This window comes from Oncorhynchus clarkii, chromosome 10 (genome assembly GCF_045791955.1).
Source record: "Oncorhynchus clarkii lewisi isolate Uvic-CL-2024 chromosome 10, UVic_Ocla_1.0, whole genome shotgun sequence".
In the NCBI taxonomy this organism is placed as follows: domain Eukaryota; kingdom Metazoa; phylum Chordata; class Actinopteri; order Salmoniformes; family Salmonidae; genus Oncorhynchus; species Oncorhynchus clarkii.
The window spans coordinates 46,154,042-46,214,989 of record NC_092156.1 but is presented as its reverse complement, the minus strand read 5'-3'; the positions used below and the strand labels follow the sequence as shown (position 1 = coordinate 46,214,989).

Below are 60,948 nucleotides of genomic sequence, written 5' to 3'. Positions count from 1 at the left end.
AGGCAGGAGGGAGAGACGGCAAACAGCCAAGCCAACTCGCCCTATAATAGACTGCCAGCAATAGCTGGGTTATTTATCATCAAATATGATTACATAGTACCTGTCTTGACTGCATCAAACCAGGAGAATTAGTAAGCATTAGCTAACTAGGGTAATTGAGGCTACACGGCACGCGCTTTCTCATCCTACAGTTACAAAGAACAACTCCATTGAAATGTTAAGTAGCAGTCTACCTGTTAGCTCTTGGTCGTTGTAGCCTATTTTTCTCCTTGAACTTTTAATTCTGTCATTTTAATTCCATCTTCCATTAGATACTTCCTCACTTTTGCCACACACGGAAGCTTTTGCTGACTTATGATTGGCCAACAACAACAAGCTACCTCTTGTGAAAAGCAAGAGCAGCAGCATACATTATAAAATGTATATCCCTCTCTCTACTGCAGCAGTCGCGTTAGGATCTGTACCGGCCCTTCCGGTCAAGTCAGTAGAAAGTACACATACCCATGACAATCATATCAGATCTGACCCAGACCCGTGACATTATTTAGAATTCTGAATCTGGACCCACTCGGGTCTTGGGTACAGGTGGATCCGTGAAGAGCTCTAGTCCCTAACCTTAACCATACCGAACCTTGTAACTTAACCCGCAGCCATGCCAAATGGGCTTCTTCGTTGGACATGCGCAAGCAGATTGTCGTGTTTCGCTTAAAGCGGCAATCAGCTATTCATACAATAACCATGCATCACCCCTATTTCGGTTAAAAAAAACTACAAAAAACTGAGTGATGGGGCTGGAAAACTGTAACCACTCTCAAATGTATAGACAGAGCTATGGATGCAAGGCCTGACCATCCATGACATCAACATGATAGCTCTTAACCATGTTTTGAGGCTATATTGTGTTTGTTTACATTTACTTTGTTTACAAACATTGGAGTAAAAATAGCTTATATTTTGGGTTCTGATGGGGTACGACAGCTCACTGAGGCATTTCTACGTTATTCTTCAAGCATCAGTGGGTGCATATTCAATTCTGTCATAAAAATGTATGTAGCAACTGCAGATTGCCCCTTTAACAGGTGGTGCCAGGAAAGTCGGTGTATGTTATACCTGCCACCCGCTGTTGGAGGGCAGAGGGGATATCTGGGAGTTCCGTCTGCAAGTCATCTTCCAACATCTCACAATGAATGAGACCGCAGTTTCATTCGCAAAGGATTTCTTGGCTGGTGGAATCTCCGCTGCCATCTCCGAAACGGCGGTTGCTCCCATCGAGAGAGTCAAGCTTCTCCTTCAGGTAGCTATGTTTCCGTAGTAGCTTTGAGACACAACGTCGGGAGTATGTGCATTGGTTGGACTCCCTGAGCTGTGCATCGTTATGGCGACGGAAAATAACCCTACCACAATATTGCCGGATCACAAAAAAAACGTATAATCTCTAGGAACTCTACTTACCAGATGTAACGTTGAATGTGTCCCTCACTATCAATTAAATGTCTGAATGCCAATTTTTGTCCCAACTGCACCATACACCTGCTGTGTGGAAAGTGGTAGGAAGGCTCGCATGACCGTCTCGCTTTAGGCACCAGGCCCCCCCCCCCCCCCCCCCCCCCCCCCCCCCCTTTCAGATCGCGAAGTGAGCTCCCATGAAGCTATTAACATGAATTAATGTGCAAATAAGTTCAAGTCGTACACTGGCCCCTCTGGCTTTTTTTTCATCTTCCCTTGTCTTACTAAAGTATGCTATTAGTCCTATTGTAATTATTTCCCCCTACCTTCCTTACTCCACCACATGGCATAGGCATAGCTCAGTAATACAGCAGTACACTTGTGGTGGAATATAACGCAGGTCAGACATGTGAATAATGTTGAACTCACACATACCAAATGGGATTTACAACAATTAATTAAATGAACAGCCTGTGGAAAAAAACTACCTGCCAATATTTTAAGATTATAATATGAAAAAGTTGTTTTTTGTGGAACAAGTGTGTCATGGACTTAATTACTTAAATGTTAATTAATATACCCACATGGCAGTTGTAGAATGAAATACATGAGTATAGGCTAACATCAACACATAAACAATCAAATGCCATTTAGTTGAGGAAACAGAAGTATGAATCCTGGCTGTATCACAGCCGGCCGTGATTGGGAGTCCCATAGGGCTGCGCACAATTGGCCCAGCGTCGTCCGGGTTTGGCTTGGGTAGGCCCTCATTGTGAATAAGAATTAGTTCTTAACTGACTTGCCTAGTTAAATAATGGTTAAATCATGTATTTAAAAAAAAAGAAGAAGAAAAGTACACATGAGAGGGGGGCAGTCTTGTCAGAAGTAGGGTTTGGGTGTTTATTTTTATTCTCCGTGCTGGCGTGTGGTTTAGAGAAGAGGTGGATGCTACAGGTGGTTCTGCCAGTCACTTTCCCTCCACAGGCAGCCAGTCTCAGAAGGTGGACTTGAAGAGGGAGACGGTAAAGTCCAGGCACAGCTGTTCTCTTTGCTCTTGGAGTGTTTGCAGTGTAGTCCATCTGTGTATCTCACTGTGCCCAGGATGATATGTCAAGCCCAGGTCCTTAGCAGATTAGATGAAACCACATGACATTAACAGTAGCTGTAGATAATGTAATGAACAGTGGGATCTTGGAGGGTGGTTGATCATGGAGGACATCAGGTGGATCCAGGTCCCCGGAAGGGATACGGTACACGTCTCAGAGCATGGCAGAAACCCTAGATCCTGAAGAACAAGAGCAGAATAAAAGGGAAAGATATAGGGGCATAGAAGGATGCAGAAAGAAAACACACAGGTTACAGGTAGACCCTAGACCCACTCCAATTCGTGTACTACCCCAACAGATGCACAGATGACGCAATCTCAATCGCACTCCACACTGCCCTTGCTCGTCTGGAGAACAGGAACACCTATGTGAGAATGCTGTTCATTGACTTCAGCTCAGCGTTCCACACCATAGTGCCCACAAAGCTCATCACTGGGACTAAACACCTCCCTCTGCAACTGGATCCTGGACTTCCTGACGGGCTGACCCTAGGTGGTAAGGGTAGGCAACAACACATCTGCCACGCTGATCCTCAACACTGGGGCACATCAGGGGTGCGTGCTTAGTCCCCTCCTGTACTCCCTGTTCATCCACGACCTCATCCTCAATGTGAGCAAGACAAAGGAGCTTATCGTTGACTACAGGAAAAGGAGGGCCGAACAGGCCCCCATTAACATTGACGTGGCTGTAGTGGAGCGGGTCGAGAGTTTCAAGTTCCTTGGTGTTCATGTCACCAACAAACTATCATGGTCCAAACACACCAGGAAACTTGTGAAGAGGGCACAACAACACCGTTCCCACTCAGGAGACTGCAAAGATTTGGCATGGATCCCCAGATGCTCAAAATGTTCTACAGCTTCACCATCGAGAGCATCCTGACCGGTTGCATCACCGCCTGATGGCAGCTGCTCAGCATCTGACTGTAAGGCGCTACAGAGGGTAGTGCATACGGCCCAGTTCATCACTGGGGCCAAGCTTCCTGCCATCCAGGACCTATATACTAGGCAGTGTCAGAGGAAGGCCCAAAAAATGTTCAAAGACTCCAGTCACCCAAGTCATAGACTGTTCTCTCTGCTACTACACGGCAAGTGGTACCGGAGGGCCAAGTCTAGGTCCAAAAGGCTCCTTAACAGCTTCTACCCCCAAGCCATAAGACTGCTGAACAATTAATCAAATGGCCACCCAGACTTTTTACATTGACACCCCCCCACTTTGTTTTTACACTGCTGCTACTCACTGTTTATTATCTATACATTGTCATATTACCACTACCTACATGTACAAATTACCTCGACTAATCTGTACCCCGCACATTGGCTCGGTACCGGTACACCCTGTATATAGCCCCATTATTGTTATTTTATTGTGTTAATTTGTATTTTTTACTTTAGTTTATTCAGTAAATATTTTCTTAACTCTTTCTTGAACTGCATTGTTGGTTAAAGACTTGGAAGTAAGTATTTCATGGTAAGGCCTGTTGTATTCGGCACGTGACAAATAAAATTAGATTTGATCCAGGCCAAGTTGAATTGTCCCCATATTGCACCTATCCAATCTGCTCAGGTCTACACAAGTGTATATGGTGTAAGGGCTAGGGTTGATTTGGGATTCAGGGATAAGCTCTTTCTCAATTTGTCTTTCTTCGATTCCTTACGTCCTCTTCACCTCTAAATGTTTTGTGGTAGTTTTTACTCCTTTTTCTCCACAATTTCATGATATCCAATTGGTAGTTACAGTCGTGTCCCATCACTGCAACTCTGGTACAGACTCTGGAGAGAATGCCAATAGTGTGCAAAACTGTCATCAAGGCAAAGGGTGGCTATTTGAAGAATGTCAAATATAAAATATTAGGTTACTTTTTTGGTTACTACATGATTCCATATGTGTTATTTCATAGTTTTTATGTCTTCACTATTATTCTACAATGTAGAAAATAGTCAAAGTTAAGAAAAACACTTGAATGAGTAGGTGTTCTAAAACTTTCGACTGGTTGTGTAAACTATAAAGGCATCACTATAACCATGTTACTACATATAAAGGGCTAAAACTAAAGCACCACTAGGTGGAAGTATTAACCCATTAATGCCTAGGGCATTATGAAGGATTGAATGGATGGAATATGATTCATTCCTATAAGGACCCCGGAAAGAGTGGGACCTAATACAATTTCCAACGTAACGTGCTCCGGCGCCATCTTAGGCTTGACCAACTAATAATTACCAACTCTCTTGACAGGCCAAATGCACTGAAAAGGCACGTTAACGTGCTACAATACTCGGTATGCATATATAATATATAATACACAGAGTGTAAGAGCACTCTTCTAACTGAAATGACTGGTATGACTGCGTCCCGTCATCCAATAATGAATGAATACCACAGATGGGCTGCACATGTTACAAACCCACTGCAGTAATAACGTTTACTAAAGGAATGATTCGTCACACCAAGAGTGAGAACAGCTTGAGAGAGGCAATCTTTCGTAAAAACCCACGTGTGACTTACTTACCGACTTGTGTCTGGGACTGTTTTGCTACGCTTTTACCACGTCGGAGGGTATATCCGTGGTCAGTGGACGGTTCTGAAAATAAATTAGTTGTTGGCATCATCAAGCGGTGTGCAGGAAATAATTAAATCCAATTGTTAGATGCTACAGTGGTTCTTCCTTTAAAAGTTACAAGCTTATGCCGCGACCATTAGTGGTAGATGGTGGCATTCTGTCATTACACCACACTATCAGAAGGGGGAGTTAGAACGCTGATCTATCGGTAGTCTAAACTGTGGCACAAATTGATTATCTTTTCATAAATTAAAGGAGGCGTTTTCAGTCTGAGAGTCTCTCTTCTCTGGCAATGGAGTCCTGCATCAGACAACAACAAAATAAGAGAGAACTTGGGTAAATATGGGGGAATTACACTTGACATGTGGACTGACGGTTTTCGAAAAATAGGTACGATGGGCTTTTGGTTTCTCTCCCTCTAAAAACAGAAATAAATAATTCTAAATAACAAGCTGTCTTTATTTACAAATTGTCGTTGACAATGTCTCACCCCATGTTCAAGAATGGCCTTTTTCCCTTAATTCAGATTACAACCGCTCACTTTTGGTTATTTGAAAACAAAATCCTCTCCAAAATATTGTTATTTTTTTAAACAAGCCAAAGAAAGTTTGTTGCAATTTCAGTTTAATCCACCAGAAAATACAGAACAAATAATACAATAAACATTGTGGTTAAACTCAAATATACTAATTGATTTTAAAAAATGTATTAATTGGAACCAAGAGGAAGGGGGAAAGGTAAGGAACTTGTCTGTCGGCCCTGCATTAAAGACAAAAAATTGGTTAAAGAAAATTGTGATAAATAAAAATATATACCAGTTTTTTAAAAAAAAAGAAAATATATATACCAGTTAAGGACCAAAAAAATGATAGCTGTGCCATATAGATTTCAAAATAGTTGGGAAGAGATTTTCAATGTACCGATTTCATGGCACATAATTTATGAATTGATACGCAATTTTCCGTTCCTCCTGAGAGCCATAATCTGCTCACTTAAATGAATAGAGAACCTGGTCATGGTGCTACAGTATGTTGTTACAGCATAGGACAATCGGCGATCTGCTGTATACTTAAGGCATATTATAATCTGGAGTCACACCTTTTCAGTACTCCTCACCCTGCCCTAAACTCCACCCTTAAAACAGTTACCATTCAAAAACTAGCTGTATATTTCAAAAAATGACATGGCGACCAAAGACCCAAAGAGCCAGTGCAAGAGGCGTCACTACAGTTCGAATCCAGGCTGTATCACATCTGGCCGTGATTGGGAGTCCCATAGGGCGGCGCACAATTGGCCCAGCATCGTCCGGGTTTGGCCGGAGTAGGCCGTCATTGTAAATAAGAATGTGTTCTTAACTGACTTGCCTAGTTAAATAAATAAACTAAATAAAAAGAGGAATGGACATAGTTTTCATCAATCAATCAATCAAATTAATTTATATAGCCCTTCGTACATGAGCTGATATCTCAAAGTGATGTACAGAAACCCAGCCTAAAACCCCAAACAGCAAGCAATGCAGCAAGCAATGTAGAAGCACGGTGGCTAGGAAAAACTCCCTAGAAAGGCCAAAACCTAGGAAGAAACCTAGAGAGGAACCAGGCTATGTGGGGTGGCCAGTCCTCTTCTGGCTGTGCCGGGTGGAGATTATAAAAGAACATGGCCAAGATGTTCAAATGTTCATAAATGACCAGCATGGTCCAATAATAATAAGGCAGAAAAGTTGAAACTGGAGCAGCAGCACGGCCAGGTGGACTGGGGACAGCAAGGAGTCATCATGTCAGGTAGTCCTGAGGCATGGTCCTAGGGCTCAGGTCCTCCAAGAGAGAGAAAGAAAGAAATAAAGAATTAGAGAGAGCACACTTAAATTCACACAGGACACCGGATAGGACAGGAGAAGTACTCCAGATATAACAAACTGACCCTAGCCCCCCGACACATAAACTACTGCTGCATAAATATTGGAGGCTGAGACAGAAGGGGTCAGGAGACACTGTGGCCCATCTGTGGACACCCCCGGACAGGGTGAAACAGGAAGGATATAACCCCACCCACTTTGCCAAAGCACAGCCCCCACACCACTAGAGGGATATCTTCAACCACCAACTTACCATCCTGAGACAAGGCCGAGTATAGACCACAAAGATCTCCGCCACGGCACAACCCAAGGGGGGGCCCCAACCCAGACAGGAAGATGACATCAGTGACTCAACCCACTCAGGTGACGCACCCCTACCAGGGACGGTATGAAAGAGCCCCTGTAATAGCCCCTGTAAGCCAGTGACTCAGCCCCTGTAATAGGGTTAGAGGCAGAGAATCCCAGTGGAAAGAGGGGAACCGGCCAGGCAGAGACAGCAAGGGCAGTTCGTTGCTCCAGAGCCATTCCGTTCACCTTCACACTCCTGGGTCAGACTACACTCAATCATATGATTCACTGAAGAGATGAGTCTTCAGTAAAGACTTAAAGGTTGAGACCGAGTTTGCGTCTCTTACATGGGTAGGCAGACCGTTCCATAAAAATGGAGCTCAATAGGAGAAAGCCCTGCCTCCAGCTGTTTGCTTAGAAATTCTAGGGACAATTAGGAGGTCTGCGTCTTGTGACCGTAGCGTACATGTAGGCATGTACGGCAGGACCAAATCAGAGAGATAGGTAGGAGCAAGCCCATGTAATGCTTTGTAGGTTAGCAGTAAAACCTTGAAATCAGCCCTTGCCTTGACAGGAAGCCAGTGTAGGGAGGCTAGCACTGGAGTAATATGATAATTTTTCTAGTTCTAGTCAGGATTCTAGCAGCCGTATTTAGCACTAACTGAAGTTTATTTAGTGCTTTATCCGGGTAGCCGGAAAGTAGAGCATTGCAGTAGTCTAACCTAGAAGTGACAAAAGCATGGATACATTTTTCTGCATCATTTTTGGACAGAAAGTGTCTGATTTTTGCAATGTTACGTAGATGGAAAAAAGCTGTCCTTGAAATGGTCTTGATATGTTCTTCACAAGAGAGATCAGGGTCCAGAGTAACGCCGAGGTCCTTCAGTTTTATTTGAGACGACTGTACAACAATTAAGATTAATTGTCAGATTCAACAGAAGATCTCTTTGTTTCTTGGGACCTAGAACAAGCATCTCTGTTTTGTCCGAGTTTAAAAGTAGAAAGTTTGCAGCAAATTTAAATTTGCTATCGTAAATGTTAGCAACACCTCCGCCTTTGCGGGATGCACGGGGGATATGGTCACGAGTGTAGCCAGGAGGTGAGGCCTCATTTAACACAGTAAATTCATCAGGCTTAAGCCATGTTTCAGTGAGGCCAATCACATCAAGATTATGATCAGTGATTAGTTCATTGACTATAATTGCCTTTGAAGTAAGGGATCTAACATTAAGTAGCCCTATTTTGAGATGTGAGGTATCATGATTTCTTTCAATAATGACAGGAATGGAGGAGGTCTTTATCCTAGTGAGATTGCTAAGGCGAACACCGCCATGTTTAGTTTTGCCCAACCTAGGTCGAGGCACAGACACGGTCTCAATGGTGATAGCTGAGCTGACTACACTGACTGTGCTAGTGGAAGACTCCACTATGCTGGCAGGCTGGCTAACAGCCTGCTGCCTGGCCTGCACCCTATTTCATTGTGGAGCTAGAGGAGTTAGAGCCCTGTCTATGTTGGTAGATAAGATGAGAGCACCCGTCCAGGTAGGATGGAGTCCGTCACTCCTCAGCAGGTCAGGCTTGGTCCTGTTTGTGGGTGAGTCCCAGAAAGAGGGCCAATTATCTACAAATTCTATCTTTTGGGAGGGGCAGAAAACAGTTTTCAACCAGCGATTGAGTTGTGAGACTCTGCTGTAGAGCTCATCACTCCCCTAACTGGGAGGGGGCCAGAGACAATTACTCGATGCCGACACATCTTTCTAGCGGATTTACGCGCTGAAGCTATGTTGCGCTTGGTGATCTCTGACTGTTTCATCCTAACATCGTTGGTGCCGACGTGGATAACAATATCTCTATACTCTCTACACTCGGCAGTTTTAGCTTTAGCCAGCACCATCTTCAGATTAGCCTTAACGTCGGTAGCCCTGCCCCCTGGTAAACAGTGTATGATCGCTGGATGATTTGTTTTAAGTCTAATACTGCGGGTAATGGAGTCGCCAATGACTAGAGTTTTCAATTTGTCAGAGCTAATGGTGGGAAGCTTCGGCGTCTCAGACCCCGTAACGGGAGGAGTAGAGACAAGAGAAGACTCGGCCTCTGACTCCGACTCGCTGCTTAATGGGGAAAACCGGATGAAAGTTTCTGTCGGCTGAATGAGCGACACCGGTTGAGCATTCCTACAGCATTTCCTTCCAGAAACTGTGAGAAAGTTGTCCGGCTGCGGGGACCGTGCGAGGGACAGACGCTGTTTCATCCTTTCCTACACTGAAATTACCCTTGCCTAACGATTGCGTCTGAAGCTGGGCTTGTAGCACAGCTATCCTCGCCGTAAGGTGATCGTTCTCCTGTATATTATGAGTACAGCTGCACCTTGGTCTCCTTCTCATGTAACAGAAGATCCCACTACAAAAAGACCAAGCAGCGTGCGCCAACTTGGAAGACGAGCTGGAGGAGATTATGGCAGGGGACAAGACCCCGTCATGGAAGCAAGCGGAGGCAGCGAAGGAAGATCAACGACGACTCCGGGGGACGCAACCAAGACGCAAGCACGAGCGGCAATGCTCCCTAAAGCGAGTGTGGGGTCACACTGGGTGGTTGGCTGAGCCAGGTTTCAGACCAGAGCCAACACCCCGCACTCGCTGAACGTGTGACCGTTCAGGCACCATGTTATGCGTTGATACGCACTGTGTCTCCAGTGCGGATTCACAGCCCGGTGCGCTCGGTGTCAGCTCCCCGCACTTGCCTTGCTAAAGTGAGCATCCAGCCAGGACGGGTTGTGCCGGCTCAACGCTCCTGGTCTCCAGTGCGCCTCCTCGGCCCAGGATATCCTGCGCCAGTGCCCCGCATTTGCCGGGTCTAGGGTGAGCATCCAGCCAGGACGGGTTGTGCCGGCTCTGCATGCCAGACTTCCGGTGCGTCTCCATGGCCCAGTATATCCTGGGCCAGCTCCACGCACCCGGTCTCCTGTGCGTCTGCCCAGCCTGGTAATCCCTGTGCCAGCTCTACGCACCAGGCTTCCAGTGCGTCTCCCCAGCCTGTTAAGCCCTGTGCCAGCTCTACGCACCAGGCCTCCAGTGCGTCTCCCCAGCCCGGTAAGCCCTGTGCCAGCTCTACGCACCAGGCCTCCAGTGTGTCTCCCCAGCCTGGTAAGCCCTGTGCCAGCTCTACGCACCAGGTCTCCAGTGCATCTCTCCAGCCCGGTGTGTCCTGTGCCAGCTCTACGGACCCAGCCTCCTGAGGTGATCCGTGGCCCGAAGCCTGCAGTGATGATCCATTGCCCGAAGCCTGCAGTGATGATCCATGGCCCGAAGCCTCCAGTGATGATCCATGGCCCGAAGCCTGCAGTGATGATCCATGGCCCGAAGCCTCCAGTGATGATCCATTGCCCGAAGCCTCCAGTGATGATCCACGGCACGAAACCTGCAGTGATGGTCCACAGGCCGGAACCTCCTGAGACAGTCCGCAGTATGGAACCTCGAACGAAGGTCCACAGTCCGGAACCTCCGACGATCCACAGTCCGGAACCTCCAACGACGATCTGCAGTCCGGAACCTCCTGCGACGGTCTGCAGTCCAGAGTCTCCGGCGATGGTCTGCAGTCCAGAGTCTCCGGCGATGGTCTGCAGTCCAGAGCCTCCAGCGCCGGTCAGCAGTCCAGAGCCTCCAGCGATGATCCACGGTCCGGTTCCTCCGGCAAAGATCCATGGTCAATTTTATACACACAAAAACAAATATTTGAGATCTGTCCCTAAATGCAATATATTTTTTCTTTAAATCCAATATGCTATAAAATCTCTAGAATTAGTCAATAACAACAAAAAAACACTGTATTCTTACAACTCTATCAAGTTTATACAACTGTAACTCCTGCCTTTTATCTTTTTTTATTTACTTTTAATGTTATTTTATGTTTATTTAGAAAACAATATACATGTAGTCTTATGGTTGTATTGTAATTTATTTTTTTATTTTTTTAACTCTGTTTATTAAGTTTTGAACATACACACACACAGACAAGACAAAGCAATATAAATAATATACTCAACTAGAAAAAACAAAACAAATAAAAATACAAATAAAAAATAGCTTTAAAGATACCATACTTTAGACAAGTTAAACACACCGGGCAGAAGGCTACAGAGGTTAAAGGGCAATCTATAGTACAGGGACAGGGCAAACACCTCACCATTGTTCCTGTAAACAGTCAAGGGATAAGGGTGGAGAAATGCAACCACTCACAGAGAGTCATGGCCACAGACCGACCATCCACTGGACAAAAAAAAAGTTTACAATGCTTTAAAATAAAAAAATAAAAAGATTATTCATGTAGGCGTGAACAAAATGTAAAAATAACTGGGAAAAACAAGCTCACACTTCAGTCTCTGCCTGGGCAAGATGAACAAGGCATCTGCGGACCACAATCAATAAGCACATGGACCTTAATGCCCCCCCCCAGCAAAAACACAGAGAGAAACTCCTCCAACCCTTAAGTCACAGACTTATTTTAGTATTAATTGAAATGCCATCAGAGGATGGACTGTTTAAAGTAAGACCGGAATGGAGCCCAAGCCTCATCAAACAGTTTGGGGTTCCCACGTGAATTGAATTGAATTTTTTCTAGTTTCAGAGAGCACAACACATCCCTCACCCAATATTTATAAGATGGGGGAGCTGCCATCTTCCAGTTCTGTAGTATTAGCCGTCTAGCTAAAAGAGTTGTATAAGCAACAGTGTCCGACTGGATTCTTGATAGGGGGGTACCCATGGGCAGTACTCCAAAAAGGGCTGTAAGGGGAGACGGATCTATAACAGTGTCATATATATCAGAGAAACATTTAAATATTAATTCCCAGAAACCTGACAGTTTATGACAGCCCCAAAACATATGCAACAGTGTGGCTGGTTCCACCTTACATCTGACACAGGTAGGATCAAAATTTAGAGAATATTCTTCCAAGTTTGGCCCCCGACCAGTGGATACGGTGAACCACCTTGAATTGAATGAGGCTGTGTCTAGTGCTAAAAGAGGACGAGTGCACCCTGTGCAGCACAGATTCCCAGGCGTCTTCCCCAAGTTCCTCCCCCAAATCCTTTTCCCATCGAGTCTTTAAAGGCACCAAAGAAGGGTTCTGTAAGTCATGAATGATTGCATATACATCTGAAATTGCGCCTCTAGGAAGCTTGTTCAGCTCTCTATAGCTGTATTCGCAGGCCTATTGGGAAATCCAGGTGTGTTAGCCCTAACAAAGTTTCTAGTCTGGAGATAGCGGAAAAAGTGGGATTGGGGGAGATTGAACTTTTCCTGCAGCTGAGAAAAAGAGGCAAATGTACCATCAAAGAATAATTGGGCTAGCGAGGAAAGGCCTAGTGAGTGCCAAATGCCAAAAGCCCCATCATTCAAAGATGGAGGAAATAAAATGTTCTGATTGATTGGGCCTGATAGAGAAAAGCCTCGGAGGCTAAAGGCTAAACGGAACTGATTCCAAATTTTAAGAGACTTCTTTACAATTGGGTTGGCACACCTTTTGCCTAGGGACACTGGGAGAGACGAGCACAGCACAGAGGAAAGTGCTGCAGGTTTACACGATTCAGACTCCATCTGGACCCAGAGTGGTCTAGGGCCAGTAGGATCAGTCTGCAGCCAGTACAGAACGGCTCTAAAATTTGCAGCCCAGTAGTATGTCTGAAAATTTGGTAGAGCTAAACCCCCCAATGACCTAGGCTTCTGTAAATGTTTTCTACCAATCCGTGGTACCTTGCCATCCCAAATAAAATGCATGAATGTTTGATCCAGTGAAATAAAAAAAGATTTTGGAATAAAAATGGGTAAACATTGAAATAAATATAAAAATTTGGGCAACACATTCATTTTAATGACATTAATCCTTCCGATAAGAGAAAGGGGTAGCGAATTCCAAAAAGTAAAAGATTGTTTCAATCTGTCTGCTAGAGCGACAAAGTTTTCCTGAAACAAATTTGAATATTTCCTTCACTTTTACTCCCAAGTAAGTGAATTGATCCCGGACAATCCTAAACTGAGAACTTGTGAAAGAGCACTTTAAAGCAGCCTTGTTTATCGGAAAAAGCTCACTCTTGCCTAGATTCAGCTTGTACCCTGAGATTGATCCAAACTTTTTAAGAACAGATAGGGCACGTGGCAATGAGGTATCGGGATTGGAGATAAACAAAAGGAGGTCGTCAGCATATAGCGAGACTTTCTGCTCCCAGCACACCCTGATTATGCCTTGAATGGCATCATTAGAGCATAGTGCAATGGCGAGAGGCTCGATTGCCAAAGCAAACAACAAGGGGGAGAGTGGGCAACCCTGTCTGGATCCGCGGTGCAAGGGAAAATAGTCAGAGGACAAGTTATTAGTCCGTACCGAAGCCATGGGGGAAAAATAAAGAATCTTTATCCACGCAATGAATTTGGGGCCAAAGCCAAATCTATAAAGGGCAGCTGTTAGGTAATCCCACTCAACGCGGTCAAACGCTTTTTCGGCATCAAGTGAGACCACCACCTCCGGGTCCTCCGACGCTGGGGAGTACAGTATATTCATAAGGCGCCTAATATTGAAAAATAAATGCCTATTTCTCACAAAGCCAGTCTGGTCAGAGTGTATTACTTGGTGCAGCAAGCCTTCCATACGGATGGCTAAAAGCTTAGCTAGGATTTTGTAATCACAGTTTAAAAGCGAGATTGGGCGATAGGATCCACATTCCAGGGGGTCTTTGTTTTTCTTTAGTAGTAATGAAATTGAAGCCTGATAAAGACTAGGCGGCAGCTTTGAAGTATTGAGGCACTCTGCAAATAATCGGGACAAGAATGGGCAAAGCAGACCAGAAAATGTCCTGTAAAATTCGGTTGAAAAACCGTCCGGACCCGGTGATTTACCACTTTTCATTGCGGACACTGCTGTTGCAATCTCCTCAAGCGTAAATTCTTCTTCTAGATAGTCATGGGAGTCTGTATCAATTGAAGGCATATTCAAGCCATTAAAGAAGAAGTCAATCAGCAAAGGGTCTTGAGGGGATTCAGAGGTGTATAGCGCAGAGTAAAATTGTTTAAATTGATCATTGATCTCTTTATGTATAACTGTGGTGGCACCAGACAGGGTCCTTATTTGTGGGATTAGCCGTGAGGCCTCAGATTTACGGATCTGATGTGCAAGGAGTTTACTGGCCTTGTCGCCTTGTTCATAGACTTTGTATCGAGCTCGCAAGAGTAACTGTTCAGCTTGCCTGGTAGAAAGCTCATCAAATTCAGATTGGAGTAGTTGGCGCTCTTTATGCAGATCAGAGGAAGGATCCGTAGCATACTTCTCATCCAATGTGGCTATGGACTCGCTCAGGTCCCGAAGTCGCTGGGAGCGAACTCTGTTTTGGTTGGCTGTATAAGAAATCATTTGGCCACGTAGGTATGCTTTGAGAGACTCCCATATGGTAGAGCAGGACATACCTGGTGTTGAATTAGTTTCTAGGAATAAGGTAATTTCAGAAGAAATGTTGACAAACTCCTTATCTGAGAGTAAAATGGGGTTGAGACGCCATTGATAACACCTAGGAGGTCGCTGGGGAAACTCTAGTTCAAGCACTAATGGTGAATGGTCAGAGATAACAATACTCTCGTAAGTACACTGCCGAAGGTTAGGCAGAAGTTTTTTGTCTAAAAAGAAGTAATCAATCCGGGAGTATGTTTGATGAACATGAGAATAAAAGGAATACTGTCTATCTGTAGAATGTAGGAAACGCCAGGCCTCAAGCATAGCATATTTCTGAAGAAAGGCTTGAATAAGTAGGGCACATTTAGATGGGCCTGTATTTGTTTGTGAGGACTTGTCCAGAACTGGGGACATTTTACAGTTGAAATCCCCCCCCTAAAATCAACAAATGAGAATCTAAATTGGGAATAGCAGACAGAAAGGAAGAAATGAAACTTGTGTCATCCCAATTGGGAGCATAAACACTAGCCAAAACAAGAGGGGTAGAAAACAGTTCACCAGTTACTATGACGCATCGTCCCTTAGGATCAGCAATAACCTCAGAAGCTACAAAGGGAGTAGCTTTATCAACCAGAATAGCAGCACCTCTTGATTTACTATGAAAGTTTGAGTGGAACACTTGACCAACCCAGTCCTTACGCATCCTAAAATGCTCACCAGTCGTCAAGTGAGTCTCTTGTAGAAATATTTGCATTCAAACCCTGTAAGTGTGTCAACACCCTCTTACGCTTCACCGGGTTGTTAACCCCTTTGGTATTCCAAGAAATGTACTTGATCGTATTATTTCGGCCCCTCTGGGCATTCCCGTTATTCAACCCTGCCATTAGAGCATAGAATGGAAAAGCAATGAGCGCCCAAAACCCCCAGAATAACTTGTCTCAGAGTAATAATGTACGGTGGTAAATGTTTGGAAAAAGTACAGAAAAAAAACAGAAAAAAAACTAAAAAGACAGAATGACAACATTAGAACTGAACAATTCAACCTGCCCCCCCACCCCCTCCCCCCATCCCAGACAATACCTCCCCAAACGAGGTACAAGCCTAAATAGAACATGTTCTCTTCGCGCAGTATGTCTGTGAGAGTGCGGTCTTAAACCTAAACCCACAGTCCCGCTCTTTAAAGTCGCGTTTTGTTAGTGGATCAAGCAGCAAAAAGAAAGATTTGTATGTATTTTTTCAAATAAAAAAAAGGCGAATCCCTTGTGCAAACGGAATGACAAAAGCACCACTTGTAGATGTATATAATTGTATTCCCCGTCTTATAACAGGCATTGAGAGAGAAAATAAGTAAATGTATAAAGGCTCTCAGCCAAAAATCTAATTTGAAGTAAGGAAATCGTAGTTAGACAATCAAAAATAATAGTAATTATAATAGTGGTCTAGGTGAAGCTGAGACAGCTTTACAACCAATACCAAAAAACGTTTTCTGGGCATAAATGACGCTCAAAACTTTTAAAATTAAAGTGAGGCCCCAGAAACCGTGTAGCCTCGGGAGACATTTACTGTTTACTGGGTCAATGCAAACGGATGCAGTAAACAAATAACCAAAACTATTTTGAGTCACTGAGAAAATGTGTAAACAAACTAAATAGGTGAGCGAGATAAGGCACGCACACTAGATAATCAAAACATTAGATCACATCAAATAAGCCTGAATAGTTTCACCAACTATACAAGACTAGCCTGTTATATCTAAACATAATTGTACCACAAGTGGGGTACTTACAATCCACAGTTTGCAAGCAACAGTTGCTGAACTGTGAGCATATTCAAGACTTCTTGATGTGACGTTGAATGTGAGCCATAGCCTCATCCGGAGATTCAAATGTGTGGTCTTTACCCTCATGAGATATCCATAAACGGGCCGGGAATCGCAGTCCATACTTCACACTTGGATGGTCCCAAAGTACTCGTTTGGCCTGTCCGAAAGCTGCGCGCTGCCTGGAAACAGTGGGGGAGTAGTCCTGGTAAATGGAAAAGCTCTGTCCTTGAAAGCTCAGAGTGGTATTGCGGGCTCGTCGGAGGATCTCCATCTTCTCATGAAAAAAGTGCACTCGAAGAATTATGTCACGGGGCCTCTCCCCATCCCGGGGCTTTGGGCGCAGCGACCGGTGGGCTCGATCAATCAGGGGCTTTTCATCTAAGGCAAGAACATCCTTCAGCAGCCCTGAAACGAAATCCGTGGCGCGATGCATTTCCGCGGACTCTGGGACTGATACAAGTCTCAGATTATTGCGGCGAGAGAATCCCTCTAAACTCACACAGCTCTCCCTCACCTTTTTCAAATCCGCAGCTAGGCGTTTAACTTCAGTCTCCAGGGATGTAGTTAAATCGGAGACATTAGTAGCGGAGGCCTCCAGTGCTGCAATCGTTGTAGTGTGTGACGCAGTTGTTGTTTTGAGTAATGTAATTGCCGGCACAGTCTCGTTCCGCAGGATGGTTAAATCTGCTTTTAAAGTATCAGAAACCTCCTGTATTCTGGCCTCAATCGTAGCAACCACCTGTGTTTTCATTTCAACTATATCAGAGCGTAGTAGTTTGATGGCCTCGAGAATGTTCATTTCAGCGCCGCCAGGCCAAGCCGCGCCCCCGGGTAAAGTGTGCGTCCCCGGGCCCTCAGACTCAGGAGAGGGCGGTGATGAGAGCAGGTCTTGTAGGCCGGGTTTTCTCAAAGTCATGCTCTTGGCCTTATGTTTGGTCGACATGCTGACATTCGGAAGCAAAGTAGTCTTGGTTTTTACGGAAAGGGATCACCAAATGAATATTTGAAAATAAATACGGTTCTGCTGCAGAATTCACATAAACTTTAAGAATCCCACTGGAGCAAACGGAAAACACGTCAGTCACACATGGCGTCCCCTACCATCCCCGGTTGTATTGTAATTTGAAATGTTATATTAAAAATAATTATAAAAAACGTTAGCTAGCTAGCTAACAGTACACTTTAACTTGAAGTGAAAATACTTTGTCAAAATGAGAGTGGAGTCTTTTGTTAAGACATGTAGCTAGCTAAACAATGGACCATAATCACAACTCATGACGTTACTACCCTGCATGAATCTGCAGGTAGCTAACCAACCAGGTTCTATGACTATAACTAATGTGTCTGAGATACAAAGAATAAGATCATACACATAACGTTAGATAGCAACCCACCCAGCTAACGTTAGATAGCTAACAGTACACTTGAAATGAAACAACTTTCTGTCAAAATTAGAAACATGTCATATCTGAATATCTTACCAGTATACATCATGGTTGGACGCGTCTCCTGTCTGATGCCATGCATGGTTGCCTTAGTTTGACGATGTAATCCAGACTGGTGTTTTCCCCATCTCCTTAGCTATCATACTCGAATTCCACTGATTTCAAAGCCTGGTCCTCCAGAAAGTGGAGAGCATACACATAATGTTAGCTAGCTAACAGTACACTTTAACTTGACATTAGGTTTACTACGCGATACATGTTTTTTGTTAAAAGCCGCGTTCGACACGATTACCTAAACATACTGACCAGCTCCAATAGACAGACGCGTGCTATATGGTAGACCAATCCAAACTCATCTCTCGGCATGTCCAGCCCACTCATTATCTCAGCCAATCTTGGCTAGCGGGAAGGTTGCTCTCTTTTTCTGTGGCTAAACCAACCAGGCTCGTAATTTTAACAATTTTATTCGTATTTACAGATGGCAAAGATGTTTGATATTAAGGCACATGACAGTTCACATGTTCGAGAAGGCATTCCTGCCAAGAAACTACGTTCACAGCTCCTGTGAAGTCGTGACTTGCGACATATGCCTAGTTTTCTGAATCGGGTCACATATATACCATGGCTAAGGGCTATATCCTAAGAACAGCCCTTAGCCGTGGTATATTGGCAATATACCACACCTGCTCTGGTCTTATTGCTTAGTCATAGCAGTCAAAACAAGTTAACTCAACATCTATTGACAGATAATTATCTGGAGAGTTTTCAGGCGATTTCTATTTTCTATTGCGACATTCTTAAACTCCCAAGAATTATTATTTTGATGGAAAACCGAATTTAGCTTCTTAGCCTACTTTGTTAAAATTGACGTGTTTATTCACCCAATAACGTTATGGAAAAAATGTTTATTGGATAAATGTAGCAACTCCTCTCTTGCTGCAAAAACTCTTTTTGGGCTAGTTTTCAGGCCTTGTGGGTGTGTTTTCAGAGGTCATTTGGCTAGAAATGTTTGCTAGACCTGGAAACCCCGCATGAGGCAAATGGTGGTCTCACCAGATACTGACTGGTTTTCTGATCTATACCCCTACCTTTATTTTAAGGTAAATGTGACCAACGGATGCATATGCGTATACCCAGTCAGGTGAAATCAACAGAGATAAAGTACTCAATTATCATACTTGAGTAAAGATACCTTAATAGAAAATGACTCAAGTAAAAGTGAAAGTCACCCAGTAAAGGACTGCTTGAGTAAAAGTCTAAAATTATTTGGTTTTAAATATACTTAAGTATCAAAATTAAAAGTATAAATCATTTCAAATTACTTATATTAAGCAAACCAGACAGCACAGTTTTTGTATTTACAATTTTTTTTACAGATAGCCAGGGGCACACTGCAACACTCAGACATATTTTTCAAATTAAGCATTTGTGTTTAGTGAGTCCACCAGATCAGAGGCAGTAGAGGACCAGGTATGTTCTCTTGATCAAATCAAATCAAATTATATTTGTCACATACACATGGTTAGCAGATGTTAATGCGAGTGTAGCGAAATGCTTCTGCTTCTAGTTTTGACCATGCAGTAATATCTAACAAGTAATCTAACCTAACAATTTCACAAAAACGACCTTATTCACACACAAGTGTAAAGGAATGAATAAGAATATGTACATAACAATATATGAATGTGTGATGGCCGAACGGCATAGGCAAGATGCAGTAGATGGTATAGAGTACAGTATATACATATGAGATGAGTAATGTAGGGCATGTAAACATTAGTGGCATTGTTTAAAGTGGCTAGTGATACATTTATTACATCATTTTTTCCATTATTAAAGTGGCTAGAGTTGAGTCAGTATGTTGGCAGCAGCCACTCAGTGTTAGTGATGGCTGTTTAACAGTCTGATGGCCTTGAGATAGAAGCTGTTTTTCAGTCTCTCGGTCCCTGCTTTGATGCACCTTTACTGACCTCGCCTTCTGGATGATAGCGGGGTGAACAGGCAGTGGCTCGGGTGGTTGTTGTCCTTGATGATCTTTTTGGCCTTCCTGTGACATCGGTTGGTGTAGGTGTCCTGGAGGGCAGGTAGTTTGCCCCCGGTGATGCGTTGTGCAGACCTCACTACCCTCTGGAGAGCCTTACGGTTATGGGCGGAGCATTTGCCGTACCAGGCGGTGATACAGCCCGACGGGATGCTCTCGATTGTGCTTCTGTAAAAGTTTGTGAGTGTTTTTGGTGACAAGCCAAATTTCTTTAATCCTCCTGAGGTTGAAGAGGCGCTGCTGCGCCTTCTTCACCACGCTGTCTGTGTGGGTAGAACATTTCAGTTAGTCCGTGATGTGTACGCCGAGGAACTTAAAACTTTCCACCCTCTCCATTACTGTCCCGTCTATGTGGATAGGGGGCTGCTCCCTCTGCTGTTTCCTGAAGTCCATGACCATTTTCCTGTTTGGAGTAAAAATTACATTATTTTCTTGAGGAATGTAGTGAAGTAAAAGTAAAAATATAAAAAGTAAAGTACAGATTTTTACTTAAGTACTTTACACCACTGGAAATCAATAGATTAGGGCCTAATGAATTTATTTCAATTGACTGATTTCCTTATATGAACTGTAACTAAGTAAAATCTTGTTGCATGCATATGAGTTGAAGTCAGAAGTTTACATACACTTAGGTTGGAGTCCTTAAAACTCGTTTTTCAACCACTACACACATTTCTTGCTAACAAACTATAGTTTTGGCAAGTCGGTTAGGACATCTACTTTGTGCATGACATAAGTAATCTTCCAACAATTGTTTCCAGACCGATTATTTAACTTATAATTCACTGTATCCCAATTCCAGTGGGTCAGAAGTTTACATACACTAAGTTGACTGTGCCTTTAAACAGCTTGTAAAATTCCAGAAAATTATGTCATGGCTTTAGAAGCTTCTGATAGGCTAATTGGCATCATTCGAGTCAATTGGAGGTGTACATGTCAGTCTCTCGATGTGCAAAACTGATAGAGACATACCCCAAGCGACTTACAGCTGTAATCACAGCAAAAGATGGCGCTACAAAGTATTAACTTAAGGGGGCTGAATAATTTTGCACGCCCAATTTTTCAGTTTTTGATTTGTTAAAAAAGTTTGAAATATCCAATAAATGTCGTTCCACTTCATGATTGTGTCCCACTTGTTGTTGATTCTTCACAAAAAAATACAGTTTTATATCTTTATGTTTGAAGCCTGAAATGTGGCAAAAGGTCGCAAAGTTCAAGGGGGCCGAATACTTTTGCAAGGCACTGTATCTCATGTGCTTTGCGATTGTGTAGGCTACTTTGTGCATGACTTCTCTACGGTACTACATAATTGATAAATTGTATACCTCCACTACACTACTTTGATAGGTATCATCAGTGTGGATTAAGAAGTGAGTATACCCAATGCCCACAGAAAAAAAGTGGTTATACTGCCTTGATCACACCGATGTTGTCATTGTGTAAAATACTATGCGGCATCATCTGGTTATGTGTGCAACAAAAGTTCAACATTCATCTTCTGCTACCATTTCTGTGAAGCCGTCTACGTATGCACCACACGGAACGCACTGCAACTGCCTCTGCAACGCAATGGTTCAAGGCAAACGCACCGTTCCATTGGAAATGAATGTACTTCTAGTGTACCAAAATGCTAACTCTCTGTTGGTGTGATCGAGGCGTATGGCTTATACCTGTGTATACCCTCCACTACACAACAAAAAGTGCACTCTCTTACACGAGTGCGTTAGTATTACGGTTGCTGTCCTTTCAGAATCCCGAACCTGTCACACACTGAAGGCCTATAGGGTTGCCACTGCGCAAACATGTCTATAATGGATATGAAGGCTGTTAAGATACCGTATTAATGTTTCAAGAAAGGAGTGTATATGTTCGGCCTGACTGAATGGAAACGGATAATAATGAGGTTTTTTATCTGCTGGTCTCGGGAAGAAATTACAAGTCCTTACTGTCTGAGACAGAGTCAATACCTAGTACAAATGTATACGATACCGAGACAAAATAGAGACACTCAATACGGGGTCTCGAGACCAGACTAGTACTACAACACTGGATTTCCCGGTAAAACTAGAAGTATTTCAATGTTCTCGATGGACCAGTGTGGATAAAGGTCAAATTTGGAGTATAGTAACATATCCCATCCCTGCATTGAGGTTCGTTTTCCAACCATTATCTCGCGCCGGTTCCACGTTGTTTTAATGTAACCATGATTTCGTTTTGACCCCAGCCCTCATAAAAAAAGATTGCAGTTTTGAAACTGCAGTAAAAGTGCAGTTTTGAAACTGCAGTAAAAGTGCAGTAACTGCTGTCGACTGTGGTATTTTAGATGCAGTAATTGCAGCATACTGCACTCTAACTGTAGTTATACTGCAGTGTACTGCAGTTATAATGCACTCTGACTGCAATCTTTTTTCGTAAGGGAGGGCAGCTCAGTGTAAACAATTGTAACGGTAGGGTCAGTATCTTCCGGCAAGCTGCAGGGCTTACAGCTTCAGAGCTTTACCGTCTTGCCATGTTGCACAGTTTTCTCCTATTTTTTAACAGGTCCAACATGCCAGCAAGCGGATCACAAAAGAAATGCAGTACAAGGGTATCGTCGATTGCATTACCCGCATTCCCAAGGAAGAGGGCTTCCTTGCCTTCTGGAGAGGTAACCTGGCCAATGTCATCCGAGCCTTTCCCTCCCAGGCCCTCAACTTCGCCTTCAAAGACAAGTACAAGAGTTTCTTCCTTGACGGTGTAGACAAGCGCAAGCGGTTCTGGAGGTACTTCGCTGGCAACCTGGCCTCTGGTGGCGCTGCAGGAGCCACCTCCCTTTGCTTCGTCTACCCTCTTGATTTCACCAGAACCCGTCTGGGAGCTGATGTCGGAAAGGCCAGAATGAGGGAGTACAATGGTCTAGCAGACTGCTTGGTGAAGACGTTCAGGTGTGACGGTCTGAGGGGTCTGTACCAGGGCTTTGCAGTGTCTGTACAAGGCATCATCATCTACAGAGGTTCCTACTTCGGCATGTATGACACAGCTAAAGGTATATAACGGATAACATTTTCACAGAAAGTTATTGGTGTCTGGACATTTTATAGATATGCGTGTGGATATGTACTATTTGGTGTGCTTGCAGGAATGTTGCCAGACCCCAAGAACACTTCCATCTTAGTGAGCTGGGCAATCGCTCAGTCTGTAACTACTGTGGCCGGCCTGACCGCCTACCCCTTCGACACCGTCCGTCGTCGTATGATGATGCAGTCTGGCCATAAAAGCGGTGAGTTTACCTATGACCCAAACCATTTAAGCCCCGTTTCCATTGGCACTTTGAAGTCAACCCAGGTTGGGCTGCCTCCAGAAATTAGAAGTTATGTAATGTTGCTAGGTATGTGTGACTGCAGCTGGCTTCGCTAATGTTGCTAACTAGCGAGAAATATGTTAAATAATTTTATCCACCTTTGCCATACTGTAACTAAAGTTACCCCATACTCCTGCCAGTGCCAGCAAGACTCAGAGCCATGTATTGCTGGCGTTAGCTAGCAAGCTAAACGTAGCGTCTTCTCTAGCATAACAGGCTAGCTAGCTTAATTCCTACCTTGCTTGCCATCGTATTGGCTATTAGCTAGCTAACCAACCAAGCAAACCAGGCGACAGGTTCATATCAAGCTTTCAATACGACCTGGACAGCTAAAATTCCTGCTAGCTCACGTTAGCTAGCTAGGTAGCTTGTTTCAACTCTGATTTGCTCGCTAATGTCAGGTAGCTAGCATTCGTTCGTCGACTGTTCTCATAAAAGTTTGTGTAGTGCAAAAATGAATGAAGGATCCAGCTATGGGGGTAATTTGTGTCATGTCTGTACTGCAGTACTGCTTGTCCATGTGCTAGCTAACAGCAACAAGCCCAGACAAGTTATCTAACGTTGTGTCAGCATCCAGCAGTGATCAGCTTGGTGGTTGCATAGTCATAGCGTCACCAGTCCGAATTCCAATCGAGCTGGCACCAGTTGTGAAACTGGTCCTGGTTTCCCTCGAATTTGAGTATTCCATTCGAACCAGCTCAAATTCGGCCCTAATTTTAAGTGCCAGTGGAAACAGGGCTTTAGTGTTACCACGTTTAAATGAATCGGGAGAACTAGTAGCAACATACTATTTCAAATACTACTTAATTGGCATAACATCCTAACTTGTGTCGTCTTACATTTTTAAAGCTGATATCATGTATCTTGGGACCATTGACTGCTGGATGAAGATTGCTCGTGATGAGGGTGGAAAGGCCTTCTTCAAGGGAGGCTGGGCCAATGTTCTCCGAGGCATGGGTAGTGCCTTTGTGCTGGTTTTTTACGATGAGCTCAAGAAAGTCCTCTAAATTTATTTTTTAAAACATCACTGGCTAAGTGTAACACAATTTTTCATGCCTATGGACTGCATTCTGCCTTATTTATTTGAACCCTGCCTTCCTACAGTCTATGGGTAGTGATTATGCGCCGGCCTTAGTTAGATAAAAAGGGACCGCCTTAAAGGTAAACCAAAGGTTTACAAACTACAGGCCACTAAGTACACTGGTTTAAATTAAGATATGGATTTCTCACCATTCCTGTAGAGTCTTAGTGGTCCCTTTGATGACATTTAGTGGACATAATTGCCCTATCACTATGTTTTGACTACTGTGGTCCATGTTTGCTGCCATCTTGTGTGCTATATAAAATGTGTGCCTCTCCAACTCTCGCCATTTTTCCCACTCAAGGCTATAACTAATTTGTATTTTGTAATACTTCTAACATGGAACAAAGATTTTAAAACGAAAGCCTTTTGACTGCATGGTGTCATGTACTGTCATGTTGTGTCTTGTCTCTGTCCTTTCCCTTCACCCTGTCTCCCTCTGCTGGTCGTTGTTAGGTTACCTTTTCTCCCCCGCTTTCCCCCAGCTGTTCCTTGTCTCCTCTAACTACCCATTCACCCCGTTTCCCACCTGTTCCCTTTTTCCCTCTGATTAGGTCCCTATATCTCTCTCTGTTTCTGTTCCTGTCCTTGTCGGATTCTTGTTAGTTGTGTTTCATGCCTGAGCCAGACTATCGTCATGTTTGCTGTAACCTTGTCCTGTCCTGTCGGAATCTGCCGGTCTATCTGAGCCTACCTATGTTTGGTTATTAAAGAAGCTCTGTTTAAGTTAGTTCGCTTTTGGGTCCTCATTCACTCACCATAACAGAAGAATCCGACCAAGAATGGACCCAGCGACTTCGGATCCTCTCCACTCAGCCGTCGGGATCCAGGGAGCGATGCTAGGCAGACACGAGCAGGAAGTGTCTGCTGCTCGACATGCCGTTGAGACCCTGGCCACCCAAGTCTCCAACCTCACAGAACAGGTTCACCATCTCCGCCTCGATCCACCGGCCACTTCCAGGGCTTTCGAATCTCCGGAGCCCAGAATCAATAACCCGCCGTGTTACTCTGGGGAGCCCACTGAATGCCGCTCGTTCCTCACCCAGTGTGATATTGTGTTTTCTCTCCAGCCCAACACTTACTCCAGGAGCACTGCTCGTGTCGCCTACGTCATATCTCTCCTTATTGGACGGGCTCGTGAGTGGGGCACGGCAATCTGGGAGGCAAGGGCTGAGTGTACTAACCAGTATCAAGACTTTAAGGAGGAGATGATACGGGTTTTTGATCGATCTGTTTTTGGGGAGGAGGCTTCCAGGGCCCTGTCTTCCCTATGTCAAGGCAATCGATCCGTAACAGACTACTCTATTGAGTTTCGCACTCTTGCTGTCTCCAGTGGCTGGAACGAGCCGGCCTTGCTCGCTCGTCTTCTGGAGGGTTTCCGCGCAGAGGTAAAGGATGAGATTCTCTCCCGGGAGGTTCCTTCCAGCGTGGATTCCTTGATTGAACTCGCTATTCGCATTGAGCGACGGGTTGATCTTCGTCACCGAGCTCGTGGAAAGGAGCTCGCGCTCTCCGTCGCCTCCCTCTCCGCATCACTACCATCTTCCTCTGCCGGCTCGGGTGCTGAGCCCATGCAGCTGGGAGGTATCCGCATCTCGACTAAGGAGAGGGAACGGAGAATCACCAACCGCCTCTGTCTCTATTGCGGTTCCGCTGGTCATTTTGTCACTTCATGTCCAGTAAAAGGCCAGAGCTCGTCAGTAAGCGGAGGGCTACTGGTGAGCGCTACTACTCCTGTCTCTCCTTCAAGATCCTGCACTACCTTGTCGGTCCATCTACGCTGGACCGGTTCGTCAGCTTCCTGCAGTGCCTTAATAGACTCTGGGGCGGAGGGCTGTTTTATGGACGAGACCTGGGCTCGGGAACATGACATTCCTCTCAGACAGTTAAAGGAGCCCACGGCCTTGTTCGCCCTGGATGGTAGTCCTCTCCCCAGGATTCAGCGTGAGACGCTACCTTTAACCCTCACTGTTTCTGGTAATCATAGTGAAACCATTTCTTTTTTAATTTTTCGTTCACCTTTTACACCTGTTGTTTTGGGCCATCCCTGGCTAGTTTGTCATAATCCTTCCATTAATTGGTCTAGTAATTCTATCCTCTCCTGGAACGTCTCTTGTCATGTGAAATGTTTAATGTCTGCTATCCCTCCTGTTTCCTCTGTCTCTTCTTCACAGGAGGAGCCTGGTGATTTGACAGGGGTGCCGGAGGAATATCACGATCTGCGCACGGTGTTCAGTCGGTCCAGGGCCACCTCTCTTCCTCCACACCGGTCGTATGATTGTAGTATTGATCTCCTTCCGGGAACCACCCCCCCCCGGGGTAGACTATACTCTCTGTCGGCTCCCGAACGTAAGGCTCTCGAAGATTATTTGTCTGTAGCTCTTGACGCCGGTACCATAGTCCCCTCCTCCTCTCCCGCCGGAGCGGGGGTTTTTTTTGTCAAGAAGAAGGACGGGTCTCTGCGCCCCTGCATAGATTATCGAGGGCTGAATGACATAACAGTGAAGAATCGTTATCCGCTTCCTCTTATGTCTTCAGCCTTCGAGATCCTGCAGGGAGCCAGGTTTTTCACTAAGTTGGACCTTCGTAACGCTTACCATCTCGTGCGCATCAGGGAGGGGGACGAGTGGAAGACGGCGTTTAACACTCCGTTAGGGCACTTTGAATACCGGGTTCTTCCTTTCGGCCTCGCTAACGCTCCAGCTGTCTTTCAGGCATTAGTCAATGATGTCCTGAGAGACATGCTGAACATCTTTGTTTTCGTTTACCTTGACGATATCCTGATTTTTTCACCGTCACTCCAGATTCATGTTCAGCACGTTCGACGTGTCCTCCAGCGCCTTTTAGAGAATTGTCTTTTTGTGAAGGCTGAGAAGTGCACTTTTCATGCCTCCTCCGTCACATTTCTCGGTTCTGTTATTTCCGCTGAAGGCATTAAGATGGATCCCGCTAAGGTCCAAGCTGTCATTGATTGGCCCGTCCCTAAGTCACGCGTCGAGCTGCAGCGCTTTCTCGGCTTCGCGAACTTCTATCGTCGTTTCATCCGTAATTTCGGTCAGGTGGCAGCTCCTCTCACAGCCCTTACTTCTGTCAAGACGTGCTTTAAGTGGTCCGTTTCCGCCCAGGGAGCTTTTGATCTCCTCAAGAATCGTTTTACATCCGCTCCTATCCTTGTTACACCTGACGTCTCTAGACAGTTCGTTGTCGAGGTTGACGCGTCAGAGGTGGGCGTGGGAGCCATCCTTTCTCAGCGCTCCCTCTCTGACGACAAGGTCCACCCATGCGCGTATTTTTCTCATCGCCTGTCGCCGTCGGAACGTAACTATGATGTGGGTAACCGCGAACTGCTCGCCATCCGGTTAGCCCTAGGCGAATGGCGACAGTGGTTGGAGGGGGCGACCGTTCCTTTTGTCGTTTGGACTGACCATAGGAACCTTGAGTACATCCGTTCTGCCAAACGACTTAATGCGCGTCAGGCGCGTTGGGCGCTGTTTTTCGCTCGTTTCGAGTTCGTGATTTCTTATCGTCCGGGCTCTAAGAACACCAAGCCTGATGCTTTGTCTCGTCTCTTCAGTTCTTCAGTAGCCTCCACTGACCCCGAGGGGATTCTCCCTGAGGGGCGTGTTGTCGGGTTGACTGTCTGGGGAATTGAGAGGCAGGTAAAACAAGCGCTCACTCACACTCCGTCGCCGCGCGCTTGTCCTAGGAACCTTCTTTTCGTTCCCGTTCCTACTCGTCTGGCCGTTCTTCAGTGGGCTCACTCTGCCAAGTTAGCCGGCCACCCTGGCGTTCGGGGTACGCTTGCTTCCATTCGCCAGCGTTTTTGGTGGCCCACCCGGGAGCATGACACGCGTCGTTTCGTGGCTGCTTGTTCGGTCTGCGCGCAGACTAAGTCCGGTAACTCTCCTCCTGCCGGCCGTCTCAGGCCGCTTCCTATTCCCTCTCGACCGTGGTCTCACATCGCCTTAGATTTTGTCACCGGACTGCCTTCGTCAGCGGGGAAGACTGTTATTCTTACGGTTGTCGATAGGTTCTCTAAGGCGGCTCATTTCATTCCCCTTGCTAAGCTTCCTTCTGCTAAAGAGACGGCACAAATCATCATCGAGAATGTTTTCAGAATTCATGGCCTTCCGTCAGACGTCGTTTCGGACAGAGGTCCGCAATTCACGTCTCAATTTTGGAGGGAGTTTTGCCGTTTGATTGGGGCTTCCGTCAGTCTCTCTTCCGGCTTTCACCCCCAGTCTAACGGTCAAGCAGAACGGGCCAATCAGACTATTGGTCGCATCTTACGCAGTCTTTCTTTTCGTAACCCTGCGTCTTGGTCAGAACAGCTCCCCTGGGCAGAATACGCCCACAACTCGCTTCCTTCGTCTGCGACCGGGCTATCTCCTTTTCAGAGTAGCCTCGGGTACCAGCCTCCGCTGTTCTCATCTCAGTTCGCCGAGTCCAGCGTCCCCTCCGCTCAGGCTTTTGTCCAACGTTGCGAGCGCACCTGGAAGAGGGTCAGGTCTGCACTTTGCCGTTATAGGACGCAGACTGTGAGGGCTGCTAATAAGCGTAGAACTAAGAGTCCTAGATATTGTCGCGGTCAGAGAGTTTGGCTCTCCACTCAGAACCTTCCCCTTAAGACGGCTTCTCGCAAGTTGACCCCGCGGTTCATTGGTCCGTTCCGTATTTCTCGGGTCATTAATCCTGTCGCAGTTCGACTTCTTCTTCCGCGATACCTTCGTCGCGTCCACCCGGTCTTCCATGTCTCCTGCATCAAGCCCGTCCTTCGCGCCCCCGCTCGTCTTTCCCCCCCCCCCCCATCCTTGTCGAGGGCGCACCCATCTACAGGGTCCGTAGAATTTTGGACATGCGTCCTCGGGGCCGTGGTCACCAGTACCTCGTAGATTGGGAGGGGTACGGTCCTGAGGAGAGGAGTTGGGTTCCCTCTCGGGACGTGCTGGACCGTGCGCTGATCGAGGATTTCCTCCGTTGCCGCCAGGTTTCCTCCTCGAGTGCGCCAGGAGGCGCTCGGTGAGTGGGGGGGTACTGTCATGTACTGTCATGTTGTGTCTTGTCTCTGTCCTTTCCCTTCACCCTGTCTCCCTCTGCTGGTCGTTGTTAGGTTACCTTTTCTCCCCCGCTTTCCCCCAGCTGTTCCTTGTCTCCTCTAACTACCCATTCACCCCGTTTCCCACCTGTTCCCTTTTTCCCTCTGATTAGGTCCCTATATCTCTCTCTGTTTCTGTTCCTGTCCTTGTCGGATTCTTGTTAGTTGTGTTTCATGCCTGAGCCAGACTATCGTCATGTTTGCTGTAACCTTGTCCTGTCCTGTCGGAATCTGCCGGTCTATCTGAGCCTACCTATGTTTGGTTATTAAAGAAGCTCTGTTTAAGTTAGTTCGCTTTTGGGTCCTCATTCACTCACCATAACACATGGCCTTCGCCAGGGAATAAAAAGATCCAATGAGGTCTTCTTTTGAACAAACCTAGCCAGTCCAATTTTGAATATAATCTAAATTTGATCATTCACATTTTCTCCTGACACACAAATGGACTATAAATACATAACGTTACCAATTAGTTTACCCTGACCAGATGGACAGGGCGCATAGGCTGTATGCACCTGCTCTTATTAGTAGCCTACAGTTGACCAGACGGAAAAATTGTCTCGTTTTCATCCCATACAGCATGTCAGATTTCTAATGTTTAGGTGTAGCCTAGGCTGCGGCAACATTTATGTCATGAGTTTTTGCTTGTGTCTGTCCGGAGTGATTATGTGTCCTTTGCTAAATAAATACAGGAGGAAAGTGCAAAGCCTGCTTGAGCGCAAGTGAAAAAATGTGCTGCGTCAACCTCTCTCTTTAATCTAACGTTTAATGGATGATGCGATGGAAGCTATCAAATCATTCAGAATTGTTTTCGACATCCCAGAAAAGATGTTCAGCATGTAAAGCATCGTAACGTGCAATTACAGGTGGCTTGATGACAGGCTCCCTGTTAACCAGCTATACTTTTGATACCATTTGCTATTGAACGCTCTCACCTTTTCATACTTCTTTATGAAACTGATCTCAGGCAGAGGTTGACCCTCGCTTTTAATTCGCACCTTTTCCTTGTACCCCAGCGAATGAAAGGAGCTCTTCAACAAAAGCTCCACAACATTTTCGGCAGTGTTGGCCATTCTACCATTCTGGCGGAGAAAACTGCACACTCACGCTGGTAGCTAGCTAGCTACTGAAGTTAGTTAGCTACTGAAGTTAGTGCAATTTATTTAAAGTTGCCTTGCTAACTGGACACAAAAATTAAGTTAAAACCCAAGAAAACAATTTATAATATACCTCCTCCATCTCCTGTAATTTGAAAAAACGAATTTGAATTGAATAATGTCCCAAAAATGCTCAACTATCACTCTTAATCTCTATCCAACAATGTCACCAAGCTTCTCAACCCCCATAATGCTCTGTGGCACAATCCCAATACAACACACTAGGTTCTAGGCTGGGATGGGCTACAGGACAATAGACAAGCAGCTTGGTGAGTAGGCAACAACTGTTGGCGCAATTATTAGAAAATGGAAGAAGTTCAAAATGACGGTCAATCACCCTCGGTCTGGGGCTCCATGCAAGATCTCACCTCGTGGGGCATCAATGATCATGAGGAAGGTGAGGGATCAGCCCAGAACTACACGGCAGGACCTGGTCAATCACCTGAAGAGAGCTGGGACCACAGTCTCAAAGAAAACCATTAGTAACACACTACGCCGTCATGGATTAAAATCCTGCAGCGCACGCAAGGTCCCCCTGCTCAAGCCAGCGCATGTCCAGGCCCACCTGAAGTTCGCCAATGACCATCTGGATGATCCAGAGGAGGAATGGGAGAAGGTCATGTGGTCTGATGAGACAAAAATAGAGCTTTTTGGTCTAAACTCCAATCGCCGTGTTTGGAGGAAGAAGGATGAGTACAACCCCAAGAACACCATCCCAACCGTGAAGCATGGAGGTGGAAACATAATTCTTTGGGGATGCTTTTCTGCAAAGGGGACAGGACGACTGCACCGTATTGAGGGGAGGATGGATGGGGACATGTATCGTGAGATCTTGGCCAACAACCTCCTTCCCTCAGTAAGAGCATTGAAGATGAAACGTGGCTGGGTCTTCCAGCATGACAACGACCCGAAACACACAGCCAGGGCAACTAAGGAGTGGCTCCGTAAGAAGCATCTCAAGGTCCTGGAGTGGCCTAGCCAGTCTCCAGACCTGAACCCAATAGAAAATCTTTGGAGGGAGCTGAAAGTCCGTATTGCCCAGCGACAGCCCCGAAACCTGAAGGATCTGGAGAAGGTCTGTATGGAGGAGTGGGCCAAAATCCCTGCTGCAGTGTGTGCAAACCTGGTCAAGAACTACTATGATCTCTGTAATTGCAAACAAAGGTTTCTGTACCAAATATTAAGTTCTGCTTTTCTGATGTATCAAATACTTATGTCATGCAATAAAATGCAAAGTATTAAAATAAAAATCATACAAAGTGATTTTCTGGATTTTTGATTCCGTCTCTCACGGGTGAAGTGTACCTATGATAAAAAATTACAGACCTCTACATGCTTTGTAAGTATTAAAGCCTGCAAAATCGGCAGTGTATCAAATACTTGTTTTCCCCACTGTATGTCTACGGAAGGGGGTGAGGCCTACCAGCCTCCTATGTTTTGTATTGAAGTCAATGTAGCCAGAGGAGGACGGAAGCTAGCTGTCCTACAGCCACACCATGGTGCTAGCCCAGACACTGCTGTTCTATTTTAACCAATTATTTGGTGACATATGAATATATTTAGGTTAGTTTTTAATGTTTCGCTATTTTTATTTTTATGACATTTCACTGAGGAGGATGATCCTCCCCTTCCTCCTCTGAGGAGCCTCCACTGGCCCTGAAAAAAGGGCAATGCAGATTAATGAAAGCTTGCCTTTCAGTGCTGTGTTTCAAGCTGTGTGAGGGAAACAGATTTATTTACACACTTGTTATAATTTGTCATATCATTATCATGTAATGGTAAATGTGTCTCTTTTCTTTGAATTCCTATCATACATTACATTCAATGACATTTCATATCATTTGTGTAATAAGTGCAGACAAAAATGGATCATCTAGTTTCATAGATTCACAAAGGTTGAAATATTAGATTTGGTGTTCTTAAGTTCTAACATAAATTAAACCGTGCTGGTGGTGTTGGGTGGCATGCATCCAGGTAAACACAGTAGTGTTGTCCTTCAAGTTAGTATTGGGGCATGGGTGATGACACCTTGCGCATTCCCTGAACATTTGGGCTGAGTTCACACAGGAAGCAAATAACGTACCTGCAGGAATTTGGAATCTGTAGGACAAGTTGCCAAATTCCTAAAGCATTAGTGCTGGCTGCCGATCGGGCCGCCAAAAGCATGCCTCTGTAGTTTGGTCGTTGAGGAGCTGCAGCGATGAGACAAGATCGTAATCACGAAATTGGGGAGAAAAGGGGCTTAAAATAATAATCCGGCACTATGTACAAAGAGGGCAGGTTGGAGGAAGAGAGTGAATTGGGAGCCTTGAATAAAGAGATTATCATTTGAAGCGGATTACTGCTGAGTCACTCATGGAAGGATATGCCCTGGTCAACTGTACACTATATTGGAAGGATATGCCCCGGTTTTTAATTTTTATTTCCCTTTTGACTTTCGCTTCATGATAAGACTATAGAGCTCTGGCTTTTTGGAGATCTGCATGGCGGATCTTAGCCTGACAAAAAAAAATCAAGTTTTATATATTGGTTGTAGGTAAGTGAGACCATCAATAACCATCTAGAAAAACCTTTGTGCATTGTTGTTTTTCCAGTACATTGTCGTTTTAGTGCACATACAAAATAAAGTCAAGGGCAGTAGTGTGTGCAGGTCTTTGCCCTTGCCCAGCACTAACACACCAGATTTAGCTTATCTTATGCATATGACCTCATGCTGGATGCTTGAGGTGGGACTCCCTCCAGACTCATGGCCCTCAGAGAAGCCTCCTCAGTGGGTGTCAGAACAGGGTCATGGAGAGGCTGCTTGTTCGTGTGCAGGAGGCTGAATATCTCTTGTTCTAGGAAGGTTTGGGTCCTGGAGCACACAATATCTGAAATTAGTTTACAATCATGGAACACAAACAGAAATAAAACAAAGGAACTTTTTACACCAACCGTCCATTCAGCCACCACCTGCTCTATGCGTTTTGGGCCAGAGGGCTCCAGGTTCAGTGGGAAGACCAGCTGCTATGCCTTCTGGTTCTGTAGGACCACACTCTGCCAGCAGGACACCTCTTTTGACGTTTTCTCAAAAGCCACTTCTCTTTGGATCTGTAAAAGGATATTTGTTAAATCCTCAGTTGTAAACAGAGGCCTGCATTCAAGACTACCCTTTGATGGTCTTACCCGTTCTGTCTACTTCCTGGTCAGGGGTGTTTCCAGGGTGCTCTGGTTGTGTTGAAGGTTCTTCAGCTGCTTTTTCGTCTTCATTAAGGCACTGGGGGTCTTACCCAAGGTTCCAATGAGGTCAGACACATTGATTTTGTCTCTTTTACCTGTCTGTCATGACACGCAGACAGACATACAGTTCAGACTGTCAAATCACATATTCCTGGATCTTGTCAGACATTTAGCTACACTTTTCACTACTTGAACTGTCAAACTATCTTGATAAAAGCACAAGGGATTTTGAAAAAAGTAAACCGGGTACATTTAGTTTAATTTAACTTTGACTGTGAATTCTGACACCTCAATGCTTTCTTCAGACCGTTCAGTAAGCAGCTTCCTAATAGTATGAATAATGCACATTGACACAAAAACTGATCAAACATACATGACCACAAAAGCAACACAAATAAAAAATGTTACATTACATACTGTTGATTTCCTTCAATTGGTAGGCTAAGTCCTCCGGTCTGCATTTGTCTTTGTTAGGTTGTAATTTGAAATACTTGCTACACCATAAAGTTAATGGTTATATGTAGGAGGAATGTATATGGTGGGTTTAATTGAGGGTGGATAAGATCCAGGGGTTTGGAAAGTTACTAAGTAAGGAAAAAGGCAATCACGTGGTTGTGGTCACTGATAAGGGTGGATAGCTGAAGATTAGTGAGGAATGTGGGCCGAGGTCAGGTCAGGTCAAGTCCCATGAAAGGAGAAGGAACAGTTTTATTACCCACATCACATAACTTCCTGCCTAGCAACAGAGATGTAGTGTTTAGAGAAAAGGAGGAGACAAAAGCCTAAAGGGGGGTATAAATACTTGTGCTTGTGTAAACATGTCTTTGTCTTATACAGCTGAATGACCCAGGGGTTGAATAAACTTGGTTTGAGCTTTACTAGTCGTCCGTGAGTTTTACTCTGTTCATTTAGAATCTAACATCTTGTACAACTCCAGAAGTCCCACTTTATCTAGGAATGTACCATTAAAACATGATCAGTTCTGACCCCACCCCCCCACCCCCCCAAGTGAGCTGATAGCCTCCAGTAGCTTGCAGTGTTTCCTCTCATCATCACTGCCTCCCTGTATCAAACAAGACACACAGTACCAAAGTTGACTGACCAATCCATAATGGATTTGCTTGGAAAAGTTAGATTCAATAGATCTCCTTCTACATGTTTCTAAAATCCTAAATAGACAGATATGAGCAATTCCAGGTTAACGGAATTACGCTTTGACTCAGATTATTCACTTTAAAATGTATGCCAAACAAAAACCATTCATTTCAACATTTACAAATTATAAAAATTATACAACTATGAAAAAGGACAGAAACCACTTCATGTCACCATTCTCTCTACCTCTGCTGAGATGTACTCAATGAACAGCATTCTCACATACAACGCATTCGGAAAGTATTCAGACCCTTTCCCTATTTCCACATTTTGTTACGTTACAACATTATTCAAAAATTACTAAATTATTATTATAATTACTAAATGATTATTTTTCCTCAATCTACACACAATACTCCATAATGACAACACAAAGACAGGTTTAGACATTTTTACAAATGTATACAAAATAAAAACAGATATCACATATACATAAGTATTCAGACTCTTTGCTATGAGACTTGAAATTGAGCTCAGGTTCATCCTGTTTCCATTGATCATTCTTGAAATTTTCCTACAAGTTGATTGGAGTCCACCTGTGGTAAATTCAATTCATTGGACGTGATTTGGAAAGGCGCACAACTGTCTATATAAGGTCCTACAGTTGACAATGCATGTCAGAGCAAAAGCCAAGCCATGAGGTCGAAGAAATTGTCTGTAGAGATCCGAGACAGTATTGTGTCAAGGCACAGATTTGAGGAAGGGTCCCCCAAATATTCTGAAGCATTGAAGGTCCCCAAGAACACAGTGGCCTCCATAATTCTTACATGGAAAACTCTTCCAAGAGCTGGCCGCCTGGGCAGAACTGAGCAATCAGGGGAGAAGGTCCTTGGTCAGGGAGGTGACCAAGAACCCGATGGTCACTCTGACAGAGCTCCAGAGTTCCTCTGTGTAGATGGGAGAACCTTCCAGAAGAACAACCACCTCTGCAGCACACCACCAATCAGACCTTTATGGTAGAGTGGCCAGACGGAAGCACTTCTCAGTAAAAGGCACGACAGCCCGCTTGGAGTTTGCCAAAATGTTCCTAGTGTACTTTCAGACCACGAGAAACAAGATTTTCTGGTCTGATTAAACCAAGATTGAACCCTTTGGTCTGAATGCCAAGCATCACGTCTGGAGGAAACCTGGCAACATCCCTACAGTGAAACATGTTGGTGGCAGCATCATGCTCTGGGGATGTTTTTCAGAGGCAGGGACCGGGAGACTGGTCAGGATCGAGGGAAATATGAACGGAGCAAAGTACAGAGAGATCCTTGAAGAAAACCTGCTTCAGAGCACCTCAGACTGGGACGAAGGTTCACCTTCCAACAGGACAACGACCCTAAGCACACAGCCAAGACAACGCAGGAGTGGCTTCGGGACAAGTCTCTGAATGTCCTTGAGTGGCCCAGCCAGAGCCCGGACTTGAACCCGATTTAACATCTCTAGAAAGACCTGAAAATAGCCGTGCAGAGACGCTCCCCATCTAACCTGACAGAGCTTGAGAGGATCTGCAGAGAAGAATGGGAAAAACTCCCCAAATACAGGTGTGCCAAGCTTGTAGCGTCATATCCATGAAGAATCGAGGCTGTAATCGCTGCCGAAGGTGCTTCAACAAAGTACAGAGTAAAGGGTCTGAATACCTATGTAAATGTGATATTTTTTAAATACATTTGCTAACATTTCTAAAAACCTGTATTTGCTTTGTCATTATGGGGTATTATGTGTAGATTGATGAGGGGAGGAAAACAATTTAATCAGGCTGTAACAAAAGGTGGAAAAAGGGGTCTGAATACTTTCTGAATGCACTGTATTTCCCCTCTTGTCCAGGTGGGAGAGTGCAGTATGAAGTGCAATTGAGATTGCGTCATCTGTGGATCTATTGGGGTGATATGTGAATTGGAGTGAATCTAGGGCAGGGGTCTCCAACAGGTTGATTGTGAGTAGCTCGCAGCCCAACTATGAGTAGCTTGCCAAACAATTCTGAAAGTGCATGCAATTTTCAAGTGTTCCACCGAAAACTTTCAAACAAATCTCACACATCAGACAGTGCAAACTCCCAGCTACAATCTAATCAATGCAACATTGACATTATCACACCCCTGGTTATCCACTATTGGCTTAAAAATCCAAATCTAACAATATCTGGCAATTCATTTCCAGCAATATTGTCCCTGTCTGTCTGTGTGGTGCGCGTGTATGTCTATCACTCCGTGTGGTCAGTTGATGTGATAACCGTCTTGTGTGTTGATTAGAGGTACTTTCCCTAAAGCCTTATCAATTAACCCATCAGAGTCTAAGCCTAAGGCTCCACTAAGCTATATGGAATTGTTATAAGAAGGTCATACTAAGTATAAAAAAAAGATATCCCAAAAATGTATATGATGAAAAATATTTTGTCTTACTGCTATTAGCCCATGTAAACACATTGCATTACAGATTCACTACATGGAATAGATAATCCCCCAAAAACAGAAAAGGAAGTTTGTTCTGAAGTGCCTCTCCTATATCTGAGAGATACTTTTGTATAGATAGTGTATGTGGACACCCCTTCAAATTAGTAGATTTGGCTATTTTAGCCACACCTGTTGCTGACAGGTGTATAAATCGAGCACACAGCCATGCAATCTCCATAGACAAACATTGGCAGTAGAATGACCTTCCTGAAGAGCTCGGTGACTTTCAACGTGGCACCGTCATAGGATGCCACCTTCACAACAAGTCAGTTCGTCAAATTTCTGTCCTGCTAGATCTTCCCCGGTCAACTGTAAGTGCTGTTATTGTAAAGTGGAAACATCTAGGAGAAACAGAACACTACCTGCCCCAATGCATAGTGCCAACTGTACAGTTTGGTGGTGGAGGAGGAATTAATGGTCTGGGTCTGTTTTTCATGGTTCGGGCTAGGCCCCTTAGTTCCAGTGAAGGGAAATCTTAATGCTACAGCATACAATGACATTCTAGACGATTCTGTGCTTCCAACTTTGGGGAAGGCCCTTTCCTGCATGACAATGCTTCTGTGCACAAAGCGAAGTCCATACAGAAATGGTTTGTTGAGATCGACGTGGAAAAACTTGACTGGCCTGCACAGAGCCCTAACCTCAACCCCATCAAACACCTTTGGGATGAATTGGAAGGCCGACTGCGAGCAAGGCCTAATCGCCCAACCTAACTAATGCTCGTGGCTGAATAGAAGCAAGTCCCCACAGCTATGTTCTAACATCTAGTGGAAAGCCTTCCCAGAAGAGTGTAGGCTGTTATTGAAGCAAAGGGGGGACCAACTCCATAATAATGCCCATGATTTTGGAATGAGATGTTCAACAAGCAGTGAGCTTGTGTGGCCTACCACTTTGCAGCTGAGCCGTTGTTGCTCCTAGACATTTCCACTTCATGATAATGGCACATACAGTTGACCGGGGCAGAAATTTGACAAACTGACTTGTTGGAAAGGTGGCATCCTATGACGGTGCCACGTTGAAAACCACTGAGCACTTGAGTAAGGTCATTCAGTAAGGCCATTATTTTGTATATATAGTGTATATTGAGACCCGGGGAATATTTGCTGGGGAGAGAAGAGAAGAATGTGACCATTTGAAAGCTAAAAAAATATTGCGAAATGTTTAATGCTAGAAAAGGTTGGATACCCCCGGCTCTAGGGTGTCTGGGATGATGGTGGTGATGTGTGTCATGACCAGCCTGTCAAAGCACTTCATAATTACAGATGTCATTTAGGCAAGTTACCTTGGGGCTCTTGGGAGCAGGGACAAAATGATGGTCAGCTTGAAACATGTTGGGATTACAGACTGAGACGAGGAGAGATGTCTGAAGACACTTGCCAGCTGGTCTTCGCATGCTTTGAGAATGACGGCGGCCTTGTGACTGTTAACCTTTTTTTAAACGTTTTGCTCATATCGGCCACGGAGAGCGAGATTTCACAGTCATTCTGAAAAACAGGGGCTTTCACGCAAGGCACAGTGTTATATTCCTCGAAGCAAGCATAAAAGCCATTTAGCTCGTTTGGGAGTTCTGCATCACTGGGCAACTCATGGTTGGGTTTCCCTTTTGTAATCCGTTAACGTCTGCAAGCCCTGACACATTCAATTCCACCTTAGTCCTATACTGGCCTTTTGCATGTTTGATGTCTCGTCTGATGTCGTAGCGGGATTTATTGTATGCGCCCATGTCCATATCCTGTTCCTTGTAAGGGGTAGCTCTAGCCTTTAGTCCAGCACGGATGTTGCCTGTAATCCATGTTTTTTTTTGGTTTGGATACTTTCCTATCACTGGTACTTCCTGTTTGAGCAGGAGAGTAGTCATGGTCAGATTGAGGTAGGGTGGCATTTTGCCCACTCTCCCCTATGCACTCACAGCGAATTGCGGACTGGTTACGTGCTTAACTATGACGCTGCTAAAAAAACTCTGTGTTTAAAATGGTACAGTTCGTGCATATTTAGGAGTTGAGAAATAAATAAAGTTGGAACGGAAAGCTAGGAACTTCCTCTTTAAACTGTTGTTTCCTGCTCAATTGGAAGAATTGTTGGGCATTGACTGCTTGTCAGAATGCAGATTTCCCTCTGTCTCGTAACTTGAATGCAACTCGAGATTAATATTTATCTCATATAGAACGCACAACAAGCAGACAATGTAAATTGATAAACTATTCTACTATGGGCTTGTCCAATTTTTCAAATCATTACTTGTTACTTTTTGGAGAGGAAAAGTAAATGTGGACAGTTCTAGCATCTTCAAAGTGGGCCTCGACAGAAACATTTGTTCATGTTTCATATGTTTTGGGCTTAGCGACAATGATTTTGCCATGGCGCAACACCACAGTTAAATGAGTACAGCAGAAAGACTGGAGCTATGGATGCAAGGACTGACCATCCATGATATCAACATTATAGTTTTAACAATGTTTTGAGGCTATACATAGTTTGTTTACATTTACCATGGTTGTAAACATTGGAGTAAGACAAGCTTATATTTTGGGTTCTAATGGGGTACGACAGCTGAACTAAGCTCATGAAGCATTTATAAGTTATATTCTACAAGAATCAATGGGTATATAATGATATTCCATACCTAAAATGTACAGTGCCTTGCGAAAGTATTCGGCCCCCTTGAACTTTGCGACCTTTTGCCACATTTCAGGCTTCAAACATAAAGATATAAAACTGTATTTTTTTGTGAAGAATCAACAACAAGTGGGACACAATCATGAAGTGGAACGACATTTATTGGATATTTCAAACTTTTTTAACAAATCAAAAACAGAAAAATTGGGCGTGCAAAATTATTCAGCCCCCTTAAGTTATTACTTTGTAGCGCCACCTTTTGCTGCGATTACAGCTGTAAGTTGCTTGGGGTATGTCTCTATCAGTTTTGCACATCGAGAGACTGAAATTTTTTCCCATTCCTCCTTGCAAAACAGCTCGAGCTCAGTGAGGTTGGATGGAGAGCATTTGTGAACAGCAGTTTTCAGTTCTTTCCACAGATTCTCGATTGGATTCAGGTCTGGACTTTGACTTGGCCATTCTAACACCTGGATATGTTTATTTTTGAACCATTCCATTGTAGATTTTGCTTTATGTTTTGGATCATTGTCTTGTTGGAAGACAAATCTCCGTCCCAGTCTCAGGTCTTTTGCAGACTCCATCAGGTTTTCTTCCAGAATGGTCCTGTATTTGGCTCCATCCATCTTCCCATCAATTTTAACCATCTTCCCTGTCCCTGCTGAAGAAAAGCAGGCCCAAACCATGATGCTGCCACCACCATGTTTGACAGTGAGGATGGTGTGTTCAGCTGTGTTGGTGTGTCTCCCAGGTGGCTTGTGGCAAACTTTAAACAACACTTTTTATGGATATCTTTAAGAAATGGCTTTCTTCTTGCCACTCTTCCATAAAGGCCAGATTTGTGCAATATACGACTGATTGTTGTCCTATGGACAGAGTCTCCCACCTCAGCTGTAGATCTCTGCAGTTCATCCAGAGTGATCATGGGCCTCTTGGCTGCATCTCTGATCAGTCTTCTCCTTGTATGAGCTGAAAGTTTAGAGGGACGGCCAGGTCTTGGTAGATTTGCAGAGGTCTGATATTCCTTCCATTTCAATATTATCGCTTGCACAGTGCTCCTTGGGATGTTTAAAGCTTGGGAAATCTTTTTGTATCCAAATCCGGCTTTAAACTTCTTCACAACAGTATCTCGGACCTGCCTGGTGTGTTCCTTGTTCTTCATGATGCTCTCTGCGCTTTTAACGGACCTCTGAGACTATCACAGTGCAGGTGCATTTATACAGAGACTTGATTACACACAGGTGGATTGTATTTATCATCATTAGTCATTTAGGTCAACATTGGATCATTCAGAGATCCTCACTGAACTTCTGGAGAGAGTTTGCTGCACTGAAAGTAAAGGGGCTGAATAATTTTGCACGCCCAATTTTTCAGTTTTTGATTTGTTAAAAAAGTTTGAAATATCCAATAAATGTCGTTCCACTTCATGATTGTGTCCCACTTGTTGTTGATTCTTCACAAAAAAATACAGTTTTATATCTTTATGTTTGAAGCCTGAAATGAGGCAAAAGGTCGCAAAGTTCAAGGGGGCCGAATATTTTCGCAAGGCACTGTATATAGCAACTAAGGATTCTAGCTTTAAATTACAGTGCATTTATGAGAAGAAGAAAACATACTTTTGAGTTTAAAGATGTTTTATTGGTGGAGCACTGCGGATACCAATATCCCTGTGAGCCTCCCCGGCCCATGTTGCCCAGGATTAAGAACATAAATGAATAATGTTACATTGTAATGTATTACACCCTCTAAAGTTATTCCCGAATCCCTTGGACAAAATTATTTTAGTCTGTTAGAAATATTCATAAATAAAATGACCCCACTGAGAAAATGACCCCACACTGCAGTATGGTGCATTACACTGTATTCTAGTGTGCTCTACTGTACTGATCTCTACTTTACTGTACTGTTCTCTACTGTACTGTGCTGTCCAAACTTGCGATCCTATCAAGAGCAGTGTGCGGTTTCCTTTTTTCCTTCAATTACTTTTCAACGTCCATGGACGCCCCTTGTTGGCCGGTCGCTCAGGGGGGGAGGATGCTTGTTACAGTAAACGGAGGGTAGGTGGTAGGTGTCATGGTAGGTGTCGGTAAGAGCCATGGGATGTGACATTAACTGGGCGAGTGAGAAGAGCGGCAGCGAGAGGGAGAATGAGGGGTCGTCCAGACTTTTCACAGTCTTGCTTTGTCCACCAAATGACAGAAAGAGAAGAAAAACTGTCATGAGCTGAACATAACAGTCAGTGGAAGGTAGGACAGTAGCAGGTGACCCAACTGTGGTTTGTGACTACAATGATTTCCCATTGTAGCCAATTCAATTGTAGTAATTAACAATTTGGTAACAGAATTAGTTTTAATCACGTAATAATTAATAAACAACCTTGATATCAGTAAAAACACGAACTAATTGGTAGGTCTACCTTAATTGTTACTTCTGGGAGCTTTCATTATCCTCCCTCCACATGAGGGAGAGAAATTAGAATATTTTAAAGATGTTTAGATTTTTTGGTAATGGAATTTCAAAGCACAAAGCAATGTTTCTTAAACTTACAGAAAGCAAATAATTTCTACAAAACTAAATATAAGTGTTGCTATTAGTTGGCAGGAGTTCTTACTTCAACATTATTTAGGGTGTCCAAGCAAAAACGCCTATTTTGACAAATGGGTAAAATAATATGTTAATTGTGTAGATAATCCCCTAAAGTACTGTCTATCATAATCGGTCAAAATTAGGGTGACTAAATCAATGGAGGCCACAAAAAAAGTGGTCAAAAATAAGGGAATTTGCACAGCATCGAAATAGCTTGGTTGGATGCTGTGCAAGAATGAAGGCTAGTTAACAGGATTCCCTTTCCCCTTGAACTCGTCATATTTCTTCTCTAATTTATTTGTATTTAACTAGGAAAGTCAGTTAAGAACAAATTCTTATTTACAATGACGGCCTACGCCACCCCATGGGACTTCCAATCATGGCCAGATGTGATTCAGCCTGGATTCAAACCAGGGACTGTAGTGACACCTCTTGCACTGAGATGCAGTGCCTTAGACCGCTGCGCCACTCGGGAGCCACATGACATAAAACAATAGAGGTAAGATAGATATCGATTTTGAGACATGACATGTAGTAGTATTTTCATATTTAGCATACACTTTTAATATCTATTTCTCACAAAAACAAGTGTATCTCTGAAATGTCAACAGCGTCAGGGCTATGTGTACCACAAGTTTATTTTATTTTTTTCAAAGGCTTTCTCACTTCATTCCGCTCGTCATGAAAATGTTTCCTTTTGCAACCTGCGGAAATGACCACCACCACATGTAAAATCGAGTTGCTACGAGAAAGCTGCACCCCTCAGTCGACAGAGCTCGCTGCTTATTATCGGATGTATTAGATTACGAATTCCGACTTTTGGGATATAATGTTATTGAAATATTTTGAGACAAAACCCACTGAACGATTCAGAAGAATCAAATGTGTCTTGGTCAAACGTATTTAAAAACAAAAATATATATATATATTTTATAACATAGGGAGGTGAAATTCATCACCAAAGTGCATATTCACCCACTCTGAGCAGAGTGATGCATTTCTAATACATCTGTTTGCCCAGAAATAAAAGCCTTTGCTTATTCCTAATTTTAAGGTTTGAAACTTTGATAAATGTACATCTATATATTTTTAATATTGACTCTTAGATTTCATTTGACACCCAATTTGACATGCTCAGAACTAGAGATGAAATGGTATGAAAATGTCATATCACAATTATAGCGACCAAAATGATCACGGTTATCAGTATTATTGTGGTATTGTTAAAACGTGCTGGAAATGTTCAAAAAGTACTGATACACACACTGAAATCATTTCACCAAGTTTTATATTGAAAACCACTTTGTGTGCATTAACATTCAAATAATAACATTAAACATGAACATTAAAGATGGCACCATGTGGCCATGAGAGGTAAAAGTTTCCCTAGTGCAGGTTTAAATGAACACAACCTTCAGTAAGCAAATCAAATGTGCATATAAAAGCAACACAAATAAAGCAATGTGCATGTAAGAACAATACAACCATATGTAAACACATCCAATGTGCATGTAAGAACAATACAACCATATGTAAACACATCCAATGTGCATGTAAGAACAATACAACCATATGTAAACACATCGAATGTGCATGTAAGAACAATACAACCATATGTAAACACATCCAATGTGCATGTAACAACAACACAACCATATGTAAACACATCCAATGTGCATGTAAGAGCAATACAACCATATGTAAACACATCAAATGTGCATGTAAGAACAATACAACAATATGTAAACACATCCAATGTGCATGTAACAACAACACAACCATATGTAAACACATCCAATGTGCATGTAAGAACAATACAACCATATGTAAACACATCCAATGTGCATGTAAGAACAATACAACAATATGTAAACACATCCAATGTGCATTTAACAACAACACAACCATATGTAAACACATCCAATGTGCATGTAAGAACAATACAACCATATGTAAACACATCCAATGTGCAGGTGTTGACATTAAAATAACAACACAAAATATGTTTAAATCAAATGAACAGCACTGATTGTATGTCTGTACTCTCCTTCACAATAAAACGAGGGGCTGCTGGTCTAACATCCTGTATATATGCATCTTTGTTCACTTGAGATTGAAATGTAAAAATGTCAGCATATTTACTTTGTCCGGTTTAAGTAGTGATCTGCGAGGGGAGGCAATGTGCCCGCTGGCACTGAACACTCTCTGATGGCACGCTGGTTGCTGGGATGCACAAAAGCTTCTTGGCAACCCTGGCAAGGTCGAGGCAGCTCTGATGCATGGCCCCTCCACCACACCAGTGGATCCTCTTCTGCTGGAATGGGTGGCAGAGACAGGTAGACCCGGATCTCTTCTTTCACTCTGTCTTCTGGGGTGGTCGGAATCTGACCCTCTTCGCCTCTCTGCTGCCTCTTTCTCAGTAACCCAGCCAGGACTTTCCCCTCTGATGCCGATGTGGGGGTGTTGGTGGTGGAGGTGCTGCTGGTGCTTTGTGGTTCTTACCTGACTTGTGCAGCTGCCAGCTTCAAGGCCTCTGGACACAGCTGTCAGTGTCAACTTGTGCAGCCTCAGGCGCATCTAAAAGGCTCCTTTTGAAGCGGGGGTCAATGAAACAAGCCATGTGCATGACTCTCTTTGCCTTCTCTGTGTATCTGTTGTTAATGTCTTCACTCATTACCCTATTCATCTCATTGTTCAGGGATGGCTCCGTAGTCCTTTTCCTCCAGAACGTCACAGGTGATGTGGTCCAGGACAGGCTTGATGGCTGACAGTGTCACTCGTGTCTATGAGGCAAGTGCATCTGTAAACTTTCTCAGAGGTTCAAGGAGCTGGCACAGTTGCTCCCATGACACTTATGTCGGCATCCTTGTTCCTTGTTCCTCATCCTTGATGCCATGTTCCTCTATCTCCCGCCAGGGTCACACAGACTGGCTGCTGTTGGCTGAGGAAACGCTCAAGCATCTTGTGTGTAGATCCCCATCGGGTCACCACATCATGTATCAAAGCCTTCAGTGGCATGTTGAGGGCAGCTTGCTTTTCTCTCAAGTTCTCTCCTCTTCCAGCTCCGTGAGAAGCCTTGGACCAGATGACGGCAGGCCTTGACTGCAGTGTCAGCTCTGAATTTTCAGAGCCTTTGAGATGACCAGGTTTAAATTATGGCCAAAGCACCAAAGCCACAGATCTGGGAACTCTTCAAAAGCCTTGATCATGTTTGATGCGTTCTGTGGTTATGCAGACCAGGTCTTTCTCGTTGATCCCCCACTCTTCCAGCATATTCTCAAAAAACACTCTGATGATGTGAGCCGAGTGATCTTCTGGGAATAACTGTATTTCTAGGCAGTTTGATTCCAGTTGCCAGTCTAGGGTGAGGTAATGGATAGTGAAGCTGATGTAGGGTTGACCACCCTGCTTTTACTGGTCAAGAGGTCAGTAGGTGCAGCAAACCATGTGCCTTGAGCCAAACTTTTTCCAACATCAGCTTTACCCTGGTTGTACAGGTTTGGGATTTCAGTCTTAGAAAAGAATGTTCGTGATGGCACTTTGTAGTGAGGCACGGCAACCTTCATCTGCCTCAGAAAGCCAGGCCTCTCAACAATTTGAAATGGCATCATATCCTTTGCAATGTAATATGAAAGGCCTGCAGTGAGGTCTTGAGCATTTTTTAAATGTTGGTGCATAAGCAGCCTGCCTTTTAAATGCTTGCTGGAGTGTCTGTGTCCCAACTGTAGATGAGGGACCAGTAGCATCACTGGGTTTGCCTGCTGCACGCCCAGTCTGTAAACAAGGGAATAGCAAATGTATTATTATGATTAATTCACTCACTCACACACACACACTATCTTCTGTGTTACATTTGAGTATATGCAATGACCCCATGCACAATTTACATAAATACAACTGAGTCTTAACCTGTCTAGGACTGGGGTTCCGCTAGCGTTCCACTAGCATATTTATATCCAAAAATCTTATTTTACATTGGCGTGTTATGTTCAGTAGTTCCAAAACATGCAGTGTTTTTGCAGAGAGCCACATGAATTTACAGAAATACTCATTATAAATGTTGATGAAAATACATGAGTTATACATGGAAATATAGATAAACTGCAACCGCTGTGTCAGATTTCAAAACAACTTTACGGAAAAAGCATAATCTGCGTACGGCGCTCAGAGCCCAAACCAGCCAAAATAAATATCTGCCATGTTGCGCAGTCAACATTAGTCATAAATAGCATTATAAATATTCACTTACCTTTGATGATCTTCATCAGAATGCACTCCCAGGAATCCCAGTTCCACAATAAATGTTTGATTTGTTCGATAATGTCCATCATTTATGTCCAAATAGCTTCTTTTGTTAGGGCGTTAGGTAAACAAATCCAAATGCGCGTTCATGTCCAGTCGGAACGAAAAGTTCAAAAAGTTATATTACAGGTCGAAGAAACTTGTCAAACTAAGTATAGAATCAATCTTTAGGATGTTTTTATCATAAATGTTCAATAATGTTCCAACCGGAGAATTCCATTGTCTGTGAAAAGCAATGGAACGAGAGATACCTCTCATGTGAACATGCGTGACTGAAAACGAAGCTGCTGCCAGACCCCTTAGTCAAACAGCTCTCATTAGTTCCCACTTCACAGTAGAAGCCTGAAACAACGTTCCAAAGACGGTTGACATCTAGTGGAAGCCTTAGGAAGTGCAAAATAACCCATATCCCACTGTGAATTCGATAGGGTCTGAGTTCAAAAACTACAAACCTTAGATTTCCCACTACCTGTTTGGATTTTTTCTCAGTTTTTTTCCTGCCATATGAGTTCTGTTATACTCACAGACATCATTCAAACAGTTTTAGAAACGTCAGAGTGTTCTCTATCCAATGCTAATAATAATATGCATATATTAGCATCTGGGACTGAGTAGGAGGCAGTTTACTCTGGGCATGCTATTCTTCCAAAAGTGAAAATGCTGCCCCCTATCCCAAAGAAGTTCAAACTTCTTAGGGCTAGTTGTTCCGTGAGCGGGACACCTGCTGACAACATCCGGTGAAATTGGAGGGCGCGCAATTCAAATAAATATTCATAATATTAAACATTCATGAACATACAAGTGTCTTATATAATTTAAAAGCTTAACTTCTTGTTAATCTAACTTTGTTGTCAGATTTCAAAATGGCTTGACGGCGAAAGCATACCATGCGATTTTCTGAGGACAGCGCCCTACATCAGCATATTTTTCAACCAGCACAGGCTTCACAAAATCCCAAATAGCAATGAAATAAATCACTTACATTTGAAGATCTTCCTCTGCAATCCCAAGGGTCCCAGCTACAACATGAATGGTCGTTTTGTTCGATAAAATCCTTCTTTATATCCCAAAAAGTCTCTTTAGTTGGCGCCGTTGACGTTTCTATTTAATCCTCAGGTACTCTAAAATGTAAATAAACTATAATATTTACACGGAAAGTAGTATGTTCAATAGGAAACGAAAATTCGTAAGCGCACGCCGAAAGACTGATTTGCTTCAGGTGGTCCCTTAACAAAAGCTCCAAATACTTAGTTTTTCAAAAAAGAAGCCTGAAACATTGAAAAAAGACTGACATCTAGTGGAAGCCATGGGACTTGCAATCTGGGCGACGCAGTTACAAAGAAACAATAGGTTTCCATAATAAGAGCCTGGGAGCTCAAAAAAAGATTTCTGGTGGGATTTTCTTCAGATTTTCGCTTGCCATATAAATTATCTTATAGTCTCAGACATTATTTTAACAGTTTTAGAAACTCAAAGTGTTTTCTATCTAATGCTACCAATTATTTGCATATCCTGGCTTCTAGGCGTGAGTAACAGGCAGTTGACTTTGGGCACGTCAGTCAGGCGGAAATTCAGGAAACTAGACCCAAGCCCTAAGAAGTTTTAATCTGCACGGACATATTTTTCCAGAGTAGACCCTTTCGCTTTTTCTCTTCCTCTCTGCCCAGATCGGATGAAATTGACCCCTTGCCCGGCTCTAACATTCACTTTAGAAAACCTCCTTGCTCTCTAATCATGACCATCCAGTCCATAATGAATGAGTGAGTCTTATCTTCTTGTGATATCTATCTATCTATCTATCTATCTACAGTTGAAGTCGAAGTTTACATACACCTTAGCCAAATACATTTAAACTCAGTTTTTCATAATTCCTGACATTTAATCCTAGTAAAAATGCCCTGTCTTAGGTCCGTTAGGATCACCACTTTATTTTAAGAATGTGAAAAGTCAGAATAATAGTAGAGAGAGTGATTTATTTCAGCTTTTATTTCTTTCATCACATTCCCAGTGGGTCAGAAGTTTACATACACTCAATGAGTATTTGGGAGCATTGACTTTAAAACAACAAGATCCCACAAAACACAGTGGGGAAATGGCTGCCTAAATATGATCCCCAATCAGAGACAATGATAAACAGCTGCCTCTGATTGAGAACCGTACCAGGCCAACATAGAAATAAAATAACCTAGATTACCCACCCTAGTCACACCCCAACCTAACCAACATAGAGAATAAAAAGGCTCTCTATGGTCAGGGCGTGACAGAGGTCTTGGCTGATTTCTTTTGATTTTCCTATGATGTCAAGCAAAGAGGCACTGAGTTTGAAGGTAGGCCTTGAAATACATCCACAGGTACACCTCCAATTGACTCAAATGATGTCATTTAGCCTATCAGAAGCTTCTAAAGCCATGACATCATTTTCTGGAATTTTACAAGCTGTTTCAAGGCACAGCCAACTTAGTGTATGTAAACTTTTGACCCACTGCAATTGTAAGTGAAATAATCTGTCTGTAAACAATTGTTGGAAAAATGACTTGTGTCATACACAAATTAGATGTCCTCACTAACCGACTTGCCAAAACTATAGTTTGTTAACAAGAAATTTGTGGAGTGGTTGAAAAACGAGTTTTAATGACTCCAACCTAAGTGTATGTCAATTTCCGACTTCAACTGTAAGTATTCAGACGTTTTGCTATGAGACTCCAAATTGAGCTCTGGTGCATCCTATTTCCATCCTTGAGATGTTTCTCAGTCCACCTGTGGTAAATTCAATTGATTTGACATGATTGACAGTTGACAGTGCATGTCAGAGCAAAAACCAAACCATGAGGTCAAAGGAATTGTCCCTAGAGCTCCGAGACATGGTTGAGTCGAGGCACAGATCTGGGGAAGGGTACCAAAAAAATTGCTACAGCATTGAAGGTCCCCAAGAACACAGCGGCCTCCATTCTTAAATGGAAGAAGTTTGGAACCACCAAGACTCTTCCTAGAGCTGGTCGCCCGGCCAAACTGAGCAATCGGGGTAGAAGGGCCTTGGTCAGGGTGGTTACCAAGAACCCGATGGTCAATCTGACAGAGCTCCAGAGTTCCTCTGTGGAGATGGAAGAACCTTCCAGAAGGACAACCATCTCTGCAGCACTCCACCAATCAGTCCTTTATTGTAGAGCAGCCAGATAGCCTACTTGGAGTTTGGCAAAAGGCACCTAAAGGACTCAGACCATGAGGAACAAGATTCTCTGGTCTGATGAAACCAAAATTTAACACTTTGGCCTGAATGCCAAGCGTCACATCTGGAGGAAACCTGGCACCATCCCTACGGTGAAGCATAGTGGTGGCAGCATCATGCTGTGGGGAGGTTTTTCAGACTGGGAGACTAGTCAGGATCGAGGGAAAGATGAACGGACAAGTCTCTAAATGTCGTTGAGTGGCCCAGCCAAAGCCCGGACTTGAACCCAATCTAAGATCTCTGCAGAGACCTAAAAATAGCTGTCCAGTGACACTCCCCATCCAACCTGACAAAGCTTGAGAGGATCTGCTTGGGAGAATGGGGGAACCTTCCCAAATATAGGTGTGCCAAGCTTGTAGCGTCATACCCAAGAAGACTCGAGGTTGTAATCGCTCCCGAGTTGCGCAGCAGTCTATGGCACTGCATCTCAGTGCTAGAAGCGTCACTACAGATCCCCTGGTTCGATTCCAGGCTGTATCACAACCGGCCGTGATTGGGAGTCCCAAAGGGCGGAACAAAATTGGCCCAGCGTTGTCCGGCTTTGGCCGGTGTAGTCCGTCATTGTAAATAAGAATTTGTTCTTAACTGACTCGCCTAGTTAAATTAAGGTTACTTTTAAATAAAGGTTATACAACGGTGCCTTAACAAAGTACTTAGTAAAGGGTCTGAATACTTATATAAATGTGAAATGTTATTTTATTTAAAAAAATAGATTTGCTGTCACGAATCCCGCCGAAGATGGTGCCTCTTCCAGTTCGGGAGGCGCTCGGCGGTCGTCGTCTTCGGCCTACTAGCTGCCACCGATCCCCTTTTCTGTTTCATTTAGTTGTGTCTGATTAGTTGCACCTGTTTTGTGTTTAGGTTGTGATTGTGGGCTATTTAAACCCCGTAAGCCCACCGGCTTTTGCGCGGGCTTGTTTCTCTGTTCGTTTTGTGGATGTGATATTTTCTGTATTTCTCCGGACTGTTTGTGTCCTGTTTTTGGGCCGGTCATTGTATGCGCCTTGTGTTTTGGCGTGACCTACTTTTCTCCGGAATAAATACAGTTGTCCTTTACCCTCTGCTCTCTGCGCCTGACTCCGCACCCACTACTCCTAGAAGTCGTAACATTTGCAAACATTTCTCAATCTGTTTTTGCTTTGTCATTATGGGGTATTGTTTGTAGATTGAGGGGGGGGGAAAAAACAATTTAATCCGTTTTAGAATAAGGCTGTAACGTAACAAAATGTGGAAAAGTGATGAAATAAAAACACAAAACATTACTTTCTGTGAAGTACAGGAAAGTACTAGTTTTTTATTCCTTCATAATCAAACTTCACAAACAGCGTGAACTTGTACAATACCTCAGAGAGTGAAAATTACAAAAAAAGTGCTGGTAACATTTACAAAAAATCATCCTTACTTAGCAACAATCAGTTTATTCTTCCACACTTTTTTTAGTATTTTGTATTAAGGCTTAATACTTCTGTATAAAGTATATGCAAGATAAGTCTTCACAGTTTTTCGAAAAAAGTCACAATATTATGTAACATAATGAAGCTTTACGGCTATTTTTCTTTATAATAACAAATACACATCACTGGTAAATATACGTGAAATACAGGGCTTACTGTAAAATGGCAGGTAATGATACTGTTTGCTGAAATAACTTGCTTTCACACATTGATAGGAAAGGTCTGACATACCATTGTGATAACTGAAGGAGGAAGAAAGAAAAAGATTATAAGCTTTAAAACACTCGGGAGATCGCCTCCTAACTTTGGCACATCCCTTTAAACATTTTCACAAAATATATAAGGTTTGTTTTGGAAATCATATGCACGGAAGAATAGCAAAACTGGCATATAGTGAAAACATGCTGTGTAGTAAGGTGCTAAATCAGACATATTACATAACCAGCCTTTTCCACTCAGACTGACATGAATAAAGGTGCATTTGTAAGACTCAAAGCATGTAGCTATTTATTTCTCTTAGATTTCAACTGACTAAAATAACTTAGAAACACAAACTTCTTTTTTTTTTTAAACAATCAAAATAAAGTTGACCAAGTCTCGAAGTAGCCTCTTGTACTCATGCATCCCCGTGGGTTGAGAGAATGGTTGAATATCTCTTACTACTAGTAATGCAGCTCTTCAGCTGTGGCATATGAAAAGGAAAAAGGAGAGCCGTGTTTGATTTGTTATGTCATTTGCTTTGTCTTTTAGAGTATGGATATTCCACAGAGGTTATTTCATGTGGAACATGCGTCTGAGAAATTAGAAGAGTAATGAATGAGATGGAATCAAAAACGGAACGCAGTACAAAGCTGATATATAGTCGGGGTAGTCACTACGCTGCACTAGTTAACAGATCAACAGATGGGAGCGCTAGCCGTAGAACTGACCAATTTCACCCTCATGCATACTGTACGGTTAAAGTGATGCAACAAGCTTGCTTAAATAGCCTACATCACAAAAGCAATTTGGTTTTTAGTGCAAACACTATTGGCTGGCTTCAGCTTCTCAATAATAACAAGCTAACCAAGGAGATTACAAGAAGGCACATACTTATGCTTCATATTTAGACAAACTGCAACACCTTTCAATAACACCACAAAGCGGTTATAACAGGAAAGCTACTATTCCCAGATACCAAAAATTATATTATCATGATTGCTATCATAAATGATTGATGGTTTATAATTATCAATAGAGAACGTTTAGACTTCACCCATATTTCACCCCACTACTCTTGATGTCTATTTCCTTACGGATAATTATGAATTCTAATATGTTTGGGTGGACTTTGAATCTTTGGATGACTAAACTGATGTTAAAATTGACAAGGAAAGAGGCATTTCCCATCCATCAGTGTTTTTCTACAGAAATGTTGTAGTCTTTTTTTTTTCTCCCATTTTCAAAAATGTTATCTATAATGTCCCAGAAAGATGTACTCCGACCTGACCTCAGATCTTTACATATGAGTGTTTTAAAACAGAAAAATAAGTAAATCAGTGAAGAAATTGAATGTTTTAACATGGAGGAAGTTTAATGTGTTATGTTGGCATCATTTGAAAGAAAATATTGTCTACATAACATAAACTTTTATCACCTTTGGTTCCGTTACCACCATCTTTTTCTGATGAGGACATTTTACAATGAGTGCATGTTTATGGGACATCTTGTGACTCTCAACTCCTTCCTGTCCCTCACTTAGGGCTTGTAAGAGCAATTTCATTTAGTCCAAAACAATCACAAGAGGAAACAGAACGTCTGATTGGTCAAACATGTCAACTCTAAACAACAATATGTGCGTGTCCAAGTTCATAATGTGTCTCAAAGACAACAGGTTTCCATTCTGTACCTTTAAACAAAAATCATTAAAAAAAAAAAAAAAAAACGTTTAAAATATAACCTTTTACACAGCATTACACCTGTACACAGACAGCGTTTTTATTTCAAATACTGTGGCTTGAAGAATGTGTCAAATGTTCTGTGTTGTATTGCTTTCCATCAACAAAGACCAAAATATGATTAGTGCAAATCTCTTTTCTGGTTTGATAAGTGGTAGTTGACTCTGCAAAAGACTTTAACATTAAGACAACGTATACTGAGTGGTTTAGTTTGATTATTGAATTGCTATTAAGTGGTATCCCTTTTGATATTTCAGCATATACTTATTAGAACAGTCTTTCGTTAGAACAGAGAATTTTGAAATTGTTATTGTATAATAATGACGGACAAATTTGAATAAGCCTGACAAAATGCAACAATTTAGCAGATCTACTCAGCACCTTATTGAACTTAATTAAAATGGTGCAAATATAATTAGCAATTTCCATTAAAAATAAAAATGGTGTCACTATTCCTTCTCCAGCAGTGTGGACATGCTTCATCTGTCAGTTAATGGGTGTGATAAGGCTTTATTCTGTGCAGTCGGTTAATGTCTCTCATATAATAGCTCTCAACTTGGAAATGTTGGAAAACTCAGTCCAGTGTTTGACAAGTCAAAGTATAAAACTTCCTTGTACATACATCATTTTTTTTTTTTTTTTTTAAACGTATCACCTATTTCAAAACAGCAGTCATACAATTCAAACAAGGTTGTTTCATAACAGTAATAAAAATAAAAAACCAACTAGGAGCACACATAAAAGAAAACGAAAACTGACAAAACAACATTACTGCAGCATATAAGTCAGGGTTCCTTAATTGTGATGTTAACTACCTGTACTACAACAGCTCCACTTCTGCCAAGTTCATTATTTTAATATATAAGGAGTATTTGATCAGGAAGATAAAGAAATCGCAAGCCAAAGCAGACAACAAAACCTAAACAAAATATTCTTAACTAAATACATGGGTATATATAAATGCCCCTCATATTTGACTGCAGGTGCATTTTTTTCCCAAAAAAGCTTGACTTTCTGATTAAAAAAAACCTACGCTTTCCGTAACATACAGCTAGCTACACTTCGAGAGCACACTGAATGTCTGATTTATCACTGGGGGGGGGGGGGGGGTCTTACAATGTCCTATGGGAGACGCTGACGTTATGACACTACTACACGAAAGAAGCATGACACGAGTTACGAATCCTATTTCGAACATCCAGCTTGAAAAAAAGCTTCAAAAGGCCACACCTCATCAATACGTGAAATATTAACAACCACAAAAAAATCCCAAGGGGTTACATTCTTCTTTGATATGAACAATTAATATGACAGAAAATATATCATGTAGTAATCGATATCACGTATGCCACCAACTGATAAGAAATTTGGTCCACATCTTTAAGATGTTAATACAACTCAATTCATGTGAATATTATTACACTGTATTGTTGTTTTTGCAGTGATTATTCATCAAATGTCTGCTGGCTATTGGGCTTCATGCTCTCTGGGAAGAATGTATCTGTAGCAGGCTCTAGGGTAGCCATCAAAATGTACTAATATCGTATTGTGGGCTAAACATTTTTTTTTAAAGGCCCTTAAATCAGATTTAGGCCTCTTTGCGTTACTTGGATTGGTTGTTATGGGCAGCGGTAAGTTTAATCTTCCTACTCTTTTACTCAATGGCATCAACACATTGCAAAACCAATTAACAAATATGTGCAAAAACAACTAGCATCTTGGTCCATCTCAAAGTATGAAAAAAAAAAATACACAGTATAAATTCGCTATGGATCTTCCACTATATGTTTGAAAAACATTTTGAGACATGTGTCTTTTGAATATTAGTCAGGCCAATTGATCAATTGTGCATGGCACTTCAGTTGAGTATCAGTTTTCCACCAATCCAGTGCATTTTGTTTATTAGAGAATAAAAGCTTTTGAAATCAACAATACGGCAGCAAGAAATCAACTACTGAAAACTGGAATAGCAGACGAACGGATCAAACAAAGACAAACAGATGAATCAAACCAAATCAAATGCGTATTGGAAAGGCCTAAATCAATTAGCTGAGAGTATGTAGAGAAAAATAACTAATAGATATTGGGTATTACTTTTAAGCAGAGGAACAATGCAACATTTAAAATCTTATTCATGTAATAACATGCTATAGTTTTACATCCCAGCTACTACGTGTCAGATTTATTTTTTTCTGTTTTGCTGAATTTCTTTAGAAAAGCTATTTTGGTCTACAGTAGGCACATCAACACAACTATTCAACTACAGTCTACCGATCGTGATCAGAGTATAAAACGCAGTAACGCATTTTCACAAGCACCCTGTCTTTAGTATCAAAATAAAATAGAACAGTAGCCATCTAGCCAGATTTGAACGCGTACAAATGTACAGGAACGTACATCTTGGTAGTCTTTGTTATCGCTTACAGAACAGATTATGTTCTTTCTGCTTGAAACTCAAGACACTGTGATATTCTTATGATTCTTTGGTGTTTACGGCAAGAACAAAAAAACATGTCATCCAACATGTTCAATAACCCCCTAATGGTTCAACAACAACACACCTTCAACAACAACACAAAGCAACGTATTGTCATGGAAGTTCTGCATGTTCAAACTAATTATATATGATTGCATGCTGACTGAGACCACAAGTATGGGGGGGGAGGGGAACACAGCCGAAAGTGGACAGAAAGTGTTAACCGAACCTATTAGGTGAAAGAGGGACCAGCTTAGAAAAACATATGGGTAACACAGTGCAGTGCATGTTGCTTAATCTTACCATAGACATAAACTATCTTCTGGACATGTTAGAAGTTCAAGAGACCTGCCGAAAGCCCCAAGACATCCAAAGGTGCTAAGCAAGCTACTGTTGAGGCTCTTTTATTCAGCACCTTTCAAACGCCACAGCTTCTGGATGACTCAGTATTCTCTATAACTAAAAGACAACATTTACCAGGGGGGGTTGAGATATTGCATATGAAACCCAATCAGACAGGCACCAGAGCACGCCATGGTCCAGAAGAGCACGCCATGGTAGCAAGCAAACCATTGTCGTGTACGCAGGGGCATATTCTGCCCTGGGTTTAGAAGCTATAGCAAATACAATGATGGGAATCATCAATGCAAGAGATGCTAAGCAGTGCTTTTCTGAGACTGACCTGTAAATCATCTAAATTTGAGCTAACCAGTGACATTTAAATGGAAACATCAATACGAGTGGGATTTATTGCGTATATTCAGCTAAACATAAACCAACTTAGAGGGGAAAATGTCCCAGGACAGAATAACCAGCAGACCAGCGAATAGTGAAAAGAAAGTAAATGATCTGGTGTCCTAGTAAGGCTGTTGGGGGTCACGTTGTCTGTTACAACATAGTCACGTAAAGTGATGCCAGACTAGTTAGGAATGTTCTGGACAATACAGGAATGTCAATATGTCAAATATGCGGCGCGTATTGGGCTCGGATAATGTATAGCATGAACTTTTCCCTATCAATTCAAGTTAGAGATACGCAAACAAGAAAAAAATGACGATTGATCTCCAAATCATATTCTAGAGAGTAACACTCTTATACAACGATAGTAAAGAGAAGAATGCTGAAGAGAGGCTGATATATGGGACAGCTGTCCGATTCTGGTTCATAAGGACACTTATTACAGTCGACACTCGGACAAAGGCTTGCTACTCTTCACGTAAAACGCGTTTGCACTTTTAACTGGTATTGCTGTGGTGTTGTAGACTGGAGTAGCTGAATCAAATATAGTACTGCATCTGTGTGACTGATCATGCACAGAAATGCAGGTGCACGTGTAGCTATGTGCAGGGACAGAGAAGCATAGTTGATTGCTAGGTCAGAAACGGATTTTGACTGCCTATCATCGCCCGAACCAGCACAAAGACACAAGTATACACGCAATCCATCGATACGAACTACAAGCAGGGAACAAACACACGGTATGTGCTCAACTGACTGGGATGTCTGAAGTGAGATCGTAATCATTGAATTCTGAGAGAACAACTAGGCTATGTCTAAGGACAACATTTGATTGCGGTAGGAATTTTGCATCAAAAGAAAATGTGAAAAGGGTTTTAGTGACCACTATAGAGCTACTACTAAGAGCAACCCCCCCCCCCCCCCCCCCCCCCCGCTCAACCCCCCCGTTCAGAATGGCAGAAGAATGATAGCTAAAGCTGATTAGCCAAAAGTCATGACAATTTAGGTGTGCTTACAAACCTGGGCAAACTCTTTGAGATTACATCGTTTTAGACAAACAAAACAATTCTGTGTGTGTGTGTGTGTGTAATGGCAAATATGAAGATAGGGACCAGCTACATATTATTGTACATGCTTACTCATTGTTTTAATGAAGAAAAGTTGGGTGGGCTATGACTCCAGTTGTTTATCATAGCGGTTTTCTCTTTATGTATTAGTTACAAAACTATGTATGACAGCAGGAAATAAAAACACAAATCTATCTTTATATAAATAGAAGATTTGAGGCGGATAAAGATATTTTAAAAGGCTTTCTTAGGATGCACTGTGTTATGACTATGACCAACACTGTTGTTGTAGTAGTATAAATATTGTTATCATTTGTGTATAGATTATCATGTGTATATACTGTATATATTTGGAAAATGTACTGTAGGAGAGCAAAACTACTTTATGAAGATTTCGTATAGTACTGTACAAATAGGCACTTGATAGATAGGCACACTCCTTATATCCCTCAAAGCACATTCATTTAGCTGCAGTTCTGTCTGTATCTCAAAACGTTTATATTATACGTGTTGTTGATGAAGAGGTGCATGTACTGTATATCCATTAGATTCAACTGATACCATGTAGTTGGAATTGATCTATATAATGTATGCCAGCAGGTGTACTGTCAGGGTAACTGTTCGTTACTATCTGAGTTACTAGGCGAGATACTGTGGAAGCACATGAAATGAATGTGAGGACACTGATGTAAGCTGTTAGACAATTAGCATGAGTATTTCTAAGCCTTCTAAGCAGAACCCATATAGAACCCTCTGTAGAAAGGGCTCTACCTGCAACCCAATAGGGTTGTACCTGGAACCAAAAAGGGTTCTTCAAACGGTTCTTCTATGTGGACAGCTGACAAACTCTTTTTTGGGGGGTCTACATAGCACTTTTTTTTCTAGGAGTGTATATCACATGTGCTGTGGCATTCAAGCATATCACTACCCCCCCCCCCCCCCCCCCCCCCCCCCCCCCCCCCCAAAGTCTCTCATTTGAAAAGAGGTTTGTGTCCATCCAGAAGATATGTGCTTCTGGCAAGCTGTGATGTCTTCAATGGCTGTCTATCCTGTTTGCCCACTAACTAAAAATTAATTACAAATACACCGGTAGACAATGGTTGCAAGATAAAAGGTCAAAGTTAAGCCCTGAAACACACAAGCACACAGATGATTCAAACACTGAAAAACTGATCCTGTGTCTCTACCCTTAAGTAAAAATGTGAAATATAAGATAGTGACCGTTATAAAACACCGAACGAAGAGCTATAGGCTTAATTCTGCGTAACTCTATACCTGTGAGTATATTGTATAGTTGAAAAAACACATTACGTTATAGCAATCTTACAAACATAACTGGTACAATTACGACAGGGGTGTATTTCAGGGTTGTATTGCATGTTTTCACAACTTTCTGACTATTCCTTGAACACAACGATGGGACATCAGCCACGGGTACAATAAGTGAATGAAACAAAAAGAGAGCTGTTATAAGTAAGGCCAGGGAGAGGGGGAAATGGCACCGTTGGAAAACAAATCCTAGGTAGTTCATCAGCCATGTCAATGTATAGTGTCATAAGATGATACTAATGCTAAGCTTCTGCTTGTAAGTCAAGTTTGCCTTAAAACACACGTATGAGTGAGGTCAACCGTCTATGGGTAACCAACAGGCCTATACCTCAGTACTGTCAATGTCATGTCATAAATCCATTGAACCTCTCATCAGCCATGGGATAATATGGATGATTTATAGCCCAAATCCGCTCTCGAAAACGCTGTCTCTCAAAAACCAACATCTACATCGCTATTGTCTTTTTACACAACCTGTGACAACGAGAAAATGACGCCCTTTAAGAAAGACATCTACAGTCAATAGTGCATTTGATTAATGTGTTACATAAATATCATTTAGGCTGACTGTGTGAGACTGCCAAGTGGTCCAAACAATCACTTGATATCACTTGATAATCTTGATAATCACAAAATAATGCTTGATTATCTCACTGGTAATACACTTGGAAGCAACTATTGTCTGGTCTTGGTTTCATTATAAATAAGTGATGGCTCCATGGCTATCATAGAGTGCATTCATTATTCTGGTTTTGCGAAACTGAAGGTTGGACTTGCTTTCACGGTGCATGGCACACACTGTGTTTACTGGGACTCATTTGGTGACTGTACTGCTCTGCCAAGACAGTTGACCATTTCTATATTATTCCATAGAGCAGACAACCACCAGGGCTGTAAACCACATAGTAGGACACAGAGGTCTGATTTTTTGGGGGGGAATTCAAAAGATGGAACTCCGTCAGGGTCTCAACTTACTGCTGAGAGTTAGAATAGTAGAATACACAAGGTGCAATTTCAAAGCGTAGTTGTGCATCAGTAGTTTTCCTGTTGTTATATGTCACTCACTGACAGTCACTCAATTAGCCCATGTCAGTAACACATTTTCAGATTGGTAAATGAGTCTAGTTAGTCTAGCCAGCTATCTAAACTTGTAGTAATCGTGGCTGAATTACCGACTGGGCAAGCAGGGCACGCCAGGGGGATTCCAATTGATTTAGTTAGTCCCTCTCACTCAGATATCATTCACATGGAATAAGTCATGGCAACATGTGGAGAACGGCAGGAGATTAGCTGTAAAACTGCAAAAACAATTGTTCTGTAAAACAAACTCATTCGTTTACTTTTTCGTTAATGAAATACTTTTTTTCTGCCAACATATCCCTCTGTACGTATTCAATCATAGTTTTTAATCCCAGTTCTGAGTTCATGTGTAGCGGCTAATTGTATAGCCAGTAGGCTGTGTGTTTGGAGATGGACTGAGGTGAATGAAGCTACAGCGACCAGTGTGATAATGGCTGGGGTCACGTTTGCTGTTCTCCAAATAGCATTTTAGATTATTTTTTTAAAAACTGTATCGAAATGCAGTAAATGAGCTTCAACTTTCTTAAAACAGTCCGGACCTCACTAAGACTAAGACCCTGGTTTACGTCCCTGAACACTACCACCAACAACAACAACAACAACAACTGTATGCCAGAGCAATAACATGTGATCAAAATAGATCACAGCAGTCCC

At 42.9% G+C, this 60,948-nt stretch overlaps 1 protein-coding gene and 1 pseudogene across 1 annotated transcript; one reads left to right on the top strand and one right to left on the bottom strand.

Annotated features, from left to right (window-relative positions):
* The first annotated feature begins 1,183 nt into the window (after positions 1–1,183).
* Positions 1,184–24,348, top strand: LOC139419596 (ADP/ATP translocase 2-like). The gene is made up of 4 exons (XM_071169573.1): positions 1,184–1,294; positions 22,543–23,026; positions 23,120–23,260; positions 24,191–24,348. The coding sequence occupies exons 1-4, from the start codon at positions 1,184–1,186 to the stop codon at positions 24,346–24,348; spliced, it is 894 nt and encodes a 297-aa protein (XP_071025674.1).
* An 8,650-nt stretch (positions 24,349–32,998) lies between these two features.
* On the bottom strand, positions 32,999–38,816 carry LOC139419253 (U3 small nucleolar RNA-associated protein 14 homolog A-like; annotated as a pseudogene).
* Positions 38,817–60,948: the final 22,132 nt, after the last annotated feature.

What these genes read in the sequence shown, in the direction of transcription:
- LOC139419596 (XM_071169573.1), top strand. Translation starts at nt 1,184, where the DNA reads ATGAATGAGACCGCAGTTTCATTCGCAAAGGATTTCTTGGCTGGTGGA. An exon ending in GAGTCAAGCTTCTCCTTCAG is followed by an intron (nt 1,295 to 22,542) that starts GTAGCTATGTTT and finishes ATTTTTTAACAG; the next exon opens with GTCCAACATGCCAGCAAGCG. An exon ending in CATGTATGACACAGCTAAAG is followed by an intron (nt 23,027 to 23,119) that starts GTATATAACGGA and finishes GTGTGCTTGCAG; the next exon opens with GAATGTTGCCAGACCCCAAG.